This window comes from Eublepharis macularius, chromosome 1 (assembly GCF_028583425.1).
Source record: "Eublepharis macularius isolate TG4126 chromosome 1, MPM_Emac_v1.0, whole genome shotgun sequence".
Classification (NCBI taxonomy): domain Eukaryota; kingdom Metazoa; phylum Chordata; class Lepidosauria; order Squamata; family Eublepharidae; genus Eublepharis; species Eublepharis macularius.
Genome location: NC_072790.1, coordinates 97,490,848 through 97,562,936, shown reverse-complemented (window position 1 = coordinate 97,562,936; position 72,089 = coordinate 97,490,848). Strand labels below are relative to the sequence as shown.

At 39.9% G+C, this 72,089-nt stretch overlaps 1 protein-coding gene across 1 annotated transcript; it reads left to right on the top strand.

The window, feature by feature from the left end:
- The first annotated feature begins 41,340 nt into the window (after nt 1-41,340).
- Nucleotides 41,341-71,450, top strand: OSTM1 (osteoclastogenesis associated transmembrane protein 1). The gene is made up of 6 exons (XM_054981942.1): nt 41,341-41,802; nt 46,618-46,732; nt 60,858-60,955; nt 64,923-65,084; nt 65,550-65,715; nt 66,229-71,450. The coding sequence occupies exons 1-6, from the start codon at nt 41,428-41,430 to the stop codon at nt 66,282-66,284; spliced, it is 972 nt and encodes a 323-aa protein (XP_054837917.1). The 5' UTR covers nt 41,341-41,427; the 3' UTR covers nt 66,285-71,450.
- Nucleotides 71,451-72,089: the final 639 nt, after the last annotated feature.

Here is a 72,089-nt window from a genome sequence, read left to right as displayed (position 1 = left end):
TCAGTATAAGGTTGCTTAATGTGCTCAACATGTGTTCAAGCTACCCTCTCTCCCAACACTAAGAGTAGGAAGGCTAAGGCAGAGATTGTGGAAGGTGAGGATGAAGATCAAGGTGATTTACAGTCAACTAGAGCAGTACTTCCACCAGTCTCCTCCTTAGGCCAGATATTATAGTACACAAATCTGTGTGTCAGACTAAAATCTGGGAGGCCCAGGTTCAAATCCCCACTCTGCTATGGAAGCTTTCTGGGTAACCTTGGGCCAGTCCTGCTCTGTCAGCCTAATCTACTTCACAGCACTGTTGTGAGGATAAAATGGAGAAGGGGAGAATGTTGTAAGCTACAGTGGGTCCTGCTTGGAAAGAAAAGTAGAGTACAAATGAAGTTTTTAAAAAAATAATTCTTGCCTGCCTGTTACCTGTTCAGGATACTCAGGACCTAATCTTGCCCTTCCTTTGGTTGCTTTGGTCTTCTTCCTCTCCCTTCCTACTGTAGTAGGCCTAAAATACCTTTAAGAATAAACAAAACATACCTTACAGGACTTCTGGTTCATAGCAGGCTGGAAGGTGGACAATGAGGTGGTGGCGAAGAATGAGCATTTCCCACTTTTTACAGCTTGGAGCTGTTAAAAAGACAGTGGGCAATCTGGCAAGCCTAACCCAAGAAGGTTTTTTAAATTATTATTTTTGAACATCATTCTACCTCTTTTTAAATCTCACCCTTCCTCCAAAGGGTTCAGGATGACATATGTAGTTTTCTCCTTCTAATCTTATGAAATAGGTTAGGGTGAAGTGGGGAGAGAGAGTTTCCAGGAGCTTCATGGCACAAGTCTCTCTTATTCTAGTCTGGCTATGCTAAGATCTGTACTACACTAGATGTCCTAAAAGCCAATTCTAGAAGTCAGGCACCTGCAAACATTAACCATGAGGAACACTGCCTTCCTGGGCTACAGCTTTCTATGGCACCTCCTCTCCAGTGTGTATGATTGGGGACTTACAGGGCAGACTACAGTATAATTAGTAGTATTATTGACTCTGTTTATAATTATCATCATGCTTCAAATAGCATAATCTATGGCTTCAAATAGCATAATCTATGGCTCATTCATCGGGCAGCCACAGAAGGGCCTCATTTTCCAGCAATGGATTTATCTTTCGTATTGAAGGTGGAGGAAAGGTCAAGGAGAAAGAGGCTGGAGAAATGATTGTTTGACCTGCCTGAAACAGACAGAGAGCCTGACAGCCAGTTTGGTACAGTGGTTAAGAGTGTGGGACTCTAATCTGGACAACTGGGTTTGATTCCCCACTCCTCCACTTGAAGCCAGCTGGGCGACCTTGGGCTAGTCACAGCTCTCTGGAGCTCTCAGCCCCACCCACCTCACAGGGTGTTTGTTGTGGGGATAATAATAACAAACTTTGTAAACCACTCTGAGTGGGCTTTAGGTTGTCCTGAAGGGCATTATATAAATCGTTATCGTTATCGTTATCGTTATCGTTATCGTTATCGTTATCGTTATCGTTATCGTTATCGTTATCGTTATCGTTATCGTTATCGTTATCGTTATCGTTATCGTTATCGTTATTAAGGCCATTAGTGATGTTAGTGAGAACAACTCAACTACAGTGAAGTGTCTGAAACCAAACTGGAGAACATCACAGAGGAATAGGAATGATACATTCAAGGGATAGGGGAGTAATTTATCATGTGAAGAGATGAATGCCAAATAACAGAAGGTGAAAGTAATTTTGTTGACAGAGATGGGAAGGAATGAAAAAATAATACAAAATGGAAGTAACTCTTCAATACTTTTTAAAAGTTGAAATTTCTACTCTTCTTTGTCTAGATATTTTTGAAAAGTAAACTAAGGGAACATTTGTCACTGAAAGGAGTGCAGTTTCCTACAGAAGCATCTGCGCTGATCCCATGATCTCAGTTGGATGCAACCACAGTTATCCAGAGTAGCCTAAGCTTTAGGAGTAGAAGAAACCATGTTTACAACTGTTCTCTTGATCCAATCAACTCTTGTAATCATCTTGTTAGAAGCAAGATACAGTTGTAAGAATCACAACTCACACAAGAATGATTTAATTTACTTCTAATCTTTCAAAACTATCTGGTATTGGATATTAAAATGGTGGGATTTTAATGTATATTTTGATCAATTTTCATTTTTTCAAAAATATATTAGTTTTACCTTCTCCTTTCTTTTAATGAGGTTGCTTCCTTTAAACCAGAACATCTTAGCCAAGAAGCTCTTAATTTTCAAATTGTCTTGTTTTCAGATAACCTATTCATACTCACATTGACAAAGGTTGGATATCATGGCTTGTAATGGTTAAACAAATTCCAAATATTAAAGACTACCAGAAATCTCACAACAGCAACTTACACTGTAGAACAGCTGTTTGAAGCCTAAGCTGAAAAATATGCACCAAGTTATACTGGTTTATCTAGCCACTTAAGTGTAAAATGACTTCTTCACAGAAGCAGTTTCTTTAGAACATTTTTCATAATGCCAAAAGCCTCCCTTTTAACTGATTTTTTCACTTCTTAAGAAATGTTTACATTGTTATCCTCTCAATCAGTCAGTAGTATATTTTATACAACATTTTTTCTTTCTCCACTCCTCTCCCTTTTGTTTTTAACATTCAGCCTGATGGAGAGTTCTGGAGAACTCAAAAGCTTGTACACTATTTTGTTTGTTCTACTAAAAGGTATTACATGTTTTTGTTTTTGATTGGTCCCTGCTGCATGTGGCATTTCAAGGGTTCTCTTTCTAATTTTCTGCCTGTACATTGATATCTGAAAGAGGGAGTTCAGCATCCAGAATTCAGAAGAAAACCCGAAAAGGCACGGGGCCAAAACTGGCAAAAATACCCTGGGCAAAAAAGGCCCAAAACAAATGAATTAATCAATGTCATTCATTCATTTGTTGCTGCTATTCATTATTTTCACTGGTCATAGCTGATCAAGTGAGTACCACTAAAAGGGAAGGGAATTCCAAGCCTTTACTGGAGGGTGTCAAGAGGTGGCAGCAGAGTCACTGGGTTTGCTATTGCCACCTCAGGAAGGCACGTGGGCACTGAATGGCTTGCAGTGCCTAATGCATATATTGTGCATTGGGAGCTTCTAGTGTATACTGAGTTGCATTAGCATATCCAGTGTCTTTGCTGCTTTCTCCTGCTGCCACCAAGGGAAGGAAGGTCTCGCACCCTTACTGGATGGCATCAGGATGCAGTGATGTAGGCACTCAGTGCACTGTTAAGTAACAGCTAGTAGTACTTAGTGTAGACCAGTAACACTTGCACCCACATCAGGCACCATGAGCCATGTAGCAGCTGTGAATCTGTGCTAGGTAGAAACAATAGCCTCAATGTGCCTTTGCTACCACCCAGCTTCCTCAAGTAATGGTGCTGGCTCTCAAATGTATTTCCAATAAGCCCCATGGAAATGAAAACAAGTGTAATAATGAAAACAAAACCCTATACTGAATATAATGAAAATGAAGGCTATTTTGAAATGAAAATGAATTGCACATGCCTAACATTAGCCAAAGGGCAGGGGGAGTTGATACTGAAAATGTAACAGTTGGGAGCAATAATTACACAAGACACAGGGAAGAAGGTGGTCATTCACGCAGGCTAAATGGCTCTTTAAGGGGAGGAAATCTCTACAGAAATTATTAACTTCTATTAAAATTTGTATCTTCAGTCCTAGATGTTTATTTGGTGGTGTAACATCTGATGCAATTAGTCAGGGGCCACAAAGTTTTAAGCAGCATGGTGAAAGGAACCATCAAACAAGACAAAGTTGAGGTTAAAATCTGAGGTTAATTCAGATGTAACTGGTTTAGTCTAGAGAATGAGATTGCTATAGCCTGATAATGGTCTAATGAGAACAAGAGTATAAAACAGGATTCTCGGACACTTTAAGGAGAATTTCCTTACACCATGCTATATCCCTCAGAATGGTGATTTAATCCCTTCCTTACCTTCCAAATTACCTTCTCTTCCTTACCTTCCAAATTCTAGGAATGCACATTTCTATATGAAAAATAGAACAACTACTACCCTTCAAGGCATTGTTGGTAGATCATTTTAAAATTTAATTCTAGGTACTATCTTTAATGAAAATAAAGACTAAAAAGAAGCATAGATTAATCTGGTTGATCAGTCAATTATTCTGTTAGCTGCAGATAGCAAGATGATATTTTCAATGAGCATTTACCTCCATGCAGGACTTTTTTAAAGAGGGTATATACCAGTGCCGAGTACTGACACCTCTTTATGGAGTACTGGCACCTCTTCGGCGTATGGAACTTGGGCTGAGAGGGGAGAACATCATGAGTACCAGTACCTTGAAAAAATGTACAACGTGGAGAGCACTGTCAGTTCCAGCAATGTAGCTCAAAACATTTGGGTGTAGCATTGAAACACCTTCAAGTCCTCTCCACTTGAATGTTCATAGGGCACAATGAGTGAAAAGAGTACAAAAAGGTCCTAGTGTGTCCTGAAAGCTCTCTGAACATGTTGCTGGGGCTTCTCATAGTCCCTCCTGAGATGGATGTGGGTCTGAAGATGAGCTTGTTCTCCCTCACCTTTAGCTATTAGGCCAGTCTGATGGGATTTAATAGGCTCATGGGATGAATGTGGCAAGCCAAATCCAAGATACTCTGGACAGAGGATGAGTAACTGGGAAGAACTGTAAAGTAGTATCTAGCTAGAAGCTAGATACTACTCTACAGTACAATTTTATTCTACAGTACAATCCTAAGCAGAGTGACACTCTTTTAAATCCATGGAAATCAAAGGATTTAGAAGGATATAACTCTTCTTAGGATTACAGTGTTAGTCAATTAGATCAGACAGTTGGTTAAATGTAGTTATTTAATGCTGTAAGCCACTGGACTAACTTGGCTCGTGACCATATATCCCAGTTTTACTAATTATTAACCACTTGAAAAATCCTTCTACTGCTTGACAGACCATTTAACAAAATAATATAATAATTGAGTTTAAAGGGCATACAAAATAATCAAAATGCACTAAATACTTTTCATGCACATGCAAGAGTTGTGTAGCATTTTGGCTGGATTATTACTTTAAAAGGAGAACTATTTGATGCTTCGGCTTGCAGTTTGAAAGTCAAATAATCTGAGATTCCACTGGAGGCAAAAATTTAACTTTGTGGCATGATTCCATTGGGATTTTCTTTAAACATTAAATTGAATAAGCTCTATGCAATTAGAGTAAGTAGTGTCTGTATGTATGAGAGCGAGAGTACTATTAACTCAGGCACTGCCTACCAGCCTCCACTATAACTATTACAACTGATAGCTGTTGCAGTAGCAATTTGCTTGCTTAACTGAAACCCTTTTATTGACTTGCTGAAGTTCACATTCCCACAAAGTAATTGGAAAAAATGCATCTGGATTTAGATGGACTTTGCTAATTTGTTTTATTATGCATGGAAATATTGGTATAAAAAGGTGTTTCAATTATTTTCTAAGGCAGGGATCTATGTATTCTCTGTATGCACAAAGACTTTAAATGGAGTTATTTTTCCCTGCCTGTAATCATCCCCCCCACTTTTAAGTACCCAGGCAGAAAAAAGTAAGTTTACTGCTCCTAGCACAATGGCCCTCTTCACTTTTAGGTTTGGGAGACCTGGGTGACCTACGAAAGTTAATTAGAAGGCTAACAAAGACGAAGGCAGAGCAGAATACATCGCCTCTCCTCCAGCCAAAGATGTCATCCATTAATTAGGGAAATCGTTAAGGTGGCCTTTATTGAATCCATTGAAAATCGGCAGTTGGCGGTCGACAGTTTTGATCAGATTTTCTTCTCCCCAGTAAAGCTGCCCTTAATGGTACGAAAAGTAGAGGGGCTGAGTATGTTAGAGAGAGAGAGAAAGGGGGGGCAGGGTGGTGCTGGGAAGTATGTGTTTCAGTGACATTACAGTTAAACAGCCACCAATTGTGATGGCTTTGATTCTCAGGCTACATGGCATAGTTTTTCCATGATGTAATCTTTATTGAACCTGGAATCAGTGGGGGAAACTAGCTGTTGCTTGCCCAGCCTCTCTTGGATTTAGCAAGCTCTAGAAGTTGATAGCAGTTATCATAGGCCAAACACACTTACTTTTAGACATTCTTGTTAGCTGAAGCTTCTTTTGGATTTATAGCACGCTCTTTTGATTTGATTTTAAGTACTTCTGGTTTCTTTCTTTGATCTGTTTTCATTGTTGTGATTGTAAAATGTTGTCAGCCACCTTGAGGCTTTGACAAAAGGCAAAGTATAAATATTTTAATTAATAACTTTGAGCTTGCTGGTGACTAATAACATTTCCATTGGCATGACAAATTCTACATGCGTTCTTCATTCAATTATAGGAAACGTTTTCAAGAAGTTCCTTTTTGTACATTGATTTGTTTACCCACTTGAAGATATTTGTCTCCTCCCTCTTTGAACTGCAACGTTTCTAACATATCTTGATAATGTCATGTAATATATCATAGGCTTCCAATCATTTTCACATATCTGAAACTTTTGATTGGGGTAAATGTGTGTGTGTGTGTAAGGGAGGGGAGGTGTCAGTGGTTCTAGTCATAATTTTCTTCAGAAGAGGACGTTTTTTTAGTCCTGCATGTTAAACCAGCTATACCTCTTACAGCAATTAATGTACTTAAGAATGTGGTGTCTCTTCTTCAAATGTAGTGCATCACGATTTGTCCAGCAACACAGGATTCTTGTATCTAAGCAACATTGCATCTAGGGGGTAGGAAACATGGAGGAGTGTTACTTTGCAGAGAGTATAACACAGAAAACAGCTACTCCAGAATGGCATGTTTACCTTCCAAGAAATGCAGCTCTAATCCTGTGTTCATTGTACCTATCCAGTGAGAGCTTTAAGTACTTAAATAATGGCAGATCAGACTCTTTTTGAGTGTTTGGATAACTGAAAACTGTGCAAAAATGTTTTAGAAACTTTTTTTAACTAAGAGAAGAGAAAGAATCAATGACACCCCCCACTAAACTGTTGTCCTGAACTAATCCAAGAACACTCAAATTTTGTATGGAAATCTATATATGTTATCGTTTATATATTTATTATATAAGGAACCATAGCCCTATGTTGAACCTGATACATGGAATTTTGTTGAATCTGAGAATAGTTATTGGTAGAATGCAGGAATTATACCACTTAACCATTGATAGTACATAGTAGCATATAGTAGTGAAGTTTATAGTCCCTCTTTAATGAAGCATTTACTTACAATACAGCCTTCGTATCTGAGTAAGAAATCACTCTTGAATAATTCATTTTGCATCATTTGCGGAAAACCAGGACAATGGAGGCTTTCCTGACCTCTTCAGGTAGGCCATTCCATTAGATGGGTGTGACCACAGAGAAAGCATGTGTACAGACAACTATTGATTTTGCCCATGTGCAAAGTGGCACCTGCAGGATGCCTTGTTCAAATGAGTGAAGCTGCCGTAGAGGGAGAGAGGCAGTCCCATAGCCAGGCCAGACCAAGGCCATGAAGAGCTCTGTATGAGATAGCCAATACCTTGAATTGAGCCTGATAAGTGATAGATAACCAATGGAGTGATTGCAGAATGGGAGTAATATTCATGCTTCTGCTCACTTCCAATAATAACTGAGCTGCAGCATTCTGCACCAACTGGAGTCTTTGAGTTGACCTATGTATCATGCATTACAATAGTCAAGTCAATGTTATCATAGCATAGATTCAGGTGGCCATATCGGCTGTGTTGAGGTAGGGGGCCATCTTCCAGGCTAGACTGAGTTTATAGAAAGCATTTTTTGCAGCTGCTTTAACTTGTATAACTAGGTATTGGAAAAGTTGGGGAAGAGCAATGGTCTATAGAACAGCTTTTTGAAGGAGAGCGGGGTGTCGCACAGCTGTGGCAGGCGTCTGAGAACCCTGCTCCAAGCTCCAATTCCCTCCTGTGGCCAAAATTAAGCTCCCAAGCACTGGTAAGCCATCCAAAATAATGGTCAAGGTTGGAGGGGGCAAAACTAAGCCCAGCGGTCCACCTAATTCCACATTAAAAGCATTTTTAGAACTCTCATAAGCGACTAAAGCTTCAGCTGAAAAGAAACAAATGCAATCCAAAATGGCTGTCACGAGCAGTCTGGAAGAATCAGAGGAGATCCAGGCATTAGAAAATGAGCTAAAAAGTGCAATGGAGAGAATGGAAGAAAAAATTGTACCCAGGATTGAAGGCATTCTCAAAAATCAACTCAGCGAAATTAGAGTCAGTTTGTCAGGTAACTCAAACAGCAGAAAGTACATTGGAACTGGGTATTACCATTCAAGAAGAGGTTCGGGACCTGCAAGCTAAAAATGTGGCTTTGGAGAATAAGATTATAGATCTGGACAATAAATTAAGATTTAACAATGTAAAATTCAGAGGTTTTGAAGAGAAAGATGAAGGTAGTACAGACCTGATAGCTTTTATTGTTGAATTACTAAGTCAAGAGCTGAAACTAGAGGAAGGAATTACCCCCACTGTTATCAATGCATACACTGGGATCAGTGAATAATCTAAGAAATAGGCAACAGAGGGACATAGTTGTAAGCTTTCCTGACTGCCGAGCAAAAGAAAACGTATTGAAAGAAGCAAGAGCCAGAGGATCCTTCTCTTTCTAGAACAAGAGGATTTTTGTTTATCAAGCTCTAGAGAGACTTTAACAAAAAGAACTAAAACCTATCATAACAGCTAAATGAAGAAGGCATTATATACCAGTGGGTATCATCAATAAAACTGCTAGTTTACCGTCAAGGAAAAACTTTCCAAGCCACTGACATGGAGAGTGGAGTCAATCAACTGGAAGGCTTACAACTGGACACAACTATAGTTTCTCCAAGCAAAATCAGGAAGGACAAAACTAGATCTCCTATCAAAAATTGGAGCAGAATCCCGGTGGGGAAAAAAACCTGAAGAGAGCTTCCAGGATTCTCAAGCTTAACTGTGATGTCTTTATTTTGGTTCACATGTAACAGCATCTCCTTTAATTGCAAGGAAATTATATGCTTAAATTAATAATAATCACCGGCCGGAGCAGAGAGTGGGGGTTATTGGTTCTGAGTCTCTCTTTGCCCTCGGTCCATCTAACCGCCCCAGATACTAGGATTCTAGTCCAGTAACAACAACAAAAATCTTATTTTTATTTGTTAATTAGAGTTTAAACGTTAAATACAACACACACGTTAAATACCACACACAGAATTCTTTATTTCCCCTTAAGGGAAAGATTCTGGTGGTTTTGTGAGGTTCAGGTGGTTTTACTTGTTTTACTTGTACATTAGAACTGTTCAATAGTTTTCTTAACTTTCTAAACTTTTCTTTCTTTTCTCCTTCTTTCCTTACCTTCTCTGCTACAAACTCCTATCTATATTCTAACCTCATACTATTATACAAAAGTGTATTATGAGACTCTAAAATCTAATAGAGGTTTGGGCCAAGAAGTCATAGTCCAAGGCAATATATTAGGCCTTCTTTATAAAGTTAACTGTTTTGCTACATAAAATTTATTTTAATTAAATAATTTTGTTTCTATAGGTGATGGCTCTTAAAGTTATCTCTTTAAATTGCAGAGGTCTTAACAATGTAGTCAAAACCAAAAGATTTCAAACAATGCTGCTAAAGCAACACCCAGACATTTTACTACTGCAAGAAACTCATTTAAGCAAAAAATTTGAACAGGTATTTAAGACAAAACGGTGGGTACACCAATATTTAGCACATGGCACATCAAAATCCAGGAGATTCGCAGTGCTGATTTCTAAGAATGTTAGATTTGAATGTACAGCAACAGAAATAGATCAACAAGGCAGATATCTATTCGTAAAAGGCACAGTTAATTAAAAAAATTACAATAGCTTCAATTTACACACCTAATAATAATCAGATCACTTTTTTGAAGGAAATGTTTAATTAATAGTGTTTCGAACAGGAAATATTTTGTTAGGAGGAGATCTGAATTTAATTGCTAACTCTAAACTGGATCATACAAGCTACAAAAAAGCAAAAACCAAAAAATTAAATAGACTTGAAAGAGAGAATTTAGCCACTCTATTAGAACCATTTGATTTAGTGGATGCATGGAGAACCCAAAACCATGATGAAAGAGACTACACATATTTCTCGCCCAGACATGAGGCGCACACTAGAATAGATTATATCCTGGCCTCACCAAATTCAATAAAACGTATCACTTCATCCAAAATTGGTTTAAGAATGTGGACAGACCATTCATGGGTGGAGTGTACACTTCAAATACTGGATCAAAAAAGCAGACAACCAAACTGGAGTTTAAATAAATTTCTTTTATTTGATGCCAACTCATACAAAAGCGTAGGAGAAGAAATCCAAAATTATTTTAAACTTAATCTGAACTATAGCATACCTCTGGAGTTAATCTGGGATGCCATGAAGGCAGTGATTAGAGGAAAATATATAGCAATAGCCTCCACATATATAAAAAAAAAGATACAGTTAAATTAGAGATCACAGATAATTTAACCAGATTAGAACAGATTCATTAAAAAGTGTAGTAAAAGTATATATAAACAAATATTAACTGAAAGGAAAAAATTGGAATCTTTGGAGACATCATCCATTCAAAAGAACATATTATTTTCAAAACAGAGATATTGGCACAACCCCCCCCCCCCCAAGTCATTAAAACTGCTTTCATGGAAAGTAAGCAAAAAGAAGGCATCTAGATTGATTAATTATATCAGAGATAAGCAGGATCAAATCCAAACTAACTCTAAATTAATTATTGAAACCTTTTCTAAATTTTACAAGAAGTTATACCTCTTGAATAACCCAAATTCAGAAGAAATAATTAAATTTCTAAGCGGAGCTGGTGTCACAAACACCAGAACACAAGAAGTTTATGGACCAGCCCATAACCCTCCAAGAAACCATGGAGGTAATAAAAAAATAAAGAAAAATAACAGATAAATGACAGATTCCCAGCAGAATACTATAAGAAGTACCTAAATTTATTTGCACCACCACTAACCAAAGTATGCAATCTAATATTGGAGCAAGGGACTATGCCTCCTTCATGGATGGAATCGATCATGACAGTGCTCCCCAAACCTGGCAAAGATACAACTAATCCAGCTTCTTACCACCCTATTTCACTCCTAAATCAGGACTTTAAAATATTTACAGCATTTCTAACTGCTAGATTAAATAAAATAATTCCAAATTATATAAATTTAGACCAATTAGTGTTCATTCCAAAAAGACAGTTGATTGATAACATAAGGAAAATGTTGGACATAATAAATTACAGTAAAAAAGCCAAATTGCCCTCAATTATTTTAGCACTTGATATAGAAAAAGCTTTTGACAGGATGGAAATAAACTATCTACAAAAACTACTTGATAAAATGAACTTTGGACAAAATTCCTAAGAGCAACCCCTATCACACAGATTAAAATTAAAGGTCTGAAGTCTGATAAAATTAGGCTACTAAGAGGTACAAGGCAAGGGTGTCCCCTCTCCCCACTTCTGTTTGCTTTAGAGATTGAACCTTTAGCAAATTACATAAGGGATAGCTCTTCAATAAATGCATACAAATAGGAGATAAGGAACATAAAATTTCACTATTTGCAGACGATATGGTAATTTACCCATCAGACTCCAACAACTCAATGAAAACATTAGAAGAGATATCAATTAAGTGTGCAAAAGTGTCCGGTCTCTCTATTAACTACAATAAGAGTGAAATTTACCCTATAAACCTATCACCTGACCAAATTGAAAGTATTAAAAGAAAACATCAATATAAATGGGTAAAACAAAATTGGTAATACCTGGCTGTCAAAATTCCTCTCAGTCTAGGAGATCTCTTAACAATAAACTATGCAGAGATAAACCAGAATTTAAATGCATTATTTAGTAATTGGGATAAAATTCAGCTCTCAATTTTAGAAAGAATTGACTTAGTTAGGTCATTTATATTTCAAAAACTATCATTTTTTATTTAGAGTATTACCACATACAATCCCAGATCAAACTTTCAAAGAATGGCAATTAAAAATTAGCAAATTTATCTGGAATAATAAAAAACCCTAGAATTTCCTATGAAACATTGAAAAGAATGTAAAAAGGGGGAGCCTAGACATGCCTGACCTTAAAGCATACTATGAGGCTACATATCTCAAAAATATCCTTATGCTTCTCAACAAATTCATCATTACCGACTGGAAAATAATTGAGCAAAAACACACAATGGGAAAGCCCTTTCAAGAATGCATATGGAATAAAAGCAAGGAACGACCAAAAAGTGTTAATAACAATCAATTTTTAATGAGCGATTTGAAAGTATGGGATAGAATTAGAGGGAATATAGTACCAGAAATATCGCCTGTCTTCCTTTTTTTGGGTTAGAAATGGTTCTGCCTCCACCTCCTTCAAGTGGTTGAGATGTAATAGTAAAATTAGACTTATAGATATCATTGCAAAAGGCATGATACTAGAGAAATCGAGCTTGGAAAAGAATTCTGCAGGAAAAATTCCCTGGTTTGAATACCTACAAATTAAACATATCACAGAAGACAAAATGATAAGAAGCGTATTTTTAAAAAAACACTTACTGAACTTGAAAAACTCATGAAAAGAGATTTAGAATAAACAATCAGACTTAATTTCAAAAAATGTACCATATTCTATTAGATCTGGAAGAGCCAGTTTGATGTAATGGTTAAGAGCATGGGACTCTAATCTGGAGAACTGGGTTTGATTCCCCACTCCTCCACTTGAAGCCAGCTGGGTGACCTTGGATCAGTCACAGCTTCTAGGAGCTCTCTCAGCCCCACCCACCTCACAGGGTGTTTTGTTGTGGGGATAATAGTAACATACTTTGTAAACCACTCTGAGTGGGCATTAAGTTGTCCTGAAGGGTGGTATATAAATTAAATATTATTATTAATGTCATCTAAGACAGAAAAATAAAATACTATCCTATCAAAGATTGTAGTATAAAGAATGTAATATTAACCCTTCTAATGAGAATTGGACAGAAATACAGAAAAATCAGAATTTTACATCTAAAATTATTAGCATTAAGATGCAGACTTTTAAAATATATGCTCACTGGTATCTGACACCCGTCAAACACAACCATTCCCCAAAATGTTGGAAGCAATGTGGCGAACTGGGAACTTTTGTGCACTGTTGGTGGAGTTGTTAACACATTACATTGTTTTGGGAAAAAAATAATTTAAAAAATAGAGCTGATAACCAACTGTGTGGTACCGAAAACCCTGGAAATAATTTTACTGAAGCACTGGAATGACCCAAGAATTCCAAAAATCAATAGAAATCTCATCCTTTCCCTAACAGCTGTTGCTAAATCAGTAATAGTTTCCAAATGGAACCAAAAAAGCATTCCTACATTGTCTAATTGGCATGCACGTATTTGAGATTACTGATCAACTAGCCCAATGTGAAAACTGTCAGTACAACTCCCACATATTAGAGCAATGGTTTCCAGTACTCGATTATTTAGTAAATAAGGATGTCAAGATAAAAGATAAAGTGAAAAAAGACTTGTATTTCTCACTGGCATATCTGTAACTAATCTATGATTTCCCTCCATGGCAAACTATTGTTTAACCTAAGGGCCAAATAGTGTAAGTTATTCTTTCTTTTTTTATTTTTGTACTTTGGAATAAGAGATAGGATGTGAACTCAAGTACTATTACTTTTTATTTTGTGTTAACTATTATTGTTATTGTTGTTTGTTAAAGCTTGAAAAGTTTGAAAACTTAATAAAACATTTTTTTTTTAAAAAAGAACAGCTTTTTGAAGAATTGTAATGCCCTGACGCCTGGGGCCACATCCATCATGGCAGTACCACAGTGTATCTGCATTGTCAAAGATGAGTAAAAAAAGTGTCAAGGTTGCCCTTTTATTGCTTAGCTCAGTTTTAATCACCAGTTCCCAAGGTTAACAGCCACCGTGTATCCTGGCTAGTTTATCCTGCCTGCTTCCACTCAGATTCTTAGGCCTGCTTCCTCTGCTGAGGTCCCTCTTCAAGTATTGGTAACTTCTACCTCTGGCCACTTTGTCTTCTGGCAGGGTTAACATGTGCAGCAGCTAGGCCATCCGGGCCTGGGCCAGTGGCAGCTGTGGCCTCTTGGCCAGAAGGAATGCCACCTACCAGTTTGGCCCTTTTAAATCCTCCTTCTTCTGCAACCGCTCAATACATGCTGCCTTGTGCCTACTCCTGTTAATCATTCTCCCTTCAGGCAGTTTTTAAAACTGTTTCCCCTCTCTGGATGCTGCACTTAGTAAACCTTTCATTTTAAAGCCCATTCCGTCACAATATATTCACAGACACAGTGACAAAGACTAATTTTGCACAGATCTTTACCAACAGAATAAACACTCTTCTCACTCACAGCACAAATTCACTCAGGCCTTTCCACACAACTTGCCTGACCTAGACAGAATGAGACCCTTTCAAGCTTCCACAGCTTGCCTGACTTAGACAGAATCTCTCAAAACTCCAAACAGATTAAATTAACTTGACAAAATGAATACTTTCCTTCCATGCTCTGACTAAAAATTGCAGTTTCCTTCATCCCCTAGTGTACAGCTACCATCCAATCAGAGCAGACTCCATCCACCCATCCAGTCCCTCTCCTTTCCTTAGAAGCCTGCATTTAAACCAACAGTAACAAATGTTAAGACCCCACTATAACCAGAGGAGGAAAATGAGGATCTGTGGGGTTTGGTCTCGGAACTACTGGCGACACCCGCGAGGACAACTAAAGAAGAGGTCAAAAGCGCCATTTTGGAGGTCCGTCGGGCTTCTTCAAAATATGCAATAAAGCGACAGCTGCCTCGCGAGATCATCATTGACTTTTCATTTAAAAAGATTCGGGACACTATCCTATATAACTCATACAATGCGGATTTGGACTTTATGGGTAATAAAGTCAAGATTTTGAAGGACGTTCCATTTCTAGTCCGGAAAAGACGTTTTAAGTACAAAAAGTTCGTAGCTCTTCTGAGGGACCGCAGAATAAAGTATAAATGGTTACTTCCGGAAGGAATATGGTTTGGACATAAAGATCAAGCCTATAAGATATTATCAGAAGATCAACTAAGGGATTTTGAGGAGAAAAACCCGGAATTCCAGTGCACCAAGCAGGAAGAAAGGGAGAAGTCTGAGGGGGGGGGAGGAGACAAGCACCGCAGTTGCGGCTGCTCAGAGAGAATTGCGTCCGGGACCCAGAAGGGGGAGGAAAGTTTAATTAGAATTTGGAATGTGTATTCTGTATGATTAACCACTCCATCATTATCTTATTGAGCTTTTTTTTTCATTATGGCAGTATGAAGGGAAAACATTGAAGTGTAGTGTTGATTGTAGGTTATCCTCCCTTTTTTTTCCTATTCTCCCCGCCCCTTTCCCTTTTCTCCATCTTTTCCCGCCCCTTGTGATAGTCTTGTGTAGTGTTTTGTAATAAATTAAAAAAAAAAAGACCCCACTATAACCAGCAGAAATAAAACACAAACTTATTTACATGCAAAATGTTACATATATGTACAAATAATTCCTCTGGGCAGAAAAGCATACATAACATTAGTTGATAGACTTCTAGGAATATTTGGAGAAATAGGTATGTTCTTATTTGATAGATATAGGTATCGTGTAAAAGTGCACTGGGCATTTTATAATGATACAACATAAATGACACTCTAAAGTTTAAAGTTATTTTTAAGGAAACTCATGTTGACTTTATGCAGAAACTGTTGGCTTTTCTTCAGCCTCAGACTTTGTGTTGAAAACCAGGTATTTTCCCTGGCCAGCCACTATGTTATGATCTCAGATTTGATTTACCTGCACAGCTAGGTCCGGAATAATCTCCAGTCTGATACACTGCCATTGCTATAGCATGCTGTTCACAAATAGTCACAAACATCAGTGATGACCACTTCCTAGTGCTTACAATTATGAACTAAACAGAGCAATTGATGACAACATGAAATATTCCGCCAATACCATGTAGCTGTCCATTCCTATTCACCTTTGATGAGAACCGTGTTGTTCAGCAATGCTGATTTATATTCCATGCCCTCCTTTCTGTTCTCAAAGCCTCCTATTCATAAACTGAAGTTGATTTACTTTGAATAATATAGACAAACATTAACAAATATATGCACATCATTTGAAACAAAAGAACAATACAAGAGACATGATATATTGTAGTAATCTGGATTTAAATCCTGCTCATACCCTGGAAATTTAAGGTGCTACCGGACCCAAATCTTGCAGCTACTCTCCTGAAACTCTGCTTTATCACCAAACTCACTAGCTTCTAAGTGGCAGTCATTATGCAGCCGGACCTTATAGAAGACTGCTACATGCATAAAGCCATCTTTAACTCCATGGAGGAAGAGTGGTATTAAAATGTGGTTAATAAAATAAATGCAAATTATTACTATACTATTCATAATAATTACAACAAAACCTAAAGCAGTTCTAAAGCAATTATATCAGGGTTGTGCTTGTAGGAGAAAAAGAATTTACTTCTCACCAAGTTTTTCATTATAATAGGAGCATACTGGAGCTTTGAAGTCAATTCTGTTTGAAATGAATAGCTATAGCAACCCTTAGCTTATTTGCATCATATCTTGTTGAGAAAATACTTATATAGATGCTGAACCTGAACTTCTGTACTGTGAGATACACCAGAGTAAGGAAATTTACCTTTGCCTTTCTTGATGCTTCAAATGGTCCAGATGGGGCCAGAAAACTCCTTAGTTACAAACTATAACCTCATTAGATCAGGAAAATGTAATATCCTGTAGCAGAACTGCAGCCTTGAAAAAGGTTATCTGAAGTGCACAAAAGGATCAACATGTATTTTGAGTAAGCAGTAAACAGATTTCTAGAAAAGGCCCTTACAAGCCATAACTGAGGCACCCCTTGCCATAAAACTGGCATGTTTGGCATCATAAAGTGTTTTAGATACTGTTATTTTTTTTCAAGGTAAATGACTAGGCAGACATCAGCCTTTCTCCTTTTTTCTTCTTCCTCCCTTCAAGCCACGTATTTCCATAGAGGATGCCCACTTCTCTTTTTGGTTAAAAAAAGAAGGGGGAGGGAGAGATTTTCTTTCACACGAGCCCTCAGAATTACAGTTCATGAACTATTCAGTAAACTGACCGGCCTGAACCTCCCCTTCAACGGCCTAATCTAAGGGGTGGATCTATGTGTTTTGTTGCTTGTCAAAAACAATCACTCCTCGGCCCATTACATTTACAGCACGTCGTCCTTTAATTGGTGTAACACACTGAAGGCTGAAAGGAAGAAAGTCCTACAAAAGAGCCCGAGTGAATGAACCCTGACTCACACAAAAATACTCTTCAGAAGTTCAGAGCCAGGCACTAACAAGGAGGTAGGGAGTTAGCTTGAAAAGAGGTTAAGTTCAGAAATGTGCCACCTTGAAGATCCTCCCATTAAAGCCATGATAACATTAACAAGATGAAGGGAGGGAAAAAGTTAATCATTCCCGGGTTTGGGAGGGTTTAGGAGATCGAGAGGATCCGTTGCTCACTCCCTTCTCCCTAAAACATCTATTCAAAAAGATCCTGATAAACTTCTTTAGGTTCAGTATTTGTGTGCATCTTTTCCTTGGAAATATTTTCCCTTGGCTTCTCTTCACAATCGCCTTTCCTGATTTTTCAGGCTTTCTCCGATTACCAAATCGATGTTTAGAAAGAGCATCTACAAGAGAAAGGTCTATTTAGAGAGATGGGAAGTATGGAGCGGCCACAAGGATAAGGAAGAGCTCAGAGAGGGAATTAAAGATTGGAGCGTTGATGAAGGAAGAGAAAAGGAAAAGGAAAGAGGGAGGGAGGGAGAAACGGGAAAGGAGAATAAATAAAGGGAAGGGGTAGGGGTGAGGTGGAGGAGGTGGAGGTAGGGGGGGGGAGAGCGAGAGCGAGAGCGCCCTTTCTCTGACAACTTTGATTACTGTGATCTGCATGGAATTACAACATATCTTCTGTGTCACAAAGTTCCAAGGAGACTTTTCTTTCTCCGAACTCCCAGCCACCTCTTTGCTTAGTGGCTGTCAAGGAACTGAGAAAAGGAGGGGGAGGGGGAGGAAAGGGGAGGAGAGGAGCTTGCTACTTTTTTTTTTCAGGCTTCAGTTCAGCAGAGCCTTTAAAAAGTCAGATTCCTGCGTTGTCCTAATTTGTTGCTAATGTTCCAGGATGGACTCTCCCGGAGTTTCCTATTAACCACGATACCTTTGCCTTTTGTTTCAACAAAAATGGGGGCATAGAAAGAAGGCGGTGTTGGTGATGGAGATGAGGGAAACCCACACTGTTTTAAAACGTTTTTAATATTAGATCTTGTTTTACTTAACACCACCAACAACAGCGTGCTCTGGACGACCAAAGTTCACTAAAGGCAGTAAAGGCATTTCCACTGAAGAAAATGGAAATCAAACCTGCATAAAGACCATAGGGCATATTTGTAAGCGTCAGTATTATGGAAGAGTGAAGACAGAAGTTTCTATTATGGGCAGATCAATGTCTTTTAGTGTGCACTCTTACAGGGGATAATGTCAGTCAGACTCCCCCACCCATAATTCCCAGCATGAATGAATTTTGCCCAGGATTTCATTCCCTGCTCAGATCTTTCTTTCTTTCTTTCTTTCTTTCTTTCTTTCTTTCTTTCTTTCTTTCTTTCTTTCTTTCTTTCTTTCTTTCTTTCTTTCTTTCTTTCTTTCTTTCTTTCTTTCTTTCTTTCAATTGCCATCTTTTGGGTGGGTGCCTGGAATACAGAGTTAATGATCCCTTGGACTGTTCTTTCGCTCCCCTGCCCCATTTTGCACCATGTTAATAAATTAACGCACCTTTCATTACTTCTACAGGGATCAAAACCTCGGCTTTGTGTTTTGCTGACTGACCCCTCGTCCTTTTACTTTTGTGGGTAAGTTGCCCCCATGCTAAAGCTGGGGGCACTTTTTAAATTCAGCTCCCCATAGTTCTACCCAGGTTTGTAATCCGTCAAAAAGCCGTTGATTGCTGCAAGCGTTACTTTTCATTAGGAAAACTTCGAAGCAATTGGAGAGAACCCGGCTCAATGAATACATTTACCCCCAAATGCTTTTTCCCCCTTCCCTTCATTCTTCGGCTGTACTTGATGAGTTTCTCTGGCACAAATCAGTCCTTACAGGCACAGAATGGGCAATCCCTTGATCCCCATCAATTGTCATCCAGAGTTTGGGCCACTTTGACCGCCAATAGTGGGGAAGTCAGAGCTAATCCTTAGGAGGAATCACGGGAAAAGAAAAGCAACAATAACCAAGTCAAGCGTAAAAAATGAAAGAGAAATCTCTATTATCACCCACTACATTTCCCAGCGATGTACTGAAAAAATCAGCTCGTTTGTCATTCGAGTCAGACACCCGGAGAAGAATATGGGGTCGTGGTGGGTTGGTAGACTCACACGACGTAAGGAGCAATATTTGAGAGCAAAAGGCCTCTTCATTTGCCAAATCCTCCTCACATCCGCCATAACCATTAAATACAGACTGACTTTATTCTGTATGGGAAGGACAAGGGGGAAAGGAGCCCTCCGCCACATATCTAGACAAAAAAGTCCAAACAGCTAGGCATAGCCAGGCGAGGCGGAAGAAATGGGAAAGCTCGCGGCCTCCTCCTCCTCCTCCTCAAAATGAATGCATTGCTCGGGATGAGAGAGAGAGGGGGGGGCATGTGTGTCTCTGTGTGCCCATGAGTTGTATGTTGGTGCGACGATAGAACGTGTGTGGCTGATATTGTACATCAGAGAAGGGAATCTGAGGGCCTCCGAATATGACTCTAAGAACATTGACAGGGAAAGGGTGGGAAAGTGTTGTGGGGGTGTTTTGTGCATGTGTGTGACAGGACAAGTTTAACCGATATTCTGCTTCAGAAAGGGAAGAGAAGTCTCTCCTCAAAATGTTTGTGTAAGAGAAAGAAAGAAAACTGGTGTGTGTGTGTATGCTTGAGTGAAGGAAGATGTAGTCAGAAAGTCAGTCAACATTAGTGTAGCCAAAATAATATGATTTGTAGGAAAAGAAGTTATGAGGTGTGTATGAGAAAGGTGCAGTAGGTTTAAATAGTATAAGAAGACATGAAAAGTGTATATTTATTCTCGAAGGAACTGTATTTGCACAAGGACATGAGTGAAAGTAGGATCGAGCGTTTGAGGGAAAGAGCAGGGGTAGAGGGGGCGCCAAAGAGAAGATGTCGAGTGTGTGTGTGTGTGCGCGCGTGCGTGCGTCAGACAGACAGACAGACGGACAAATATTTTGCATTGTGTGGTAGTATGACAGAGGAGAAAGCCGGAAACATGCTTGTGAGATCATGAAAAATTAGAAGGTGTTTGTAATTCATAAAAGTAAACACTATGAAGTGTATGTGCAGCGTTACAGGAGCTAGTGAGTAGTGCTAGAGAATGCAGGACGGAAGAAACCTGTGAACTTGTTCGGAGGGGATGGAAATCACGTGTTGAGTGCTCGCGCGCTCTTTATCTAAAAGCCTGCGGGCTTTTCATTATCAAAAATGATACTTATGGGACGTATCATTTTCCTTACGCGTACGGGAAGTAAGTTGGATTGATAGGATACGTGTGGCTGACCTGTTCCTGAGGGAGACACAAACTGCTTGATACTTGCCTGCCCCGCACTTGCACTTCCCACCCCATTAGCATTTCCTGTCCGGAGAACATCCGTCAGATTCCTTCGGAGTGGAGGGCGCGTGCGAGAGAGAACGGTGCGCGTGGGAGTGACCGTGCGCCTGGGGCAGAGAACCGCGGGCATCAAGGGGAGTCGGCGAGGGATGAGCTTTGTTGGAGAGGATGAGGGAGCCGTCTGCACAGCTTCGGAGCTCAGTCAAGAGACGAGCCTGTGTGCTGGGCTAGAGTGAGGGGAGAAGATTGCATGGGCTCGCCTATGGGACAGGCAGCGCGTCTCCGAGTCGGGAAAGGGGAGCACGTGAAAGGAAAGGGACTGTGCCTTACGAGAATCTGAAGTGGCGTACATCTCAAGCGCACGCTGTGTACCGCCCCGCTCCCCGGTGCCTGCCAGCCAGTGAACGCACAGGACTCCCGCCTTCCAGATACTCCAGTTGGCCTCATCAGCGTGGACCTGGATGGGGTGAGGAGGAAGGGGAGACGTGGAGGCAGAGCTGATAGAAGGAGGGAGGGAGGGAGGGAGGGACCTATTGAAGGGAAGAAGAGGCAGGGAGACTCCAGAGAGACGGCAAACACTGCCACTTTCCACGCTGACACCTACAATTAACCAATCTAAGGGCGTGATTCCTTTACTCCGCAGCCAAGCAAGAGGCGACGTTAGCACTAAATAGCTGGCTGCCAAGCGCTGGGGTGAATGATGGAGGCTTTGGCTGAGACAAGTAAACAACTCTATAGACTGGAGAACTCCTCGGGCTCACGATCGCTCCCCTACCCTTTCTTTTGGAACTAAGAAGGTGGTGTTTGCCTCGGCGTCCCCATAAAATGCAGGGCTTGTGCTTCTTTTCGGCCATTCTCAGTCATCTGAGAGACGAAAGAGAGTAATACTTCCCAGAAGACCGAGGGGAGCAGGAAATAGTGTACTAATCAACCCTCAAATATTCAAGTAAGATTCGAGTCCAGTTGCACCTCAGAAACCAACTAGATGCAAGGGCATGGGCTTTCCAGAGTCGAAGCGCCCTTTGCCAGATACAGACTCAAATATTGCTCTTCTTCTGCAGACCAGCACGGCTTCCCGCCTGAAATTATCTTAAAATATTCCTATCCAAAGTTCACGGTTCATTTAACTAAAATAAACTTCTGTTCATGTGGTTTATAATAAATTATCAGAGTTCATTTTGGTCCGTTTATGTTTGTAAAGGTTTCAGCTTTGGTTATAAAATTAAATCGGTCCACTTGCCTTATGTGAGAACTATCAAAGAGAAGGAATGGATCTTTATTTTATTTTACTATCGAGGACTCAGGGAGAAATTTCAGATTTGCTTTCATCAGATGTGTCTAGATATTTTTGTTTAACTTTCCGCTACGTGAAAGGCACTGGGAACCCACCCCCCTCCCCAGTATTCATCTACACAAAGTATAAAGAAATATGCTGGAAGTTTGCAGGCAAGTTTATGTTGGTCATCCTGCTGGGCGTTCCCACACAGGACAGGCCTGATTTCTTTTTCTTAGCAGAAGGCGGATTCTACGATTTCATCCCGTGTTTTGGGCTTCAGAAAGGCACATGTATTCTACAGCTATAAACTAACTTGCTGAAGTTCTTTCTTATGGGCATCTTATGGGCATCTCTGTGTCAAGCTGGTCAAAAAGAAGATGAAGCACAACACAGGTGCTGTATTTTTTTCCAAATTTGGTTCAACGTGTTGCAGCTTCCATTTTGACCCATGAAGAGTTTGGTGTTACTCAAACGTTCACACAGATAAATCTTTGCTGTCCGAATGCCTACTGTAATCCTGTTTTGTATGTTATATAACAACTTCTGAAACCATTTGTTGGCTGGTGAGGGGGAGGCACTTAAACGGCAGAAATTGTTTTAAAATAAATTCTTGATTTTGTCGGAGCTTGCTGTCATATGAAGAAATTGGCAGTGGCGTCTACCTAAAGTCACCCAGACTATCTCAAGGCAGAGTAGTTCAAGTGCAATCAAAGGAGGGTTTTTCTTTAAAAAGAGTAAGTAGGTTAAAGATCACAGCTTGAATGCAAATGAGACTTTTGGAAATCTTGCCTTCTGGCTGCGTGGGATTCCAATACACTTCTGCTGAACCGACCATTCTAATGTTTTGCCGGAAGTTTACTAAACAGAAACTATTTTGTAACTGACTTTTTTTTAAGTAGAAGAGGATGACTGGGTTGGGGAGGAGATTTTAAAACAACATAGAAAGAATTGACAACTCAGTAGTAATTCTCTGAGCAAGGAAGAAAGAACTTGGGAGGCGGTGGTTGTTCTTGCAGCCACTAGGCTGCTTCTTGGGGCTGTCGCTTTCTTTTAAAACCGAGTCGCTGCTTATGCTTATAGGCAACCTTTCGACTGCGGTGTCCTGGCCCGGATTTACATAAAAGTGCGATCTTTGCATCATCGCAGCTCTCCGAAGGGTGCTTGACGAGCGCGGGAGGCACTCTGCAATCCCTAATTAGTGATTTTTGTCCTCTTGTTACTGGGCTCAGCATCTCATGCAAATGAACTCTTCAGCGCAGGCACCATCACCCTCTCTCCCGGCTCCAGAATTAACTGACTCTTATCTTTAATGATATGCTACTGAACTTCGCCGAGCCCGGCTAGCTTTTTATCTTGATTACTCTAATCAATAAGGAATGATAGAGTAGAATTATAAACTCTATTGGCTTTTTAAATGTTGCCGACAAGCCCTCTAGATAGATGCGCTTCTCTTTCATTGTTATTTATTAACACGATCTTCAGCTAACAGGAGATGCAAATAGAAAAATGAACGAGGGGGGGATTATTACTCCAGTGCCTCACTGACTCTTCTTCCTTTCCTCACCCATGCACACGTTAGAGGATCCAGCTGGTTTGTTAGTGTTGTGCTTGGATGAGTGTGAAGAACAGTCCTGAAATTCTTTCTTTCTTTTTTGCAAGTGGGAACACCAATAACAATTGTCTCTCTTTCCCTCCCCCCGCCCCATTGGTTCATGACCCACTACTTCATTCTTGTTCACTCCTGCAGATAGGTGATGGAGACAGGCACATATCGTCTTGTTTGTAACAATGACTTGGACTTCTTCACAACCATGAGGCTTTTAGCAACTCTTCATATCTCTATGCTTGCACGATCTTTTTTTTAAAAAGAGTAAATTTGACAAGGTTAGGAGCTAGAATGGATGTTCTTGTTTGGGTGTACATCGATTTTTAAAAACCCTAATTCAAGCTCATGAAAGTCTCACATCCTTGAATTTTTTTCAAGGGTACAAGTACTGGAAGTTTGCTTTAGAAAGGCCGGCATGGTTCTGTTTCCTGCGCCCCTGGCGTGTGATTACTATGTCAGAGAATTTCCAAACCCCTGGTGTGTGTAGTAGCATTTGAAACAATCACACTCCCTCCCAAATTCCTTTATTAATCAGGGAACAAAATTAACGTGGACGAAGAAGAAAGAAAACGCTTTGAAGCACACGTACCGCCAGTGAAAAAACACAGGTTCTTTAAAAACAACAGCAACAAAATCGCTAACTGCAGATTTCTGTTAAAATATAGCTATTGGATATTCCTTCTTTAGACAAATGACATCGGTGGATAGGCTTCTCCTCCTCTCTTAACTACCCAAATATAGTTCTACACTTCTTTTACTAGGAATATAAACTACTTAACATTAAAACTTACAGAGGAGTGGAGTCAAAAAGGAAACGAAGACCGAATGATAGTGCAAGGCGTCCAGTCTTCAAGACCGGCGGCGTTAATCAACAGTGGACACGAGTCCTCTAGAGAGGCGTGCTGGTAGACAGACAGGCAACCTCATTTCCCGAGCAATACATGTACACACCAAGTATACCGGAATAGTGCAGCGTCCTGCGGCATCTTTTAAAGGCCAGGGCCGCAATCTATTCTTAATCGAGAATAAATCAAGTGCATTTATGTCCCATGTTTCTTAGAAAAGTGCCCAGGCGGATTAAGCCCCACTGAATATCATAGACTCATAGGTTTGGAAAGGACCTCTAGAGGGATATCGAGGGATTTTACTTCTGAGTAAAACTGCCAAGCAGGAAGATGTAAGCTTTCGTTGGCGAGAGTATAGCCCTTCACACGCAAGCCAGAAAGCAGACTCACACCCGCGAAAGCTCACGCCACTGGCGGCGAGACGTCGTTTTTGCCCCACTGGGCGACCACGCCGACTCTCCCGGCGACTGACACAGGGCAGCTCGGCTGGACTGGTTAACAATATGCAGAAAGTTGTGTACTTCAGCGCGGCACTCTGGGATGTGGGGGAGGAGGGGCAGGGAGGGCTTAATGTAGCCAAATCATGTAGAAATCTCTCATCCTAGCAACATCCTCGTTATTAGGAATGATGACTAAACTGCCAGGATTATTCTGGACTGTAAGTTATCAAGAGCCCACTAATTTCACATTAAAACCCATTGACTGCAACAGCGTGATTGAAGGGTTTTTAACAATTAACATAATCAGAAAATGAGCGGAGATAATTTTTATTCAACTCATTACTTTTTAATCATGTATTTCTTTTAATTAATATCGTCTCGGTGAAAATAACAAAAAAGAGAGAGGGAGAGAGAGGTGGGGGGGAGGGAGTCTCCTCTGCTGGTCCTGGCGGCGAAAGTGAAATTGTCGAATACACATTTCAGCCTCATCCCAAACCACAGGACCGTGAAGGGCTGTAGTAACCCGGGTGGGAAGCGCGCAGACCCTGCCCCCAAAGTCACCTTCCAAACTTTCCAGAGCAGTCTCTGCGCGTTCGCTCCGGAGGAAGCCTCTCTGACTTCCTCCCTAGTAAGTGCGTTTTCGGAATGTCCCTTTATAAAGAAGGCGTCACTGTTAATCTCATGTTGCCTCCATGGATCGCAATACGAAAAGGACCCCACCTTGAATAGAAATACCTGTAGCCCTACAGGTGCCGGGGTGAGTTTGGTGATGCTGGTGCTGAACCCATTTTGTACCGAGAGACGATGTTTTATTTGGGAGGTTGAAAGGAGAAAGGGTAAGAGGAGGAGTCACGGGGTGGGATGCCGAACTCATCTTGGCTCTGCAGTTTTCAGAGTTTGCCCTGCACTCATGGGGGCGAAATATCGCCTTCAGAACAAACCTCTTCGCGGTTGCCTATAATAATCTCAGCATTGCAGAGGGCCTGCGGTTCACGGGTTCAAGAATAAACCAAAGAGGTGGAAATGTTGCGTCCTTCCATCCCAGACTATAGTTTCAGGTAGGTAGCTGTGTTGGTCTGCAGTAGAACAGCGGGATTTGAGTCCAGTGGCACCTTAGAGACCAACAAGGTTTTTCAAGGGTATAAGCTTTCGAGAGTCAGAGCTCTCTTCTTCTTATAATAGAAAGGACTCAAATCCTGCCATAAAAACGAAGCTCTGACGCCTGCCGGAGTAATCTAGCCAAGAAAATCAGTTTTGAACAGAACAGCAACAAAATGATACTTTTAAAAACCGCTACTCTCTTTCCACGGAGCATGCCCCACAAATACTTATACATTAATAACGTTAATTTAACTATCAGTTGTTTTAAAACATGTATACAGCTAATCAGATTTCCTCTCATTTTCTTCTGACGAATATCGAGTCCTTGCTTAGAAAGTCCAGAATTTTTATTTTGAGGGCAGCCAGATGCACAAAAATGGACCAACTGTGGTGCTGTCCCTAGAGTTATAAGGGTTGGCTATGCGGATTTAAACTGAAGCCAGGATGCTCAATAATTTTGGAGGAGAGGGAGGTGTAGAGGGCGGTGTGCACGGAAAAAACTCATCTACTTAAACAACAACAATAACAACCCAGGTTTAACTGAAGAAGGAAACTATGGAAACTCACTGGCATAAATAAGAAACAAAGTCGACCCCTGGTGGAAGAAACTGGAAACGGGTGGTCTTAGTATCTCAGATAGGTTCACGGAGAGCATGAACTTTTATGGTAAGGGGCGAATGGAATGAGAAGGTGGAAGATGTTACTAGCTGTCTGTCATATGGAAGGGGAGAGGAAAACTTCCAGTCTTTTTAAATTTGGTGAATGGATTCTGCAAACTGGTGTAGACTGGAATGGACTCTGAAAACACAGCAACACTCATCCTTCAACTTTACTTTGTTCCTTCAGCTGCAGGCCTTTTCTTTGCTAAAAGAGACAACAGTGCACAACCTTACAAGTATTTTCTGAGAAGTAATTCTCTTTGATTTTAATGGATTTATTGGTCATCTTTTCCTTTCCATGACGATTTCCTTGAAATATGTCTTAGAGGGCTTTAGATTAAGGAAATACTGACAGATACCGGCAGGCATTTTGTGAACTCTCAAAACAGAAATACATTTCTGAGAGGCTGGGATGGAAATACTAAAATACATTTGTGTGGGAGAACTTTTATCAAATGTATTAACTACACAGAGTCTATATTGATACAGAGAGGAAACACAAGCAGGGGCATAAAAAGATCACGGAATGAAAGTAGTATGGTCTGGGTCATTTATATGCAAAACTCAAGAAGTGTAAAAAGAACTCCTATGCACTTTTGAGTTTTGCCTCTCTTGTATTCCTTGGGTCTTTTAACTCCACTGATCACAAGCCTGGCCCTTTATTTCCATTCATATACTGATCTGCTGACAAACCTTAATCATCCAATGAGGTAGGCTTTAGCCCAGGAACACTTCTGACACAATACATCTGTTAGTCTTTAACATGCCATTGGGCTCCTTTTTGTTTTATTTCAACAGACTACCCTTCTGGAATTTGCTGAAATAACTGCTGGTGTGAACAAAGGCCAAAGAAGATCACTGAAGTAAAATGTCATAATATCAGAGTTCTTAGAGCTCTGTTTTCTGTGGAGCAAACAGTCATTCACTCTCTAGTAGACACAGGTAATTTGGTGAGAGGTGTTATTCAAGGAATACCAGGGAATGGCAAGCCACCTTTGCTAGTCTCTTGCCTTGAAAACCCCCGCAAGGAATTGTCATAAGTCAGCGACAACTTGATGACACTTTCTACCATCACATTATTCTGGTAACATTTTAACTATGCTTGAATAGTTTATTAATAAGGATATATACTCCCTTAAGGAGAATTATATACTATCCCCTCTTTACTATAACTCCTTTATCAATTAATTTCTTGTATCTCGTAGAACAGATCTCATATTCTTCCTTTTTTGTTCCCTTCTGGTTCTTTGCATTGGTTATTATAATAGTTCCCTTTGTCTCTATATGCAAGTTGCTAAAAAGCTAAATTTAGAATTCTGATTCTATTTTTGTCACTTTTTTTTGCTTCTTTTCTGTCTTTAGCAATTTTAAGAATTTCTCATCAGTTACTCATCAAGGCTTTTTATTTCTTTTGGCTACAGGAATCGTTTTTGCACATTCCTTTTTGATAACGTCTCTGGTTTCAGCCCACAAAGCTTCTGGTTCACATTCAGTTGAACTTACTAATGCAAACCTGTTATTTACAAGGTCTATAAAATCTTCAGGGATTTTATTTAGATTATATTTTGGCACTGTTAATTGTTTTAATGTTTTTCTTCAACTTTTTGATATTAATAATTAGGCCATTTCCTCACATCCTTAAAGGGACAGCCCATTCACTGAACATAGGCAACTTTTTCACTTCACTCCAGATGTCTATGTTTTCAAAACAGTTGCCAGTTGTTTAACTTCCATTATTTGGTGCCTTTTCTGGAACTGCACTTTCCTGTGGTGCCAGAAAAGGTGCTGAAAAAACAGAAGCCAAACAGCCAGCAAATGTTTTGAAAATATAGGTGTCTAGAATGAACTGGAAAAGCTGCTTGTGTTCAGTGTGTGGGCCGTCCCTTTGAGGACATGTGGAAATGGCCTTAGTGGTCAGGTCCTGGCCTTGTTTTAGCAGAGAGCATAAAGCTTTCCCATCTTCTGCTTCCAATTGTGTAATTATTTTATTTGTATTGGCCATCTGGTGACATCCACCCCTCTGTTCAGTTTCCTGAAGCATGTGAACAAATTATTAACTTCACAAAATTATATGAGTTGCTCTCCTACTTGATTTCATGATCTCAGTTCAAATTTTCCAACAATATTTGATTCTGCTTTATCTCCTACTTTTGTGTTCCAATTGCCTATCATTATCAGCACATCATCAAGTGGTTACCATGATGATGGATATCTGTGAAGCCTTTGCACAACTATTTATTACTAGTCTTCAAAGACTGACACATACATACAGTCACTCCACTGGCTACCTATCAGTTACCGTGCTCAGTTCAAGGTATTGGTTATCACATACAAAGCTCTTCATGGCCTTGGTCCGGCATACTTATGGGACCGCATCCCTCCCTATGTCCCTCCACAGCAGCTTCGCTCATCTGAACAGGGTTTCCTGCAGGTGCCAGCCTGCACATGGGCAAAATCAACAGGCTTTCTCTGTAGTGGCCCCTGTGGAACAGCCTGCCTGAGGGGGACAGGAGGGCCACCCTCCTGGCTTTCTGCAAATGATGCGAAACCAAATTATTTAAAAAGGCTTTTTACTCAGAGGGCTGTATTATAGGAAGGGGGTCTGAGATGCTTCGCTAATGAGGTAGGGACCATAGACTTCGCCACTATGTTGCCTTACATATTATCTGTTGCTTTAAATATATACTTCTACATACTACCTGTGCTTCTGTGTCTACCTGTCTAATGTCAGTCCTAGAATTGATTATGTTGTGTTTCAGCATTTCTTCAACTCTGTATTGGATCCTTGCTAATGTTATGTCTTTGTAAAGTTGTATTTATTTACTCTATGGCATTGTTTATGGAAATGTCCTTGATACTGATTGTACTAATCTCACACTGTGTAATCCACCTTGAGACTCAGTGAAAAGGTGGACTATAAATGACATAAAACACACACACACACACACACACACGTGTGGTGGTTGTGGTGGAGAGTCCTCAAGTCAGAATTGGCTTTGGTGCCCCCGGTAGTGTTTTCATAGCAAAAAACTAACAGAGGTGATTTGCTATTGTCTGCCTCTGCAACCCTGGTCTTTATTGGAAGTCTCCCATCCAATTACTAACCAAGGCCAACCCTGCTTAGCTTTTGAAATCTGATGAGATCAGGCTCACCTGGGCTATCCAGTTTAGGATATGTGTACTATACAGGCTCTCACAATTTATTGTGGTACATATACCACATAGATTTGTTACATGACTGATATATATATGCCATTTTTTTAGTAGTCTAGTGATCTGCCAGTTCTGAGAAATGTCTGTGTCTGCTGGGCTGTGCATATCCGCATGAGTACATAAAGAAGATAGTGGGTGAGGAAGTCCAAGCTGCTTTTCAAAAAGTGTGCATGGTTTGAGCACATATAACATTTAACTCTGTATACCTTATGACATTTAAAAATATTTCTTACTATAAATTTTGCTTATGAGAGACATGCATACATGCTCCTCCTCAATACTGTTTTGTTCTTTGTAGAAGGATCGTCCTGTTCTCCTGTCACAAAAGATATCCAGTGTAACAGCTTTTCTTTCATTTTATAACGAATGGCCCAATTATGGTTTAATTAGATGCATATGAGTAAAGCAACTGGGAGCTTGTCAAAATCCTTAGAAATGACATACTATTAAATTGCTCATATGTAGAATCTTTTTCCTTTAAAATCCTGTAAACTTATTTCAAGTGCAATCTTTTCAAAATAGGGTGATTGCTTATTAAAATTGAACTCCTTCCTTGTTATGCTTTCACCAACAGAAAAATTCTTTCTTTTTTTCTTTAAAAAAAGCCAACAGGTGCATTAAAATACCATTTTTATTGTGTTACATTAAGTGTAAACATTTCAAGGCAAGAAGAAGTTTCAAAGATGCCTTTTCCATTAGACTTGCATTTAGAAATTACAAAATGAAAAACTGTAATTCTTTCCTTTTATTACAATTTAGAGTGAAGATTGCAGTGGTATATAACTTGTGAATCCTACTCCAAAATTCTAGTATTCCAAATTCTGCCATGTTTTTGAGAAATCTGCCAGGTTAATCCTGGAAACATGTTTTCATTGTTATACTTCCCTCAAAAAGTATTTTGCATTCTTGTGATATCTGCATTCTTGTGATATTTTATTACTTCTATGCTAAAACAGATACATAATTGTGATACTCTAACTTTTTTTACATTCTCAGCAAACTAAAAAGTATCAACTGCAACCTGGCAACCTGAAAAAAACCATGAAAATGGCAGTGTTTAAATAGCTTTATAGTCCCAATAAAGTGCTGTATAACTAATGCAGCTAAAGTTGTTGCATCTAAATTACATTGAAACCAATGGAACAAACCATAGCACTAACTAATATTAAATGATCTCAAGTCACATTGCTTTTTGTGGAGTCTTCATAACTATCTTTAGATTGATCAGTACTGAATTTTTGCTACCCTAGCATCAAGACCTCAAAACCAAAGACATTCCAATTTAAAGTGAAATACCCAGGTGCAATATACGCTCCCCCCTCCCAGACTTACCAAGGGATCTGGTTGTGAATCCGTGGGGGTGGAGAGATGAGACAAATGACAGTTGCCTTATTTGGAGGGGTGGGGAGGCTCTCAGCAGCCCCCACAGGCCAGCACATGTAACCCAGATTCAAATCCCCAGGCCAGCCAATTGGGGCAGGCTGGCTGGGGTAACAAGGGTGGAGAAAAGGCAATGGACCTGAGAGGTGCAGTTTCTTCTCAGGTCCACCACCAGTAGTGGCTTGTGGCTGGCTACCCAGCTGGTCCTCTCTTGAATCTCTACCATCAGGATTCTGTTTGTGGATTGCTGCTGTGGGACTTGGGGGACGGTGTCGGCATGTCAGGGGTATGCATGTGGGTTGTTCTTGTGATTGCTTTCCTTTCATCACAACTTTGGAGCAGATCATTTGGGCACTGAGCACAGATCCATGGCCGTGGGTGGGGGGTAAGCAGGGCCTGAGAACCCAATTTTCCTATTATGGGATACCCTTAAGGGATCTTGGGAGTGAGGCATGGCAGGTGTATGCCCAGCTCAGGAGCTGTTCAGATATCCTCAACATTCGGTGGCAGGGGATCCACACAGAGGTATGTGCCCACATGTTATCCCACTGTCATCCCATGGTTCCCCCTTAGCAGGTGGTCTGAGGGGGTGTAGGAGTCATTGGCTGGTAGGCTTGTCAGCTGATGCTGGGAGATCCATGCCCTATGCAGTTTCAATGCTCCGCAAACTGTAAATCAATAAAGTTGTGGCCTTTCACAGCTTCATCAAGATTGTCTGGTGTCATCTTTCACCTTGCTCTCACCTCTCCTTCCCCATCAGGTTAGGCTTTAAGACTACAACCTTCATAAAACTTGATGCTTGCCAAAAAAAAAAAAGCATCTGGATCTTACAATATTTAAGAAATGACAGCCCAGAGAGCACCAACTTGCACATGAGTTTACCTCTAAAATCTACTGCTTGGGCTGAGGACAAAATAGAAATTGAATTCTTCCTGCAAATCTACAATTTCTTAATCTAACATTTTGTCACCTATTATAATTATGAATTAAACCAAGCTATTTTATGACTAGAGTTCAAGTGCAGGTGATTCCCCATCACGGTACCTCTGGATTCAGGATTAATCGTATAATACAATGAAAATTGCGTCACTCTGCATTGTGTGTACCATGTGCTGTCAAGTTACTATTGATTTATGGCAGCCCTATGAATTAATAACCTCCATATCATTCTATTCTTGACAACTTTGCTCAAGTCTTGCAAACTAAAGGATATAACTTCCTTTATTGAGTCATCAGGTGTGTTTTTTTTTTTAAGTTCTAACCTTGATGGAGAACTCAACCACCAATATACAGCAAAATGAAGCATACTGAAATAGGCAACTGAGATTTTCAGTTAAAATCCATGACTTGCAGTGATTATACTGATGTAGATGACTGCCTGTTCAATATACTGACCTTGAAGAGAGTTTTGCAATTTGCAGTCTGATTCTACTGGTACTTGGGTGTAAGTCTCAATGAATTTAATAGGGCTTACTCTCAGATACCTTTGCACAGGATTGCAGCTTTCTTGGGGGGAAGTCTTGTTCATTCATTGATTGCTGAAGTTCTTTATTTACACGCATGGGGACATGTCCACTCTGTACAATAATGTAACATGTCAGCCAATTACTCTAGTCTCTACATAAGTCACATATTTTTAATAATAACAGTAACATTTGATTTATATACCGCCCTTCAGGACAACTTAATGCCCACTCAGAGTGGTTTACAAAGTATGTTATTATTACCCCACAACAATCACCCTGTGAGGTGGGTGGGGCTGAGAGAGCTCCAGAGAACTGTGACTGTGACCCAGCTGGCTTCAAGCGGAGGAGTGGGGAATCAAACCCGGCTCTCCAGATTAGAGTCCTGTGCTCTTAACCACTACACCAAACTGGCTCTCAAACTGGCTTGTTGAGGCTTAAAGTCAAATTGCCTGCCTGACCAAGTTGGCTGAATTATCTATCCAAAGAAGCTCTAGTTTACTTGGGATCTATGGATATCTCACATTTGTAGTCAATAGCTTGCAGCAGGGAATGAAATAGAACATATAAATATGGCTAAAGAACTGATATTTTCATGTTTATTCCGCTACCTGACAACTAGCTACCAAAGAAGTTAATCTTGAACAATGCTAATCACAAAGATGGACAAGTAAGGGGGACAATTTGTTCTAGTTACTATTATGCCAGCTAACTCTTGTGCTGCTAAATAGCTATTCATTACTAGAATTGGGGCAAATTTCCATTTGAGTAAGATCAAAGTACTTTTTTTGGAACACTTCCTTTCAATTTAAATAAATAAGGGCTAAAATGTTAATTGGTTAGATTAAGTGTTTTTACAAACTAAATGTGCTCCCTGATTAATCAAGCAGCATATTTGTTTTTTTTAAGTTAATTGTTGTTGTATAAGAACTTATAAGAAACTGTGGGTGGCACACTTCATTGTAGCATGGGCAACCCCCCTACTTCTTTCTCACACAGGAGGGAATGCCTCTTTTAATCAATTACTCAATTAAAATTTTTCACTGACTAAAAAAGTGATCTTAATTAATCAGGGACTAAGATTATTTTTTACAGTGCGAGCTATTGTAATTCAAGCACTTTTGTAATACAAAGAATGTGGGCATTGTTGTAGAAGATGCATCCCCTTTCTCTAACACAAAGAGGGAATGCATCTTCTAAGACTGTACCTAAAGGTAAAGGTAGTCCCCTGTGCAAGCACCGAGTCATTACTGACCCATGGGGGGACGTCACATCACGACGTTTGCTTGGCAGACTTTTTATGGGGTGGTTTGCCATTGCCTTCCCCAGAAGACTGTATCTGCTGTGACATATATAAACATAATCTAAAATCAAGTATGTTTTTCACTCAGTAGTAGTGGTTTATAAATTTAAAATTTATGCTGATTTAGTTGTTTAAGGTATTAACTGAAACTCATACAATTCATTAAGATGTCCTTAAATGGGGACAGCCTTAACAAATAGTACATATTTCCTTTATTTCTTCCTCTCAAGCCAGGTTGGGAGGATTCCATTTTTTCTAAAGAATTGCTTCCAAGAGGCAATCTTCAACATAAAAGAAAATAAGAGATCTGTGCAATGTGTTCAGTTTTTTAATTTTACATTCTCTGGATATTTGGTGCTGTCTTGCAATACGGGACCGTCATTTAAAATATGAGAATGTAAAGAAGAGCCTTTCTGGGTCAGATCAGTGGCCCATCTACTTCAACAACTTGTTCCACACAATAACCAGCCAATTGCCCTGGAGGGGCACAAACAAAGCACATAGGTCAAGGCCTTCCCCTGATGTTGCTGTTTTGTACTTGTATATTGATCATTGTATTTATTAGGATATTTATTAAGGTATTTATTGTTCTTGCTCTTTATGAGCACTTTGAGAACTTTAAAATTGTGATATAAATCAGTTGACTTCTGTGGTATTTAACTTTTGAAAGTGTTTTTCCTCTGGCAGGCTTTTGCCTTTCAGTTGCTTTGTACTTGTATTCAGAAGTTTGCTGCCTCTGAATATGGAGGCTCCCTTGTGTCACCATGTATAGCAGCCATTGATGTACCATTCACCCATAAAACTAATTTGTTCTTAAAGCCATCTGTGATCATAGCCATCACTATATCTACTGAAAGTGAAATTATCAGTTTAATTACTCTTAAAGAAGTATTTTCCTTAGCCTGTCGTAAACCTATTGTCCATAAACTTTATTGGGTGCCCCTGAAGTCTAGTATTATGGGAGAGGAAGAAAAAGTTCTCTCTCTCTACTTTTCCAACTTCATGAATAATTTTTTAAATCTCTGTCATATTCCCTCTGCATTGGATTGAGCTGTTAGCCACAGTCATTATATCTTTCCAAGAAAATATAAGAGTTTGCGTCTTTCTACAGGTACATAAAAGAAAGATTATTAAGTAAAATAAGCATCCAAAGTGGAACTGGCTCATTTGCAATGTTCTTAAGCATACCATTTCTTCACCAAGACTGAGTAAAGTTTTTTAATTTCAGAAATTAATTTGAATATACCACTGAAGTGTTTGTTTTACTGGTTGATTTTACTGTTGATGGTTCATGGTTTGGTTGTTTCCATTGTTTACTATTTAAATAGTATTTTTACATTTGTGTGTGTGTTGTGCTTTGCCTTGAGGGTATGACATAGGACACAAGACAGGTTAATAACATTAATATTTATTTATTTAGAATAAATAGGTACCTTCTCTGTGTATAGTGGTACTTAAGGTGGCCTATAACACAAAATAAAAAATTGTCATCATCATCAGAGATAATTAATATAGCAAGTGTGGTGTAAACTATTAGAGAGTCTCAATCTGTTGATAAATAATATTAAACAGCAAAGACAAAGGTCACCTGGCACCTCATGTGGTATGAGAGTGCTGGACTAGGGTGTTCACGAGATAAAATATATATTTTAATTCTGTCTCATAATTTAAGAAAGGAAAGGTATTTTAGATTCAAGAACTCTTGGAAATATTGTCATATCATAAAGTGTTGTCAGGCTCTATTTCTATTTTCTTTAAAATTTGGGTCAGATGCATACCCATTGATTTCCATGAGGGGAAAATGGTAGATTTTCCTGACTGGATGTTTTTTCACTAAATGATATCAAAATATCAGGAAATCTAGTCTATCCTCTCTTCTAAAGACTCCGCAAGTTTGATTGGACAGGACTGGCTCCAGCTCTGCCTCTCCTGACAGCCAATGGGAGCAGGTGGAATGCTGAGCCAAAGGGAGTTAGAAGGTTGGAAGGAGAGAAAAGAGGAGAGGTGGCTTTTGGGAGCTGCTGAGAGGAGGTGGTAGGGAGAGATAGCTGACAGTTAAATCTGTTCTGCTACCTTGAAATGTTCCCAGTAAGTTTTTGAGTTTAAAACCATTTGCTTGTATGTTTTGTTTTAACCCTGGCTGGCTTGGATTGTTGGCTGTGGGAAAATATCACACATACCCAGACCTCAAATGCTAGGGTTGCCTGCTGGGAACTATTAAAGGAAAAGACCCTCCTCCGAAGGGGGGTGGGATTCTTCAGTGGTACATTTGGCCATTGGAAAGCTAACCAAGTCGGTGATAAGAGTCGGAAGAATGCAAGTCCTCAATTATGGAATGATGAGCCTTTGAAAAAGTTTTAAACACGAAATGGGCAAGTTGATATGCGAGAAAGCCCCATCAGGCTCTGTCCTGTAACAGGATTATTACCTTCTGGAGGAGGAATATCATTCCAGTGGGAACATCTGGTTGGCACATGGTGATTGTACCTGTAAAGAGAAAGAATAAGGATTGCCTGTAAGAAGACACTGGAGAATACTTACCTGCAAGACTAACATTGAGGATACCTTTTTCACCAATTGGACTTGTGGACTATATATTTCATTGTAATATTGTAACATTGAGTGTATGTGAGGACAGGAAGGATTGTTACATAGTTTTCTTATATAAGGCTACATTATTATATTTATAGGTTTGCTTGGTCATTGATTATTACATTGCACATTTCAGTACTTTGCACTTTATATAACAAAATATTTTAAAAATATACAAAATATTTTTAATGTACCATCCTATTATTATTTTTCTCCATTTGGAGGAGAGTCTTTTCCCTTAATAGTTTCTGGTTTTGTACCGAAGGAGCCCTCACATTGGTAGTTTTAGTCCCCTGCTGGGGGTAGGGGATCCCCTGTTCACACTCTCCACCACCCGCCCCCACTTACTTGGCTGGCAGGAGAAAAGGCAGGGGAACGTGCATCCTGGTGCTTCGCAGTAGGATGCTTTGGGCCCCAAACGGGCCAAATTGGATCCATTTGGGGCTTTAATTAGCTCACTGTGAAGCACCGGAGTTCTCCAGGGCCCTCCCAGCAGCACTCCTGTGCTCCTCAGTGGGTCAAATTGGGCCCATTTGGGGTCGAACTTGGCCCACTGTAGAGCTCAGAAGCACTGCCAGGAGGGCCCTAGCAACTTCTGCACTTCACAGCAGGCCAATCTAGGCCTAAATGGGCTGAAATTGGCCCTCTGAAGAGTACGGGAGTGGTCCCAGGGGTGGCACGAGGCCCTGTGCAATGACATCACTTCCCAGAAGTGATGTCATCACACAGCCTGGGAGTCTGTGCATGTTCTGCATGTGTGCACAAAGACTAAAAAAAAGTGAGTGCCAGGTCTCCTACCTCCTGTCCGGAGGATGAGGGAATCTGGCAACCCTATCAAATGCTCAGGTCATGTTATATAGACCTAGTGAAGTAAATGGTGGCAGCGTATATAGGGAAAATAACCTCTATGTTCCCTTTCCCCAAATAGCCCTGGGCAGTAGCTGGGTGAGGGGAGGTAAATACAGGGAATGGGCTGCCTGTCTAGTGGAGCTTCTGGAAGAGGAGAGAGGGGACCCTGTGAGCATTTGGGTCAGGGCTCTCTGCCTGCTAAATTGGAGGCCTGAAAACTGATGTGTGGTGACCAGCCCCTTTACCTGCCTGGGAAGCCCCAAACCTGTGAATGGAGGTTTGGGATGGGTGTCAGGGTGTGTGAGAGGTAAGAGGGATCTGCCATGCCAAGTTTCAAGTGAATTGGACAAAATCCTTCAATGTTACAGACCCTTAAATAAGCTGCCCCTAGCCATTTTCTCTGCATCATGGAAAAAGGCATGGAAATGGCTGCCAGTCTTCTAAAGCTGGTTTTTAAAACCAAATTTACTAACTGTGAGTAAAACTAGTCCTTCCATAATTTCTGTCTAGTGGAGCCTGTTCCACTGATCACATTGTAGAGGAAGGACAGCCTACCTTTCCAAATCTAAATAATGAAAAATGTGATGTTACCCCAAATCACTAATTAATCTGCCAAAAGCTGGGGAACAGGTAACCCACTAATGGAAGGCAATCAAGGAAACAGATACACAATGGAAAACAAGAAACAAACTCTTCAGAAAAACAAAACAGGAAAGTCAGAAGATCAAAATAGATCAAATATTAACCAGCACAAAACCCAGAACAACAAAAATAATATCTCACCTGAACTCCCTGACCCTGTGATCAAATGTGATCTCCCCTTAATAACCCTCTACTGGATGAAAAGGACAGAATAAAAGATAGCTAGCTAGTAATAATAAATTCAGTAGACCAGTCTGTCAAGAAGAACCAACCAGGCAGTATCTGTCTGTCTGGGATCTAGAGTAATCCAAGTAAGGCATATCTCTCAAGATGCAGGGATTAGTGAACGCAGCACACACACGATGCAAAATAGCCAATGTAACAATAGCCCCTTCAAGAAAGACTGGTGGGAACCTGAAAACTCTACTTATGGAATAAAATAGAAGAGGGGAGAGCCATGTATGCCAGCTGATGGCATTTCATAGGCAAAGTGCCACCAATGGGCAGACCTTGTTTCTAGTTGCTAGTCACCTAATCTCAGAAGTTGGGGGCACACAAAGCAGGGCCTGAATTGAAAATCTTATTTATTTATTTAGAACATTTGTACACCATCTTTCCAGGCATCTGCTTGAGACAACTGATTAAATAGAACACTGCAATGAAATCATAAGACAAAAGCAGAACAATTATCAAAAATAAACAAGCCACAAACAAGCCACAGCATTGAACAGCAAAGAAAGAAAGGAAGGAAGGAAGGAAGGAAGGAAGGAAGGAAGGAAGGAAGGAAGGAAGGAAGGAAGGAAGGAAGGAAGGAAGGAAGGAAGGAAGGAAGGAAGAAAAAACTTTTCCGTTAAAAGCCTGGAAAAAAAGAAATGTTTCAGTCCGGTGACAAAAAACTGCAAGATAGGTGCCAAGATAGCCTCAAGGGGGAAGGCATTCCAAAGATGAAGTGCTATCTCACTTCTGCACAGAGAGCAGGGCTTTATAGGTGAACAGGCAGCTGAACGGTACAGGAGAAAAAGGAACCTTCGCCCCAAGCTTAAAGGTAAGAATCAGAACTTTGTATTATGTTCAGACCAGATGAACAGCCAGTGCAGATCTTTCAACCATAGGGATGATACAATTCCTGTATCCAACCTGGCCACAGCAGTTTGGACCAATAGAAGTTTCTAATTGGTTTTCAAAGAAAACTACATGACAGTGATCTAACCTGGATGTGATCAGAGCATGGATCACCCTGTCCTCATCACACTTTTCAAGGAATAGGTGGGCAGGATAAGAATGACACAATGACACCACTTCCAAGCAGTTGTTCAATAATCAGGTTTTAGTTTCCTTTGAATGAAAGAGCTCTAGGGTGTAAAATATCCTTCATACATTTATTTTATTTACCATATACAGGGAAAGCATGTTAAAAGAAAGGAGCAACTCCTAAACTATGTCTCCCACCCCAAAAATTCCCTGCAAATATCATGAAAGTTATTTCATAAACTCCTTGTTGGTTACAAATTCAAGTGATCGAGACAGTCAAACTCAAAGGAATAGGGGAATGTTTGTTGAAGTCTCAAGCTCGGACTCCAGCTGAACAGCCACACCTACCTTATCACATCCCTCCAGATGCACCTGATCTGGAAGTGCCCTGTTAATTTGGGGTGACTACCAGTTTCTCACAATCTCAATAATAAAAGGGATCAAATCTGCGAGGACACTATGACTTTAAGTGGGTGTTGCTTAACAGGTTCTACACATCCTAGAGGGCTTCGCAAGAAAAAAGACTTGGTTAAGGTAGCAAGTTACTTCTTCTAATACTGCTTTCTAACTTACAGAAATAGTTAATAAAAGTTCATCTTATGTTGTTCTGCATCCTGGATCCAGAAAGTTATCTTAAAGAATGTTCCATGGTACCAGAAGTGGTTGGTTGCATATTGCAGTACTGGATCTGAGAAACAAGGAAAGCTGGAAGAAACTATAGGAAACAGAACAAATAGAAGATAGAACAGTTCAGAACTCCAGCCCCCTTGCTCTTTTCAGAAATGCATTAGAAAGCTGGAAAAGATTAAAACTATGGTTTGACCTATTTATGAAAGCAAATGGACCTACAAAGAAAGCTGATGAACAAAATATAGGTGGGTCATAGGCATTAGATTTGCTTAATAGTTTGCAACTTAGTGAAGAACAACAAACTAGTTACGAGACTGTGTTACAGCAATTTCAACAATATTGCACTCCTAAATTAAATGAAATCTTTGAGTGATATCAGTTTCATATAAGATGCAGAAGGAGGAGGAAACATTCCAGTTGTTCAACAGAGATCTTAAACTATTAAATTAGGCCTGCAATTTTGGAGGACTTGCAGATTCACTTATTAGAGACCAAGTTCTAATTGGCATCCAGGACTCTGGCCTAAAGAAAAGATTGCTTGAGGAATCTGATCTAACCTTGGAAAAAACAATCAGAATTTGCCAAGCTGAAGAGCAGAGTAAGACTAAAATTAAAGTTCTGGAGGGGAATCAGAACAATTTAAGAGTGGATTGGGTCAGGCAGCCTCAGAGACAAAAATACACGCAAAATCAAAACAGAATGGCATCTACAAAAGTCTGTATGAATGAGTGTTCGCACTGTGTGAGCAAGCACACAGTGGGAGCAAACACACAGGCAATGCCCTGCTATTGGATAGACCCTACTTTACATGCAATAGAAAGTACTGAAACGAAAGAGAGATGATTTAGACCATTAACATCGTGATTGTCAGGTTTAAGAGGGTGACTGAAAGAGCAAGTACTTCTGTTTTGGAATGTTCATCCTGGAATCTTCTTTCTCTTGAGGTTCACCATCCCCTAAACCTGAGAATTTCCCAGGATTAATGCAAGAGTATATCTACACATTGGCGCACTCTATTAGTACAGTAAGATAGATATGAATTTATTATAAATATTTAGAAATGTACGATCTGGTGCATTATCTTTTTACATCTTATTTATAAAGTTTTAGGTATGAACATTCTTGACCGTGTAAAATGGTTACCCCCTTGTGGCTAAGGCGGATGAGAAATTCAAAACAATAATACGATTTCCACTCTGCAGCAACGCCACCGACCTGCTCCACGCCCCCAAACCTGAGCCGCGGCTTAGACCCGCCCTTCTTGCGTGAGTTGAGCGTCGCCTCCCCAGCAGCCAATGAGAGGACGCGTCGGACTTAGTTTCCTGAATGTTGACAACATTGGCCTGTCCGCACGTGACCGCCCTCGGCTGCTGGAAGCGGCCGCAGGAGGGAAGAGGCGACGCTTCCTCGGGCGCCGGTGGCAGAGATGGGCCCGGCTGCCGCCTTGCTGCTTCCCGGAGTGCTGCTGGGCCTCTGCTCTGGGGACAGCCTGTTCCCTAGCCGACCCTTCGTCTTGCAGAGTGGCCAGGGAGGCAGGGGGCTGGGAGGCTGGCGCCTGCCTCTGTCCCTGGAGCTGCTGGGGGAGGCTGAGGATTTGTCCCTGCTGGCGTCGGGGCCCCTGAGGGACCTGCTGGAGCTGGAGCCGGAGTGCAGGGAGCTCTTGGCTGCTTTCGCCGACAGCAGCGTAGAGTTGACTGGCTGCTTGGTGCGGAGCGCCCGGCCCGTAAGGCTCTGTCAAAATTGCTTCCGCCAGTTCCGGGAGATGAACGAGAAGCTGGAGAACATCACCAAGGCTGTCGGGGTGCGTTTGCCTCTTTGCCGGAGAAGCAGACTTCCGCTGGAGCTACATAGGGCGAGGAGGGGGCAGGGGCGGGGGCAGGCGCGCGTAGTTCCCGGGTGCACAGTGTGCGTCGGGACTGTATCTTCTTTACTTAGGGGTGAGAGCAAGAGAGACGTCTTGGGTCTGCGCAGAGGCGTTGTCTGTCAGAAAGGGTAGTCATAGAAGTGTAAAGGGGAAGTGCTGTGGGTGCCTCAGTATCGTCCCAGATTGCTATGGGGTAAAACCATAGTTGCTTCATGAAGTTGGGGAAAGGGACTGGTGGAGGAGTAGGATATGTGGTCTCTAGGGTTGCCAATCAACTGCTGGGGCTTGTAGATTGCACAGAATTACAAGTGATCTTCAGACTGCAGAAATCAGGGCAGCTTTGGAGACTGGACTGTATGGCATCACGTTCGTCTTGAGCTCCCTCCCCAAACTCCATTCACCCCAGGCTCTGCCCCCAAATCTCCAGGAATTTCCCAGTCCAGGGGTGGTGGTGGTGACAGCTCTTCTTGGAAGGTTTAAAGGGGCCGATGGGATTGATGCTGTTAGAAGCAGACTAGATGACATTCTGGGGACTCTGCTCACCTTGGTAGGGGCTGGAACTGGTCAAGCAATGTGCACTGTTGTTATATAAAGTTTGGGTTTGAATGGTTTGAGGGAAGGCCCAGACTCTTTGTTTGAGGCTCAGTGGCTCTTGGCAACTCTGGGCAGTTTTCTGACTTGCACTTTTATCAGCTTTGACATTTATTTTTGTCATCGCTGACATAGTGTACCATGATTCAGCCAAATGATACCGCAACCATAGCACATTAGGATTCTCAGAGCAGCAGACAGGTAATGGAGATTGTATACCAATGCTAGATTTTGACAAAGGTAGACTAGCTTTTGGATTTTCAGACTTCTAGTTTAACATAAATGCTGAGGTAGGACTGCACAGTTTGCGGCTTGCCAAGCTGAATGCAGTTAACCAGCCAAGTGTTGTCTTGATGTTTAGCATGCTCTCTCTTTTTGTAGTACCATTCAGGCTGTAAAAATAGGAGAGTTATTGAGCCCTGCATGGGTAGCCACAAATGGCTGAGTGGGTTGTATTTTTCTGGAGTTGTCGCAGGTTGGACAGGTCTGTAGTAAGGTCAGTGGCTTTACTTTAAAGTGTCTGAATTCAGCAAGAGACAAAAGAATCTAATTCCTATTCAGCAATGAAGCTCACAAGGTGACCTTAAAACTGAAAACTCAGTTGTGTTTGGACAGTGTTTGCATTCCTATTGCCTCTTCTATGTGCTGTATGTGACTAGACCAGTTGCTTTGGATTAGTAAGAACTTGAAACAAGTTTTTTTTGGAGGGGGAAGGCTGGAAAATGAATTTGGGTTTGACTGATTTTATCACCATGTTTATGTGAAGTACAGTCAGCCACATGTGGTTAAAATTGTTCATGTAGGATAAGCATATGGAAAATACTGAATATTCTTGGAAGGTTTAAAGGGGCAGATGGGATCAGTGCTGTTAGAAGCAGACTAGATGACATTCTGGGGACCCTGTACCATCTCTAATTTTTGCTGTCAGCTGTCTTCCCAAAAGGGTAAAAGGAAAATGGGGGGGCTTACATCTAAAATGGTGCAGAGTGACTACAGAATTGCTCTTGAGTTATGGATGAAGCAGTGCAAGACAATGAAGTATTGTGAGGCTGAATTTGGGAACTAGTGCAGTGCAATGGTTAAGAGTGTTGGACTAGGTCTGATGAAACTTTGGTTCCAATCCTTAAAGCCAGTTTGGTATAGTGGTTAAGAGCACAGGACTCTAATCTGGAGAGCCGGGTTTGATTCCCTGCTCCTCCACTTGAAGCCAGCCAGGTGTCCTTGGGTCAGTCACAGCTCTCTGGAGCTCTCTCAGCCCCGCCCACCCCACAGGGTGTTTTGTCTTGGGGATAATAATAACATACTTTGTAAACCGCTCTGAGTGGGCATTAAGTTGTCCTGAAGGGCACTATATAAATCAAACATCATCATCATCATCATCATTATTATTATTATTATTATTATTATTATTATTATTATTATTATTATTACTTGGCTATGAAACTTGTGTGATCTTGTGTCTATTGCCTTCTGTTATCTTGACCTACCTTACAGGTTTATTATGAGGGTGAAATAGAGGAGGAGAGAACCATATATGTCATTTTAAACTCTTATGGAAGAGTGGTGTAATAAAATGACCTTGTATATGTATATTGTATATGTATATTATTTTGACAGATAACCTTGTGGTGGTAAGGAAACAAAATCTTTTGGCTTCTCTTGATGTGCAGGAGTACATGGCCGTAAACTTGTGGGATGCTTGGGATAGGTAACAGAGTGGTTCTTGATTATTTTTCTCTTCTTCACCATGAATGTTGGTAAGGTGTAAATCACACCAATGATAGTTGTATAATTTTCATTCATCATGTATGAACAGAAACAAAGGGGGTTAGTGGCTTAAATGCCATTTAGGCTGTGTCTAATATGTAATTTTTTTTAAAAAAGTCTTTTGTCCTACCCTTTGTCCAAGGAGTTTCAACCAAGGGCAAGCTGCAGGCTCAAGGTCATCCAGTGGGCTTTGTTGCTGAGTGTAAATTAGAACACCTTTGTTCCCTGGTGAAATTTGAATGTTATAGCCACTGTGCAATGATGACCTGTAATATGCACGAGTGATCTAAATTCTGTGCAATAAATAAATAAGCAAATACATAAATAAAACAGAAGTCCAGGACCACCTTACAGGCTATCAACATTTATTCCATCATAAAGTTTGTGAGTCAAAACTCACTTCACCAAATGAACGTTCTTAGACATTATTCCCCCTCCCCTTCACCAGGGAAAATAGAATTCTGCAAGCTGTATACATTGTACGAATTTACCCAGTATCTCTTCTTTTTGCATATACCTTATCCTGCAGTGTATATTGCATTGTATGACTGATTGAACTTTTGTTAGTGATAGGCCAGAGCATGAGCTGTGAAGGGCACTGAAGCCTCATCTCCAACCAGAAGATCATCAACCACTTCTCTGACTTCTGAAATTTAAACAGTGATTGCTCATTCAAGGCCATTGTTACATTCTTAAGGACTAGAAATTAGCTTCCTTTTAAAAAGGAATCTAAGATTCTAGGGAAGCAGAATTTTGTACCCAATATTTCTTTCAGCAATATTGATTTTTTTTTTAAATCCCAATATGGGAAACAACAATGTAATAATAACAAAAACAATAATAAAAATAACTCTTCAGGTAGAACTTTCTCTCTGAAAGTCAAACGTCCATCTAAAAGTGACTTATATATCTTCTCTATTCTCTTCTACCAGCATCCTGGAGATAAGCATGCTGCTTGTGTTGAGACAGTTTACACATCTCCAGATTTTGAATGGAAGATTCACTATTCCTAGTAGGACTTTCATTATCGTTTATTTTAGATTGTCTCCCATCTCAATGCTAATCTTCATGTAGTTGTTTTACATATGCAGTTCTCTGTTTTGGAACTGTGGACTCAGTTTTTTTTTTCATTTTCTCCTGCAGAAAGAAGCTGCATTGGCATAAGTGGGGGGGGGGGGGGTAGTGTTGTGAGATGCTGGTGCTGGAAGGGCAGGGATGGACATGGATTTAAAACAGGATTGTGAAATTGCCAGGATTGTTTGAGATCAAAACATGCAGCCTTCCGTTAAAAAAATGACATTTTTAGCAGAAAGTAAAAAAGCATCTATAACAAACAGATGTATTTGTGCAAAGCCAGCTTTAAAATGGGGCAGGTGTAATATCTAGGAAGACTCTGAGATATTTGTCCAGATCAATTGTATGTCATGTGAAGCAAAGTCTAGTAAGTGGACTGTTAAACAAGAACAATAGGAGAGAAGAATGGAATTACTTAGAGTGACAGACTGCAAAAGTAACTGGTATGAACTGTTCCTTAGTCTGAAGTTCATAAACCATTTAACTATCTTCAAGTGGGCCAAAATTAACAGGAATATATTCGTCTAAGCCAAACACTTCAGCATTGTTTTATAGATTGGGCTGTAAACCAAGTTCAGTGTTTTCATGTCCTTTTATTCTGCTAGTAAAACATTTATTGGGCTTTTTGGGGTGGGGGTTATAGCTCCATGGCAGAGCACATGGACTGAATGCAGACGGTCCTGGCATCTTCCAGTTAAAGGTTTTCAAATGGTAGGTTTTGCAAAGACTGTTGTCTGTGAACTGCTGCCTTTCAGTATAGACAACGCTGAGCTAGATCAACCATTTCAGTACTTTGACATGCAGTAAAGTAGCTTTTATATGAGAATGCACTAAGAGGTGAGTAAGGCAGTTTTCAATATTCCCAGAAATGTTATAACCTCTTTGTTTTGCTGTGACATTTATCTTATGAGTGAAGGGTTTCTTCTCATTTGCTGCAAGTAGCTTGGTTTACTTGTTCAGTGACTTCTTCACCTATTTCCACTGCAGATAAGTTGTTGTTGTTTATGCCTTGTTGCTTGCCACATACAGCATTCTGAATTTTGGCAGATGGATTTTAGGGGGTGCATTGCCTGAAAAACCCTTTGAAGAGATTTGAACTTGAAGGCTTTTAGAGTTCCATCTGGCCCTTTTGATGCTATATTTCTTGAGAGGTTTGCCGTCCTGTGGAGTTCTTGGTAGTATGAGAACCTATTGCCAAGTGGTCATTTTTCTTGTGCTGTGTAAAATAAATGAAGCATCATAAAGTATCTATGTGCTGAAACTTCTAAAGAAATGGTAAAACCTGTATAACAATGTTTTTTCCTCTTTCCACCTTTTCAGAACACTTCTGAGAGTAGCAAGTGTGCTAAAAGTCTCTTGATGTCTGATAGACTACAAATTGTTGTGATCCTGTCCAAGTTTTTTAATGATACTTGGGAGAAAGCAAACTGTGCAAGTATGTATTTTTCATGGTGACTTTCTTGCTTCATATTGGCATTGTATGCATTTATGGGGATGTTTATTTTCAAATTACTTGCCACCAGTCATAAACCAAAGGATCCTTAAAAATGAGTTTTCATATTGTTATTATCTTGTACATGGAATTGTAGGTTTCAATACTAAGCTGGTTTTGGTTTGCCTCTGCTTGTACAAATAGCTTGTCTTTCACCATTTCCCTAGCAAACCAGCTAAGCATGGGTTGCTACCCTTTGTGGCACCCAGGCTGCATTCAAACACCATGATAAACTGTGGTTTGGTCAAACCCTAATTTGTTGTGATGCCTGGATGTAGGTGTTCTCACAAACTGGAATTTGTAGGTTGGCACCAAGCTGGGATTTCAACTAGTTCTTATTTGACTGTGGGTTATTGTACTATGCAAAGTGCACTTTTTTGGGGTAGCTCTGCCCCTTTGCAGTTGCCCAGTCATGGAGAGGGCTGTATCAAAAGAATTTCCTTCCTGCTTAGAGAACAGCAGCTTATGCCATTTGTGTGTGTGTGTGATGTGTTGTCAAGTCACTTGCAACTTATGGCTACTCTATAAATTAACAACCAAAATGTCCTGTCATTAACAGCCTTGCCCAAATATTGCAAACTCAAGACTGTGGCTTCCTTTATTGAGTCAAGCCACCTCATTTTGGGTTTTCCTCTTTTCCTACTCCTCTATATAGTTCTCAGCATTATTGTCTTTTCCACTGAATTTTATCTCTTCATGATTTCCTCATAACCTTGTTTTTGTCATTTTAGAGTCTAGGGAACATTCAGGCTTGATTTGATCTGGAACCTTCTGTCTTTTTTTTTGGCAGTCCATAACAGCTTTAAAACTCTTTTTCAGCACCATGTTTCAAATGAATCAATGAATCCCTTTTCTTCCTTGTCCAGCTTTCACATCCATACATAATAATGGGGAATACCACAGAATCAGTTACCTTGAACTTGGACCTGTGACACATTCTTCTCCTTAAGAATCTTTTCTAGTTCCTTCATGGCTTCCCTTCCAAGTCTCAATCAACTTCTGATTTCTTGGTTGCAGTCTCCCTTTATGACTTATCATTCTCAGAATACTTTATTATATCTCATGCCATCAATTATTTTTTATTATTTGAAATGACTAAAGTTAGTTGCTTGAGTTGTTCTTTTGAAATTGTTTCTCTTGTTATCTTGTGTGTGTTTATGTGCTGTCAAGTCGCCTCTGACCTATGGCGACCCTATGAATGAAAGACCTCTAAAACATCCTATCATTAACAGACTTGCTCAGATCCTGCAAACTGGAGGATATGGCTTCTTTTATTGAGTCAAGCCATCTTGTTTTAGGTCTTCCTCTTTTCCTACTGCCTTCCACTTTTCCTAGCGTTACTGACTTGCTGAGAATCTTGTCTTTTCGTGATATGACCAAAGTATGATAGCCTTAATTTTGTCATTTTAGCTTCTAGGGAGAATTCAGGCTTGTTTTGATCTAGTACCCACTAATTTGTTTTTTTGGCTGTCCGTGGTATCTACAAAACTCTCCTCCAGCACCACATTTTAAATGAATCAATTTTCTTCCTGTAAGCTTTCTTCACTGTCCAGCTTTCACATCCATATAATCCACATAATGGGAAATACCATAGTTTGGATTATCTTGATCTTGGTTCCCAGAGAGACATCTTTATCTTTAAGGATCTTTTCTACTTCCCTCACAGCTGCTCTTCCAAGTCTCAATCTTCTTCTGATTTCTTCATTGCAGTCTCCCTTTTGGTTGATGATTGAGCCAAGGAATAGGAAATCTTGAACTATTTCAATTTCCTCATTGTCAGCCTTAAAATTGTGTAACTCCTCAGTAGTCATTACTTTTGTCTTCTTGATGTTTAGCTGTAATCCTGCTTTGGCACTTTTGCCTTTAACCTTCAGCAGTAGTCATTTCAAGTCTTCACTATTTTCTACCAGCAACATGGTGTCATCTGCATATCTCAGATTGTTAATGTTCCTTCTACCAATTTCCACTTCACCTTCTTCTAGATCTAATTCAGCTTTCCTTATGATAGAGGTTGAACAGGTAGGGAGATAATATACATCCTTGTCTGATACCCTTGTCAACTGGAACCATTCTATTTCCCCACATTCTGTCCTGTACAGTAACCTTTTGTCCAGAGTAGAGGTTGCACATCAAAACCATCAGATGTGGCACCTCAATTGAAAAAAGGTGTAAATTATAATAAAGGTATTATATCAAAATTATACAAAATTCTTTCTGCATCGTTAACTCTAGACATTATGCGTTATCAGAAAGCCTGGTACAAAGATTGTAAAATAAAGTGCACAGTAGAAAAATGGAAGGAAATTTGGCAATCATACATATTCGATACCAATATAGTGAGTATCTGCATGCAGTCAGTGAAAATTATGACTCATTGGTACTTAACTCCTGTTAAATTGCACCATATAAATCCCAACATTTATACAAATTGTTGAAAAAACTGTGGGAAAAGAGCTCCTTTTTTCATTGTTGGTGGGAATGTGTTCACATTAAGAAATTTTGGTCTGAAGTGGTTGAGCAGGTTCATACTATGACTAACTACCAAGTTCCATTACAGCCGAAAACTATTCTTTTAAATAACTGGCAGGACTCCTGTATTCCTAATACAAGGAAAGAAAATTTCCTTGTAGCAAATCTTCTGGCAGCAGGTAAATCAGCAATAGCTGCGTTTTGGAAAGAAAAGAAGAGCCCTACAATTTCAAACTGGTTAATGCATGTTTGGGATCTATTCACTATGGCAAAACTCACAGATTTTATAAAGCAATTGGAGTTACCCAATTATAAATCAGATTTTGCAGAACAGTGGTTCCCGGTCTTGGAATACCTGACCGAAGATGATTCTATAAAAAATAAAATCCAGTCAAAAGATTACTACACCATACTCACCTGTCTTTGAGAAGATATGAGCTGTCACAAAGTACTTTATTTTGTTCTCACAATTATCATAGTAATTTTGCTGTGTACAATAGCAAGTAATATGTGCATTATGCTGTGATTCTTAAATCTGTATATAGTTTATCATACTACTGTAAATAATTAGTCTTTGTTATTTGTACTACATTTAGCAAATATAAATACATATTTTTTAAAAAAGAAAAAAAGATGTTGTGGCACTCCCATTTCTTTTAAGACTCTCCATACCTTTTCATGATCCACACAGTCAAAAGCTTTGCTGTAATCTCTAAAACACAGGCTGATTTTCTTCTGAAATTCCCTGGCATTTTCCCTTAGCCATTGTAAATTTGCAATATGATCTCTAGTGCCTCTTCCTTTTCTGAATCCAGCTTGAACATCTGGCATTTCTCGTTCCATATATGGTAAGAGTCTTTGCTGTAGAGTTTTGAACATCACTTTGCTTGCATGGGAAATTAATATGATAGTTTGATAGTTGCTGCACTCTTTGGCATCCCTTTTTTGGGGGAATTGGAATGTTGACTGAGCATTTCTAGTCCATGGGCCATTGTTTTATTTTCCATATTTGTTGTTAAGATTCTGATGGACTCCATTTCTGTAGCTTGAAGTAGTTCTATTGGTATTCCATCTACTCCAGGCGCTTTGTTTCTCACAATTTCTGGTTCTTCATCAAAAGATTCTTGGTTGAAAGTATCTGTCATCCTTTCATCTCTTTTGTATAGTTCTTCAATGTGTTGTTTTCCTCTTTCCTTTATCTTGTCCTGATCAGATACTGTATTTTTGTGCTGATCTTTCAGCATCCCAAGCCATGGTTTGAATTTCACTTTGTTTTCTCAGATCTTTTGGAACAGATCTCTTTTTCTTCCTTTTTTGTTGTTGCCTTCTGTTTCTTTGCACTGGTTATTATAATAGATTTCTTTGTCTCTGCGTGCAAGTCAATGAAAAGCTGCATTTAGAATATTGACCCTATTTCTGTCACCTTTTACTTTTGCCTCTCGTCTATCTTTAGCAGTTTTAAGAGTTTCCTCAGTCATCCATTTAGGTTTCACCTTTCTTTTGGCTACAGGAATAGTCTTTGCACATTCTTCCTTGATAATATCTCTGGTTTCAGCCCATAGTTCTTCTGACTCATGATCAGTTAAACTTAGTATTGCAAATCTGTTCCTTACCTGGTCTTTAAATTCTTCAGGAATATTATTTCGATTGTATTTTGGCACTATGATTCTTTTAGTGTTTCTCTTCAGCTTTATTCTAATTTTTGATATTAACAACTCATGATCTGTATCGCAATCAGCTCCTGGTCTTGTTTTAGCAGAGTGAACTGAGCTTCTCCGTTTTCTGCTTCCAATTCCCTAATCTATTTTGTTCCTATATTGGTCACCCGGTGATTTCCACGCATACAATCATCATTTTGGTTGCCTGAACCATGTGTTAGCAATGAACAGGTTGTTGGCTTCACAAAATTCTATGAGCCGCTCTCCTGCTTCATTTCGTGATCCTAGTCCAAATTTTCCAACTATGTTTGATTCTGCTTTATCTCCTACTTTTGCATTCCAGTCAACTATGATTATCAACATACCTTGTTTAGTTGTATGATCAATTTCTTCTTGGACACTTGCCCTTCCTCAGTAGCCAATTGAGTGCCATCTGACTTGGGGGTCCTGTCTTCCAGCAATATATCTTTTTTTCATTCTGGATTGTCTCATCATAGGGTTTTCAAGGTAAGAGATTATCAGAAGTGGTTTACCATTGCCTTCTTCTGCTTCTCAGTACTAACCAGTGTTAGTTCAAGTGACACTGCCATTGTATTGTCGAAGGCTTTCGACAATACTGCCAATACTGCCAATACTGCCAATACTGGCATTGTCTGTGAAAGATCCTCCGCCAGTGTCACCTTCCACTACTGCTGCTGCCCAGTAGCTAACCTTCAAGAATTCCTCCACTCCCATCACCATTGGAATATTCAGTTCTCTTCTGCTGATGTGACTGTTGATTCCTGAAGGGGTTGGATGCATCTTAGTCTGTGTCTCAGCTTTGTCCATTCCGCCTTGAGTGACTGTTCAGGAGTTTAGACTCTTGACCAAGCTTTTGTTTCTGCTGGTGTTGTTCTCAGCTTCACTGACACACTCAAACCACCTCACTGCGTAAAGATGTGTATATAAAAGGGCCTATAGCTTTTTTGGAAAATAGACTTGGACCAGAGTATGTTGCCTAAATCATGAATTAAATAACCCACAGTTTATTGTGATGTCTGAATATGGCCTCAGTTCAGATAACGTGAAACCAAGGTATAATTAAAATAATTGTAGTTAGTGGGATTGTTTGAATGTGGGCCATTTCACTAACTATGCATACTTGGAGTCTGTCAAACCAGGATCTGAAACCACAGTTTGAAGCTGGTTTATTAATCCAGTCTTAATTCTAGTTTCATGTGATGCATGAACACAGACATCCTGAATGAATCTTGGCTCATTTCTCATCATCACCCACATCCAGATGCCTCCAGGGACATCTAGCCAGTCAAATCAGTATTTGTTGGGGCAGATTAAGATTTAAGTGATCAGTACAGAGGTCTCAGATGCAAATGTGCACCTCCTGCCTTGACATGTGATATATATATATGTATGAGAGACCCTTAGAGGTGTATTGTGTTGAAACGAGGAAAAAACATAGCAGAAGAAGAAATCAAGAGCAGAGAGGAACTGTGGAAAGAACAAGAAGTAAGAATGGCATATAGCAAGAATGGTAAGCCAAGCAATAGGTATACGGTATGCACATTTGTCTCACTGAACAAAATAGAACTTTTGAGTAGACAGTGCATAGGGTTGCACTATAATGGGGCTGGAGAGAGAGGAAGCAAGCCATGAATTGGGACATATCCATACAGATCCAGCCTGGCATTCTGCAGATTACCAGACCTGCCTAAGCAACTGTAGCAGTGGAGAGGGAAACATTTTGAAATGCCATTTTGGATTAAATGCACTTTAAATATATACTTTGCTTATTCTCTAAACAGCATCTGTTTGAATTTTCAAGCAGCAAATATTTCTCTGTCCTTCTAATTTCCTTCCTGAATCTTTGAACGTCCACAGTTTCCAGGCTCAGTCAGCACTACTTTGTGCATGTTAACTTTTCAGGAAGTTCCCATATGTTCAATTGGACTTACTGTCAAGTGAATGTATATATGCTTACAAGTTATACTTGAGTCAATTACTAGGTCTGAGAGAGTCCCCCACCATAAGACTATTTACAGTGCAGTCCTGACTTCCGGAATGATGTGGCGCTGTCCCGGCACCTGAGTTACGAGCTCAGTGCCATGATCTTCCTGACCCCTTTGGACTCAAGGATTCGGGCCCCCAAGACCCCCCCACAGAGAGGGGGGCAGGCCAGAGCAAGGTGGAGGAGCTCAAGGGGACTGGCAACCCCCTGTGGTGCCCCCACACCAGCTAGAAGGCAAGGACCGTGGAAGAAGTCTTAACGGCTCTTAAGCTATGAACTCCAAGATTTTGAAATAAGCGAAAATAAAGCAAAGATTCCTGGCAAGATAGAAATAAAGACAACTGAAGGACTGAAAAAGGATTCTACTTGACATCTCTCCAAGTGGGAGAATTGTTTAAGGCTTTACGAGGGCTAACCAGCTTGGTGAGGGTTTTTTTTATTATCCCCTGGAGAGGCGGCCGTTTAATGAACCGGGAGACTGACAGTGGAGAGTGATTGCAAGGAGGAGTCTCCTGGGACGGAGAGCTGGAGAGCAAAAAAATTCCAGAGCTACAAACAGTAAGAGCAAAAGGAGTTTTTTACCAGTTCTATGAGATCTTTGATTGAGCATTTCTAAGTGAGTCGACAAAATGGTTCTTCTCGAAGAGAGAGTTTCAAAGCTGCAAAAAATCTCTAAGTTGATGGATGACGTACTAAGAAAAGCAGATGAGACACTTGGATTGAAAACGGACAAGGGCACCGTGCAAGATGCCAAGTTAGAAGAAAACCTTGAGGGGACAGATTTATTTGAAAGAAAATCAAAGTAGAGTGATAAAACGTACTCTCAGCAAAATAGAAGAAAGAACCAGTCCTCTTTTGTGAAAGTATGAAAAGAAGAGAAAAAGAGGGAGGAGCATAGAAAGGAAGCTGGAAGGAAGAGATTTACTGCATTACTTCTGGAAGAAGTAAGCATACAACGCACTTCAGTCAAGAAAGACGAACAGAGACATTACAACGTATTCACCGACACCTCGCAGAAATGGTTGGGAGGCAAAAGGAGCTGTTTATGGCAGATCATCGGAAAGAAAGAGTTCCAATACTACTATAGAGTGAGAAAGAAGAAGAAACAAGATGAAACTTAGATTATGATCCTGGGGTTTTGACAAATAAGGATTGTATATGGGATATATTGCAGTTTTTAAATGTCCATGTTCTGAATTCGATTTAAACTGTTTTGATACAAACATTCAGAGAATAGGGAAAGAAACTAGGTCTCATATGTCTTTTTCTGCTTTATGAAGCCAAATATAGACCTAATGCAGGCTTGTATGTTTCTTTCTTTTTAACATGTCAGACAATGGTCAGGCAGCCTCTGACCATTGACCAGGCAGGCAACCTTATAAATCTCCTAATTTTTTAAAACTTAAAACTTGTGCTAAGTCTACCTGTATAATCCTTTTTTTTCGTGCCTTTCTATAATGAAAATACATGTATTCCTAGTTGGCTTTGATTTTTGATAGATGAAAGATCGAGGGTAGGCTGGTAAAAAAATCTTATTCATTAACAAATTATTTTCTTAAAGGAAAAAGGTATAGAAAAAGGATGGTATATGGGACAGATTGCAATTTTCAAATGTCCATGTTCTGAATTCGATTTAAATTGTTCTGATATAAAAATTCAGAGAATAGGGAAAGAAACTAGGTCTCATATACCCCTTCCTGCTTTATGAAGCTAAACATAGACCTAATGCAATTTTATGTGTTTCTTTTTAATATGCCAGACACTGTTTAGGTGTTGTTAATGGACTAGAGAGGGTGTACCAAATGGGTCTTTAGAATCTTCTCCTCTCACTCTTATTTCTTAGATCCCTTTTTAGATTTCCTTTCTTCCCTTTAATTAAAAATTAAGATAGCTTTGGGAGGACTTCCGGTTTGGCTAATGGAGACCTGACGTGGTCTAGGGAGCTGGACCATCAAGAGTGACTGTTTTGGGCAGGCCAGGTGCTTAGATCCCCTGCTGCCACTCCTCTACAGGTAGAAGAGGAGCTAGAATGCTACGAGTCCCGGAGAGTGAGCGATCTCGGCAGTGGGGGAGGTCCTGGACATAGGATTTTCCTCATCGCTTTGAGGTCCCCTCGGAGAAGGGCGAGCTAAAATCTCTGCAGTACTCTTTGAGTCATTTGTTTGGCATAAGGTCGCCAGAAACCAAGCTTCAGAACCAGATTTGGCCAATTGGAAATGAAAGAAACAGCACGGAAGACCCAAACGGAACAAATTGAGGTAAAAGATCTTTATCTTGCTTTTGGACTTAAAAAGAGAAGAGAAATTTAATCAAAAGTTAAAATTGTGGACTGAGCTGATAGAACAAGAAAGGAGCAAGGCATTTTGAAGGAAAAATTGAAATTCGATAGACTATAAAGCGTAAAAGAAGTGAAAATAATTTTTGTTTATACATACCTGTGGTGTGGAGAGAGATAACCGGCAGTGAGAAAAGGGGAGGAGGTGGAGAAGCTGCGGAGCAAACTTCGTGACAGGATAGAATGCAAGGAGAACAGCGAGTGACACTGCCTAGAGAGGCTTAATCTGGAGAGCAAGAAGGAAGTGGAAACAGCAAAGAAGACCTCGGAAGGAAAACAAAAGAAACAAAGCGAGATAGAGCAACGAGAGGACAAAAGGAAGTGGATACCCACCATTCCGGAAGGGAAAGGGATGAAGCAAGCTACCAGAGAGACTCTCTGCCCGATATCTGGTGAGATTAAAACAGTCTGGATTTTCAAAATAAAAGATAAAAAAAGATATCTGGGGCTGGGAAGAATCTAGTGTAGAAGTATGAAGAAAGTAGAGAAGGAATGGCAGGTTGCCATAGGAATGGCTATAGAATCGCTGGGGAAAAAAGTTACAGAGGGCTATGAAGGATTGAGCCGATCGATGCAGAAAATGGGAGAAAGCTTGATTAAAAAAATAAAGGATTTACTAAAAGCAGAAGATGAGGTGAAGAATGAGCTACAAGTAACAAAGCAGATAGCTCAAGAGAGGGAGCAAAAAACCACCGATTTGACATCGAGTTTTAAAGTTGAAGAACAAGTATTTCAAGATCGTGTGGCAGAATTGGAGTACAAAGCTACAAGCATCAAGCAGGCAAATCGCGATATGCTGGGAGAAACAACGCAGAGTGTGTAGGAACATATGATTGAAGTTTTGGCAGAACTGTTAAAGAAGCAATCAGAAGAGTCAACAACAAACACAAAATACAGAATCAACCCCAGCTATGTACAACAGAAGACTTTACCAAGTGATAATATTGTTCAAGTGAAAGAGAAAACCTGGAAAAGAGCCACAAGTACAAGATTCAAGTTAGAAGTGGGAATTACCTAAAGGACTAAGCTTTTAGCTTTAAGCTACAAGAGTTTCCTAGGGGATTGAATTTATGGTTAAAATGTTAAGTTAAAGGAATGAATTAATAATGTAAGATAAATGAACAAATTGGAAAATGTTAAATGTAGAGTTAAATGAACTAAGTGATAAGAAAATAAGGAGAATAAAATTTAAGTAAAATTCTTTTTATGGGCTGGGAAAATGTTAAAGTAAAATTTACTAGTAAAAGATATGGAAATTACAGATGGAACTATTTGAATAAGTTGTTAGTTCTAAGTTAAAAGTGTTATCTTAGGGACTGAAGTCAAAGTAAAGTGTATAGACTGGGAAAATGTAAAAGTAAATTCTATTTGTAAAAGAGGTGGAAACTACAGATGGAATTATCTGAAGAAATAAGTTTTTAATTTCAAGTTAAAAGTGCTATTTAAGTGATTGAAGTTAAGTATATGTAACTTGTAAAAGAAACAAATTGTAATAGGTTGAAGATTGGATCTAAATTGTTGTATATGGTGGAAATGAATAGATTGATAAGGAGGTTATGAGATAAACTTAGGTGAAACTGCTTATAGAATGGGGGAAACTTAAAATCAAATCTATGTGGAATTAGGGGGGTTCTGATAGAATAAGAGTAGTCTATTGATAATTATAGAAAAGTAATAATAAAGAATAAGTTAGGATTTTGCCTTTAATCATAGGGACAAATGAAAGTAACATAGAGTTAACAATAAGAAATAAAGGAGTCATAGTGCTGTTGGGAGTCAACATAGAAAAGGAGGGAGGGGGTGGGCTGCATATACTAATGTATGGGGAAAATGTGTTGTAAAATGATTGGTAAAATGTATGTCAACCTATCCAATAAAATTTATTTTAAAAAAAATTAAGATAGCTTTTTAGGTTTAACAGGGGAAATACTAGGGAGGTAGAGGGAATATCATACATTTTCTAATTTTTTTAAAAACTCAAATTAGTGGTTAAGCTAAGTCTACCTGTACACTCCTTTTTTCCCCTTGCCTTTCCATAATGAAAATACAAGTACTTCTAGATGGCTTGAGTTTATGACAGATGAAAGATCGAGGTTAGGCTGGTACAAAAATCTCTATGTTCCCCTCCTTTAAGAAAATTATTAAATTAATGATATATACAAATAATCGGACTAGTAATAGAAATATAAAGATATGGTTGTTTACTCTTTTTTTTCCTGCACTTTTCTTTTTTCTGTTCTTCCTCTGGAATGATTAAGGGATTAGTACCCTAGGCTTAAAAATTAAAGGATTGAAATGTGCCTTAAGAAGATGCTCACTTGGAACATAAATAACTGTAAGAAATTAAAAAAACAGGATTGGAGAGATCCAAATGGATGGCTGAAGGTATAAAGGGGAAAAAAGGGGGGGGGGATGCTCGGTTATTCAGTTTTCTTTTTCTCTATGGATTGATGTCTATATTGTAAAAATTTTTAAACATTGACTGTACAATGACTTCCTTGTACACGAATCTAATACTAAAAAGTTTTTTCTTCTTTAAAATAACCAATAAAAATTTATATTATAAAAAACAGTGCAGTCCTAAAAAGAGTTACTCTCCCGGTGCGCCACTGTTTTCTTTGTAATATATTAAACAGATATTCCATCCTTGACGATGTTCTCGACCCCTCAGCAAATAACTTACATCTTCGAAACTGGGTCTATAAGGGTGATGTCCTGATAGACAGGCGGTCTTGAACTGTCAGTCAGCCTCTTGGTTTAAACTCTTCAAGTGAAATCATTCTAGAGCATCTTACTTTATTGCAAACTATAATCTTAGAGCAGCCTTCACATCCCTACGCTTCGAAACAATGCCAACCACAGTTTAGCAGGCTGCTACAGTAAAATACCTAAGGACCAGCGCTTCTGTTCCTGTGGAACATCTGCAATTGAGGACTTACCTCATTATATTCTTAACTGCCTGTTGTATGCCCATCCTAGGACTAAATTTCTTTCTGAGATGTTGCCCAATCTTTGTACCCACTCAGATCCCGAGAAGATTGCAGTTTTACTAGCCGATTCTGATGCTAACATAACCTACAAAATGACTTTATATGCCCTGGCTGAAAAAAAAATGCGGGCTAATGCTGTGCTTAAGGGGTTAAATTAACACTGAGCATTGTGGATTTTTACTGTTTTTATTAACTGCGTGTACTTTTATTGTCCTATATGAATTTGACAACCGGAAATGGTTTAATGGTTTTATCTAGTTTTAAATTATATTGTTTTGGCTATGTCACATCAATTTCATTCAAGCATATGTTTCTGTTTTTATTCTTATTTGTGACTTGTAATGGCCTATGGCTAAATACAATAAACCTTTCATACTCAAAAAGAGTTACTCTGACTGGAATAACTCTTCTTAGAATTGCACTGTAAGTCTCCCTCCCCCCCCTTTAAATTTCTATTTCATCTTTGGTCATTATCCATCACTCCGTCTTGAATTTTATATTCTTGACTTGGCTGTATACGATTTATGGGCAAAGGAATTACAACTCCTTTTATGGTACATTGCCCTGTTCTGGGGCAGAATTCTAAGGAATTCACACCATGTTATTTTCAATTTCATCTCAGCATTCATTTAGTGCTAGTTCAAGTATGTTTAATTTATGTATTTTATTGCTGGGGTGCTATCTGTGATATTTTCATACCACCGAGGAAGGCCCTTGGATCTAAATGCATCTGGTTTTATTGGTTCTGTACTTACGGCAATTAGTTGTACTATTATACCTGTAAATTAATGATTATATTTTATTTATGTACAAGGTTTCAGTATATGTAGAACCATATGATGTTTTAAGTATAATTTATGTATTTCTAATTAAACTTTACACCGAGGTTTTTAATTCATATTTTTAGTAATTTTCAACAATTTTATTTTTTTCTGTTGTTCCAGCCTCCTAGGTTACCTTTGGTTTGCAGGTTTATTGTTTTTCTCCCCTTTTTGTTGCCTTTAACTGCACCACTGCGCTAGAGTTGCTGGCCTCCAGGTGGTGGCTGGAGATCTCTCGGAATTACAGCTGATCTCCAGCCAACAGAGATCAGTTCCCCTGGAGAAAATGGCTGCTTTGGAGGGTGAATTCTATGGCATTATACCCTGCTGAAGCCCCTCTCCTCTCATACCCCACCCATTTAAAGCTCCACTCCCAAAATCTCCAGGAATTTCTCAATCCAGAGCTGCCAACCCTAACTGCCACCGAGCTGTTTTACTTCCTCTGGGGGAAACTTAAGGGGTGTATACGTCTGTTCCAACAGGAATAAAAGCTGTTTAGTAAGAGTGATTTTCCTCAGACAAACAGAATCAGGGAAAAGTTCATCCCCCCTGTGCAGATTTCACTTTTCACATTTCAAAGTAATCTATGTTGTAAAAAGCCCAAAGTCCCGAAATAAAGAATCTGGGAGCAACCTGGAACATGTAGTTTTATTTGTGTCTAGCAGAAGTGTTGTATGTCTTTACCCTCACTGAGATTCTAGTCTGTATGCTGCAAAGACATATTTGAAATGCAATGGTATAAACTGCCAAATGATTTTGAAGTACATTTAACCAAAATTTATCAAATTTTATACTTTGAAACTGGGGTTCAGTATCAAAATAGTTCCAGCAAAATGTCTGTGCCCAATCTTAAACCCATTTTCTTTTCTCTGCTCTGTCAGACAGAATTGCTGTTGAGCATAGCTTGCGGGGTGGTACTGCTGTAGTTGCAGGGCCTTGGTTGACTGGAAAACTGTCTCATCAGCCTCCATGAACACATTAAGGAGAGGGTTATGGATGTTTAAAGTACATAAAAGGGATTAAATTATTTTCATTTTTCTAAAATTATTTAGAAATATATTTCTAAATAATATTTCTTTATGCTCTTTAAAATCCACTGGTTGGAGATTGTTATCTTGTGATTGGAGAACCTGCAAATAAAATAGTTGTTTCCTAACACCTGAAATTAAAAACAAACAAACAAAAAAATCCCCAGTAACACTTACAAAACAAAACCAATAAAGATATTTCTGTGGAGATTTCTTAGTGTATACTTAGAGGTGGTGTCCTCAAGAAATATCTTAAATGATTATAAGAAAGCAGGCAAAATGACTATTTTTCCTTTTGGAGGTGTGTGTATTTTTAGGCTCAGTTCTTAAAAATGTAGAGTACTTTTTAAAGTTGTCCTCCTCCCCCTTTGATCTTCCTTTCCCCCCCACCTTTCACCCTTTTTGTGGGAATCAGGTGATTTATTTATTTATTTTATTTTTTTCAATGTATATACCGCCCATCCCCAGGGGCTCTGATGCACCCCTTATGTTGCCTCAAAGCCCAAAGGTAGCTCCAAGCCATTTCATAATGAACTCAATTTCTTCTTTCATAGCACCGAAGTCAGTTAATTCAGGCACAAATTATATAATGTCAAATGATAGAAGGACTGCTAATGAATTGCAGCAGTATCATGATGACCTCACTTAAAGAAAAGCAGCATGGACAAGATTTTAAAAGTGGGACAACACTTGGCCTAAATGTGCCTTTTGGAAGTAGGCAAAGGGATTTAGTGACATGCCTGTCATCTTTTTCTTTCACAGATTGTTTAAAGAACAACAGTGAAGGCTTATCAAACAGTACAGTAATGTTCCTGGCCAAATTCAATGCATCGTTGACATGCTTTGAACACAACCTCAAGGTACTTAATGCTGTTTACAGAAGGGTACAGTCGAGCCCTCTAATTGTGTAGTGAAAATGTCTTATTTTTTCAGAGCAAGATGCGGCAAATACAATTCTCAAACTCTTATGCAGTTTAAGCAGGTAGAACAATTATCTATAAACGCAGGTGTTCACCACTGAGAGAACAAAATGCATTCTAATTAATGTTCACCTCCGTTTCATATGCAATTATGGTGCTGTTTTGGTCTCACAATAGTTGGTAATTATATAGGAAGAGTCGTGTAATCTCTGCATATAGTAAATCACTTTCCTTCCTTATTCTGGGCCTTGTCACCTTCTGATTTAACTACGTGGGTCTTCTGGTATTTTGTTACTGCATGGATTTAGCCATAAGGGCCTAGTTATTGGAATATTTTTTGAACAGTTGGTTTTTAATATGATTTGTGTTATTGGTTTTGTATTATGAAGATTTGACTTTATTCTTCTGAGAAAGTAACCCTTTACTTAAATGTGATTGCTCATTGGAGTTGGACTGTTACAGTGGCTTTAACTATAAATTTGATTTAAACAAATGATTTACTTGGGTGCAGTAGAGTTTACTGTCTAGAAGGGCAATGTTAAAGTTAAGGCTGTAAGCCTCAATCCTCTTAACTCAAAATGTTTTTACCAGCTTTCTTTTAGACAGCTGTGGAATCCTAGCACACTTGTGCACTAGTCAAGGGCTTTCCTTGTATGACTTAGGCTAGTGACTTCGGAGTAATATTGACTTGTTTTTAGGGTTAGTTTGAGAATGAATGAGATGAAATACTAGGAAGAAAAAAATCCTGAAAGAGAAAACAGCAGACTTGGGGTGGGGAGAGGAAGCAGGTTTTTAAACTTGCTTAGAATTGAACTGTGAATAATAATTTCTCCTTTCCTACCCACAGAGTTCATTGAAGCTTCTTTTCCTGATTCATTCAGTATTCATAGAGTTTGATCATGGTCATGATCCAAAAAACTATGTTAGGCAGGCTGAAGAGCTTAAATATGCTGTGCAGATTTTTTTTTTTAAAAAAAAAACACACACATTGAAATTCTCTTCCTGGAAATTCTCTTCCTGTTCCTCAGGAACTGCATAAAGGGCAAAGTGAGGATTTAAAGTGGGAGGGGCAGATGGTGGGGCAGGTGTTCTGATGGAAATGGCTACCCTATATTATGAAAGTTGTGCCCTTAAGACTTTGGAACTATGTGGCTGATGTGTGCAAGTGTCTAGATAAGAACAATCCAGATAAGAGCAAAGCAGAAATTGAAATTTTAGATCTATGGAAGCCAACTAGATGGAGAGGAGGATGTAAGTTCTTGTACATATTCTGTTACAATCCTCTTTAAGTAGTCTATCCTACCTGGGGAAATAGTTTTATCAACTCCATATCCATACATATTTGCATTCTGCCTATAAAATAGCTTACAAATGTAAAAATTCAGACCTTCACAAAACTAACTCCTTCAGAGACAGGGAACATATTCCCATCCTACTTTTTGATGTTCTAAAAATTGTCTTCGCCAGATGTTGTTTTGGCATCCCATAAACTGTCTTTCAGAGCAAACATAAATCTATACAGCAATGGATGAAAATACAACCACTGCTCTAAGAAGTGTTGCCAGGTGGTAGAGATAATAAACTTCTTAAAAACTTATTCTGGACTGTCTCCAGCTCAGCATAATTCTCCACTCTCAGAACCATCTAATCTTGGATTCATATTGCAAAGTGCTTTGGAATTTTTGATCAGTTTCCCAAGTGTTCACTATGGTGCAAGATGGTGGATGTGGGAGAATCACAGATGCACAGCCCCCCAGAAGTGCAGAACTCCTTGTACGTATTTTGGATCCGTTGTCTTGTATGATTTGAAGAACAAGTATAGTTCTCTTTGTACTGAAATCAGTGGCAAAACTTGTTAACTCTAATGAATGTAGATTGTACCCTAGATGTAACTTAAACTATAAAAGCATGCCAGTCTAAATAGCAAAGAGTCCTGTAGCACCTTTAAGTCTAACCAACTTTATTGTAGCATAAGCTTTTGAGAGCCACAGCTCTCTCTGTCAGATGTGTCTGATGCATCTGACGAAGAGAGCTGTGGCTCTCGAAAGCTTATGATACAATAAAGTTGGTTAGTCTTAAAGGTGTTACTGGACTCTTTGCTATTTTGCTACTGCAGACTAACACGGCTAACTCCTCTGGATCTAAGACTCTTTTGTCTGACAGACATACTCAGTGTTAAAGTCTTTTCGAAAATAAATCCTCCTGTAGAAATTACTACCCAGTAAGTGTGCTTAGCACATCAAGCACTTATTACACTTAACATTTATTGTTAGTGTTGGTTATCTTTCAAGATTTTGTGTATATATAAATGATCCTAGCAGCTACTCTGTGTCTACAAACATGTCCTTGATAATGGAAAAACATAGATAATTTTCAGTATGTGCGCCTTTTTTTGTTTTTCCTTTTGTTGATCAAAGTATCAAATGTTAAAATGTGCTGTTGTGATGGTTTCTGTAACACCAAAACAAACCACCTATTGTTGATGTACAGTCATTAGCGCAACTGTTTTGCATGTATGTTGGAATAGTCAGTAGCTATTGAATAATAAGTGTTGTCAGCAGGAGGTAAATGAAAAGAATAGCACAAGTTGGGGAGAAAACAGATCTATTGGCAGCTTGAAAATGTACAAATGAAGTTCACCCAAGGCCTACAAATAAGCCTCCCTGGGAAGGCTCCTTTCAGTGCATTCTTTAAGTACAATATGAATCCCTCATGTCCTATCTTTGCCTTTTCTGCCTAGCTTCCTCTTTTCCTCACCTGCTTCCCAAATTTAAGCTCATGGTATATAGTAGTTGAACCCGCCCTCCCTTTCCTTACCATTACTTCCATTACCTTGTTTATTTTAGAGTGTGAGACATCAGCAGGGGAATACTTAGTTTTTGTTTTTTGCTGTGTACTAGGCATTTGTCTAGTGCTTTATAAAAACCAGCAACCCTAGTTGCTCTTTTAAAGTGAGCTGTTTAGATACTTGTCTTTAAAGTATCAAATTTGCAAAATGTCTGCAATATAAATGACACTTTTGTAGTAGTTTTTCACGTATGCACACTTCAGTTCTTTTGCCTCCTAACATATTTATGTAGAGTCTGTAACCAGGTAGATACTACTTGGATGAGATCCTGCAGCTGAATAGGCCAGTACTAACATCTGCTTCCACAGATCCTGTCCTTCATCTCTAGGCTCTGTGTGGGGTATGCAGGTTTGCTGAATTAGAGATTTTAAGAAACCCATTGGGAAACATAAGCTATGCTTCATTGTCTTTTCCGCTTCTATTAATAGATAAAACAGAAGAAAAGTAGTTCTGGTATACTTTGAATTAATTGAGATACTTCGGTCTGAAACATCACTCACTTGACAGTAATTCTATCACACAGATTCTGTCTGCACATTTTATAATTTCCCTGTTGATCTTTCCCACAAAGCTGTGGTTATTCATTCCTGCTCTTTCTTCTTTCCCCATGGGGGTGTTGTTCTGTTTCCTCTTTTTCTTCTGTCTTCTTTATTACTCTTTGCTTGACTCACTTGCTGCTGCCTGGCTGCAGGAAAAGCAAGTCATGTCAGGGGAACTCTGACTCAACTTATTAAAAAATATATTGTATAGTTCAGCTCTTAAACCCACATGGATTCAATCTATCCCACACATATCATTCCAGAGAGGGTACCTTGAGGAAGAATTAGAGATATGCAGCTATTTCGACTAGTTTTAAAAATCTCACATGGGAATACATTTTCACTAACATCCTTACCATGTGAAAATAAGCTGATCCACAGAATTAGATTGCCTGGGTAAAGCAGCTTGAACAATTTACATAGATGCTGTTTTCTTGATCAAGATTTTGTTTCAAGATCAGGTTTACATTGAAATCATATCTGTTCTGATTAAAATGTAATTTTCTGGTCATAACTATAGGAACATGAAGACAGTATTCTAGTGAGTAACTACACCCAAGTGTGCAAAAACTGTAGTGAGATATATAGAAGCTTAAGCGATACATATAAGAAGATGCAAGAAAGTGGACAGAAACATGATGCTGAAGAACAATCTCATTTGTGCATTGATGTGGAAGATGCAGTAAGTATTCTTTTCAAGCTGTGCTAGCTCCCACCCCACACTGTCTGCTATCTTGCCTGTGGATTTTTAATTAGTTTTCAGAATTGTAATGCTCTGCCTTCCAAATGAGTACTCAAGGTGGATTACATTCATTTTTTAAAAAAAGAACAGTCACAGAAAAAGAGCAATCAAAGTGTGCTAGAACTTGGTACAGTCAGTACAGATTGTACAGGGGTATAGCTCAGAGGTTCTGCACATGCTTTACCTTTAGAAGGTGCAAGGTTCAATCCCTAGTATTTCCAGTTGAAACTGCCTTAGGTAGCAAGAATGGAAAATATCTCTGGGTGAGACTTTGGAAGGTCACAGCCACTCAGATGTTCAAATCAGAATAAAACCATAACTGGTAAAGCAGCAGAACATCAGCCTTAAATGTATTGGTGTTTGCAGAACAAACTCAAGGCTCTGTCTGCATTTTCTCCTTATTAGATGAACATCACACGAAGGCTTTGGAGCAGGACTTTCAACTGTTCTGTCCCCTGCAGTGACACAGTGTCGGTGGTTGCCGTTTCTTCTTTCATTCTCTTTTTGCCTATTATTTTCTACCTGAGTAGCTTCCTTCACTCGAAGCAGAAAAAGCGTATTCTAATTCTACGTAAGTGACATTCCTCAGAAACTGCTGATTTCTGTTAAAATCACTGATGGATGGTGCCCAAGAGCCTTTCAGAAAGATGCTAGCTATCAAATGCCCAACAGTTAGCAGTACTGCTTGGGCTGCTGCCAGCACAGCTAGATTTTAAGCACTTCAGGCCAGAAATGAAAACAATTGTGTGACCTTGATCAGCAGCTGACTAAATAAAAAAACAAAAACAAACAGGCCAACCTAGGCAAGGGCTCATGTAGGATGATCGTTCAATGCATATTTGTCTCAAGACTCCACCTGTAGTTAAGAAGTGGTACAGCAGGAAAAGCTGCATTATGTGATTTTGTTGCAAGTATAGATTGGTCCCAGTTCATAATCTGCTTTTCCTCTGATGTTTCTTGCATGTGGAAATAGTCCTGTTTCTAGAGCTGTTGTGTGGGTGCCTTGTATCCAAACTACCGAAGTGAAAGCTTTGCTTATGTGGCATTAAAAAATAATTACCTAACTCTCTGTTTCTCTTTCTAGCAAAGCGGATCCGGTCAACAACCAGTCTTGTGAACATTCAAGAAAAATGCCACTGAGCCTGCAGGATGCAAAGCAAAGTGCATATTTGATTATTCTGAAGGAGATTATTATGATTTAGCCCAATGTATTGTATTGTTGCATGCTAACATGTGACTCGCCAATGGTTACATGCACTAATAGGACAAAAGTTTTCCACCAAAGACTCAATATGGTCTATAAAGTGAAAGGAAATGGACATGCCACCAACCCATACCTGTGCTTTTATCTCACTTGGTTTCTGATGAGTAGTCATTCATATTGACTTGTTTTCCATGAACATTCCTAATCTTCACACGACGTCTATTGAATTGGTAATTAGTTTCCATGTACGATCTTAAAAGTTCAGTGTTTGTTCTGACTTAGTAATGTTCTTGTTGTTTGTTGATTTCCCTCCCCAGAAACTGTCAGAAGTACTGCCTTAAGTGCTAATAATTATCTGCAACTTTAGGTTATAAATCTTAGTTCTCTAACCAAATCAAACTGCCTAGTTCATAGATATGTTTACAGTTTAAAATGCCTTATTGCTGGCAATAATAAGAGAGCAGAACTACTGAATTAAGTAAAATTTGTGGTATTTTGACATGGCACATTTTTGTGTGTGTATTTGATATTGTCCATGGGTAGGGGCCAAATCCCCCAAGAGCTGTGCTTCAACAAGTCCACTGACATGAGTCAGATTGCATGACAGGAGTAACTGAGGGGTCATGCTGACTGAGTTCTTAATTTTTTCCTTCTAATTTTTAACAGGGTTTATTTTTTCTCTCAAAGCTAGACTTATGAAGTGGCTGTATATTTCATGGTACAAAGCATAAATATATTTATAAAGACAGTATTTTACTATTTTTGTATATATTGCTAGGGAAAAATTAATTTTAAAAAAAATCACTGAAGGTGCTGAATTGCTTGGACCAAAAATTGGTTGGGCCTAAGATATACATGGGTTTACATATATTTTAAAGAAAGTTGTGATGCTTTGTTTTGTTTTTACACACAGTTTAAAAAGTTTCTAAGAAATATTTTAGTAACAAACCGGGCACATAGATTTTTCTCTTTCATTTTAACAAGTTATAAGAATATACTTAAACCTGAAATTGCAGACTTCTAGTGTCTAAATTTGTGGTGGTTAAAAAAACCTTAAACCAGTATTTAGAACCGCACTAAGTACCACAGGCAGCTCAATCCTATGCCCCGAAGCAGCATTGTTGCTCATGTGCCGACATAAATGGGGCGCCATTCCACAGCTCCCTATGGACTTTTGCAGGAGAGTCCCGCCAGCGCCCGAACGTGACAAGGCGAGGTGCGGCTGCTGCCAGGAGCCCCCGCCTGCCATTCCCCTGACAACTCTGCTCACACCAGCCAATGGCCACACCCCTCCCCTGACATCCAGGTGAGGGACAAGCAGTGGCGCAGCCAATGGGGAGGCCACAATCCCTGCTGCCGCCAATAGGCTCCCCTTCAGAGAGCAGGCATCCCTGCCAGGGCGGGGGGCAGAGGTGATAGTGAAGGTCCAGATCGAACACCCACCCTCTCGCCCATCGAGCCCCCATTTCTGATAAGGGCCAGGCCAGTGGCTGCAGCTTGGTGCGCCTGCAAATCCATGCCGCCGCCACCACAAGAAACAGGTCCCCCCTCCCTGAAATGTAGGGCCAGATAGTAGGGAACTGTTCTCTGTTGCCTGGAGATCAGTTGTAATTTTTGGGAGATCTCCAGCTACCACCTGGAGACTGGCAACCCTAAGTAGTCCCCAGGTTCTGGAGAAGCAGGTGGGGGGAGGGGGGTCTTCAATGAGTGACAAGAACGCCCATTGGTAACCATGTGGGAGGCCGGGAGGCCGTTTTGAAGCGAGGGGAATGAAAAGCGCCCTCAAACTTGCTGCGGCGCCGCTTGAACACATCACTGCATCTCTTCAATGCGAGAATGTGGGTTGGACCTCGACAGCCATGCCCCAGTACTGGGGAGATGCCCTTCCCTAGCGTGGACTGACAGGCCCTCCCCATGCCAGATTGCCCAAGTCCATCCCTGCTTCCGCAAACACATACCCCACCCCCTGGCAGCAACTGCCCACGTGCAGCGACCATCTTCCTGGCTTATCAGATGCCAGCAGCTCAGACTATCAGAGAATGAAAGTCCTCAGTGCCCCGCCCACACAGACATTCATGGGCCATAGTTCAATTCCCACCCCACTGCCTGAAGTTATATTGAGGGGAGGAAGGGGGCAGGGAGGCTGGACGGGGCACCACTTGATACATTTGCGGGGATGTGTAAGAGGACATGTGACAGGGAGTTGAGAGGGTGACTGCAGGCAATGTCAGTCAGGCATGCAAACACAGAAGTTTGTTGTTTTCCAATTCGTTTTATTAAACTGGAAAAAGTGCCATTGTCTCTCGGCTGGAAAAGGAGCCAAGGCATTTTGCGCAGCCCTCATTCTGCACTCCCAGGGGCGAGGCTGAGATGTGGACTGCCTTGAGAATTGCTTCCTGGGCTGGATCTGAATGACACAGAGGATTAGGGGGGTGGGTGGGGGGCGGAAGCAGACATGCTCAGTCGTCTCCCAGACAAGTCACTGTGCCTGCAAGAGAAAGACACACATGTGGGCTTTGCCTCGGTCCATGGCTGAAGCAGAGCCCACACTCCAACATCTGAGAAGATGCACATAGTAGAGAGCAGCAGCAGCAGCCCCACAGGTGCAGCTAGTGACCAGCTGATGCAAGACCCTCTGGTGAGGAGGTGCTCTGCCTTGGGGTGATTTTACCTTTAAAGGAGGAAGTTAACAGGTAGTTACAAACACCTTGTCAAGTGTAGTTTTTTGGGCAACTGCTTCTGGGGCAGGCAGGGGCTCCCGCCACTGTCCTTTCCCCCGCCAAACCTCACCTGAAAAGGCTAGCGGTCAGGCGAGTTCAAGTGATGGGGCAGCCAGCACAAAGCTGCCCCACACCATCTCCTTCTTACCTGTAAGTGCTACCTTGCTCCTTACTGAGATGGAACTTCAGAGTCAGATAACCTGCAAGGAGACTTGAGTGGTTATTGTTAGTCAGCCAGACATTCTGGACTTTGCCCTTCTTCCCTTGATTGAGTGCAAAGCTCTTCCAGTTTTCTCGCTAAGTCCCCCCAGTGCACTTAGTGTCCGCCACCATGAGTACCCTCTCTCCCGCCTCGTGTGCAAAGTACCTACGGCAGAAGCTTTCAGTCGTGTGCTCACCTGAGGTCATGAGCAGTGCAACCGGATGTTTTGTAGGGTGTGTGAGCAGGTGATTGGGTGCGGGGAGGGGGCTCGCCCACAAAACCCAGAAAATTCAACTTGGCCACTGCCTTAAGTGGTATATTATATTTTGCTTTGAAAATTCTCAGATTTCATTTCAGCTGTTGTTAAACCAGGGCTATGATGTCTAAGGTTCTTTCTTGCCCTTTCCTCTGCTCCAGGGGGTTATGCATCCCTCAGCTTGGAAAGGATAACAAAAAATTCAGTTCTATATCAGAATGAGGACTTCTTGATGTGGAAACAGGAAGAGGGGAGAACATCCGGTTCTAGGCTAATTAGCCATGCTCCTTTCCCTGTATCTCTGTGCTTCCTGGCTGTCTTATTTGTTGTCTCTTGCAGCTGTTAATCCCACCGCTGTTGGTCTAGGTAGCCTACTGAGCAATAAGCTTCATTCCCCCCCCCCTCCAGAGTGGAATGTGAGTTTTCGTTGCTTCTGGAAGCCGTCTTTACCTAGATGTAAGCTGAAAGTGCTATGTGGAGTGTTCAGTACTCTTGATGACTCTTGGAAACAGGAATGTGAAAAGAGATAACTGAGAATCACGGCATTTCCATGACACTGAATATCCATCTTGAGGAAATATTGAAAGTATTTTTTCCTAGCTTCTCAAAGTGCAGTGTTCTGTTTTCGCATTATCTTCAAAAAGAAAATACTTCATTTCTGTACCATTCACATTGCTATATTCATAGAAAGTACTCATGCCATATTCCCTTACCTTGACTAAAGGAATATGGATCATGCTAAGAAGGAATTTTGCCTAGTTATTTCTGCCCAAGAGGATGGAAGTTGTATTCCAAAATCCTTTCTAGAGTCTCTTTCAAGTGGTCATTGGATACGCCCATAAAACTACTCCTGTAACCTAATACTGAACTACTGTTACTAAAATAGAAAATGTACAGCAGTGGGAACATACTTGGCAATAAAATGCCGGTGTAAATCCATACATCCACTTTTGAAGCACTTGACATGTTTGTCAGTTCTGTCTCTCGATGCTACTTTAGTGTGGAATTTGAGTAATCCAAGGTGTTTAGTATGGTCTCTCTTTTAATCAAATGAATTGCTCTTACTGATTTTGAGTGGTTTCTCTGGCCTACTAATGAAATCCACAAACCACTTAAGTTGACATAATAGCATTTATGGTAGGTTAGTCTTGTTGAATCAGCAAGGTTAAGCAGATTCAAAATGTAATAGTGTGGATATAAACTATTTTTGGATTTCAGCTAAAATAAGACAGATTTCAAGTTAGAGAACATGCCCTTAAGGTAGATAGGGTGATAGAATAACTTTATACTGTTCCATGTGTTACTTTTGGAGCAAGCTGCCTGTTACTACTTCCTTTTAAAGATGTCTGTTTTTGTACAGCTTGAGCTCAGATTTCAAGATGCTTGGATTTAGCCAACTGCTGCTCTTAATAGCATTACATTGATTTGAGGCATCATATGATGGAGAGCAGCTCAAAGCAATCTTTCATTCATGCTGAGAGAGCCTGTGTGTACACCCAGAGCTATGGAACGACAGCTTTGCTCTCATAAGCAGTGGCTTTTTGAGCGCATTCACATTAAGTAGGTCTGAAAGTCATTACTCTTGAGTATGATGGTTAAGCACTTTAAAAAAAAGCCGCTTTTATGATTTCCTTGGCCTCTAAGCCAAATGCAAGTACTCGTGATTTTTTGTTGTTGTTCTTGTTTAAACTTAAAATAATGAAAGACATAGCTTGTTCCTAATCTCTTACAAGGTTTTTGCTATAGTAGTACTTTCCTATATGATTTAAAATTGCCCATTCAGATATTTGTGTTAGATTCCCCTCCCCCTCCTTCTAGTATTTTTCAACCTCCTATCCATGAAAATGTCAAAAAATATGCAACAGCAATTAATACTGTTTTTACTAGCAATTGTTAGATATAATAAAGATGATTTATTTGAAAATTACTGGCTTTATGTATTTGATGTACATTACTTGTTTGAACAGGGAGAAAGTTTCATATGTTAGAGTAGTACTGATGAGTTATACATTGGAAAACCTTAGTATGAAATATTAATGCCACAGAATTACTTGGTACGTTAATCTCAGGATGCAATTGGACAATTGTGTGTCTTTGTTTTAGTTGCTCTGCAGGAAGACGTAAGATATGGAGTAAATGCTTTAGTAACTCCTTTATTTAGTAACTACTTTATTTATTATTTATCTTGGTTATATCAGTAACATCTTTATTAATGGACTCCTCCACATGAGCAGTCAGACCCTTGGTCTATCAAGATCAGTATTGTCTACTCTGATCAGCTGCGGCTCTCCAGGGTCTCAGGCACAAGCCATTCATATCACCTACAGCACAATCCTTATAACTGGTGATGTGTGGAGATTGAACCTGAGACTTGTATGCTAAGCAGATGTTTTACCCTGACCCGTAGCCCCCCACCTCTATAGATTCTGGTTTTGTGATTGGCATGGATCTGCCTGACATGCCCAGTCCAGCAGTAAAATGTGAAGTGGACATAGCATAAAAACGTATTTTCCCTGGTGCTTACTGCATTTAAGATGAAATAAGATGAGACTGGATCAGATCA

Excerpts from the sequence above, each read along its gene's own strand:
- OSTM1 (XM_054981942.1), top strand. The coding sequence starts at position 41,428 with ATGGGCCCGGCTGCCGCCTTGCTGCTTCCCGGAGTGCTGCTGGGCCTC. Across the intron at positions 41,803-46,617 it reads ACATCACCAAGGCTGTCGGG|AACACTTCTGAGAGTAGCAA; the intron begins GTGCGTTTGCCT and ends CCACCTTTTCAG. Across the intron at positions 65,716-66,228 it reads AAAGCGTATTCTAATTCTAC|CAAAGCGGATCCGGTCAACA; the intron begins GTAAGTGACATT and ends TTCTCTTTCTAG.